Source organism: Pantherophis guttatus, chromosome 2 (assembly GCF_059756535.1).
Source record: "Pantherophis guttatus breed Tessera chromosome 2, ASM5975653v1, whole genome shotgun sequence".
Lineage (NCBI taxonomy): Eukaryota > Metazoa > Chordata > Lepidosauria > Squamata > Colubridae > Pantherophis > Pantherophis guttatus.
Genome location: NC_142064.1, coordinates 89,021,533 through 89,093,621, shown reverse-complemented (window position 1 = coordinate 89,093,621; position 72,089 = coordinate 89,021,533). Strand labels below are relative to the sequence as shown.

The 72,089-nt window shown below is 40.3% G+C and overlaps 1 long non-coding RNA gene across 1 annotated transcript; it reads left to right on the top strand.

Annotated features, from left to right (window-relative positions):
* Window positions 1–24,638: 24,638 nt before the first annotated feature.
* LOC148115180 (uncharacterized) lies at window positions 24,639–54,680 on the top strand. The gene is made up of 3 exons (XR_015732302.1): window positions 24,639–24,740; window positions 49,002–49,200; window positions 54,533–54,680. It is a non-coding gene; the product is annotated as an uncharacterized LOC148115180 (long non-coding RNA).
* Window positions 54,681–72,089: the final 17,409 nt, after the last annotated feature.

Genomic DNA, 72,089 nt, shown 5'->3' with positions numbered 1-72,089 from the left:
TCGTGAAATAAATTTAAGGGGTCCTTTCCTGGATGAAATGCAGTAGGACATTCAAATGAAGACCAAAAAAACATTGTTTTTAATATCTTGTTTTTCTTGTAAGCAAAGCAATGAGACCTCCAATGTTATTTTATCTGTAGAGAAAGCTGTGAGTTAAGTTGGTTTAGGGTTAGGCACATCAATGAACATAATGGCTCTGTGCTTTGAATTGGAATCTCCTCTGCTCCAGTAGTGCTATCTTCATAGATATCTTATATGGGAGAAGCAGGTTATGATTTCAGGCTAGGAATATATTTGGTATGTTAGGAGTTTAAGTGAGCACATACACAGAGTGGCTACCATGAGAGAGTCATCTACTCATAAAATGGGCACAGACAATCACAAAACATAATTTTATCAGAAGAGATGCCTTCTATTTTCCTATATTATCTCATTGACCTTTATGGGCTTTACAAGATGGTCTCCATCTTTTACACAGGGGTCTCCCGGAACTTGCCAACATTAAGAATTGTGGATTTCAACTCCCAGAATTCCTCAGCCAGCCATGTTAGCTGAGGAATTCTGGAAGCTAAAGTCCACAAATCTTAAAGTCGCCAAATTTGGACAGCTCTGTTTTAACACATTTTCCTATGACATTGGAATAGCTCTAATGGCATTCCACAGAATGTTCCATAGACTATTGAGGGAATGAATAGTATCGTTATAACTGAGTCCTGGAGATATTATCAAATCAGTTTTATGAGAGGGCTTGTATTAAGTCGATACCTTCCTTAATATTGATAACTGATTTTCTGGTTCAATATGTAATTGGTTGTTATTTTACTGTGGTTGTTTAATTGAACTAGTTGTAAGTTGTGATTAATTTTGCCAGCAAATAAAGAAATAATAACTTGGCATTTTCCAGCATGCTAGCTTTGCTTATTTTGTAAAAAATAGTTTTGCCAGGAACCTGATGGCCACTAAGGGGTCATGTCCTGGGTACACTAGTATCACAGATATCATATTCCTAATTCCTACTGTGACTGATAAAAATGCTTAGGGTGAAGATAGAGAGACAATATACTCTCCTTTTCTTTTTTTCCATCAAGAAGGTGTGGTAGAAATCAATATTAAACATAAATTTTCTCATGCATCTTTCTGACATACCTTACAAATACTTCAATAATTCTACCAAAAGAAAAATAGTAGATTTCCCTCCCACCATTTATATTGAAGTTTTAAAGGTGGAGAAAAAAATCAAACGTGTTGGCATCTGGTTGTATTTTATGCTGATATGTAATTGCCTATTCACCAGGGAGACAATTTTCTCATTGATGTTTTATGAAGTATTTGGGGAACAGATTAAGGTAGTTAATCCTGAAGTCATCATCTTAGCAGTTATGCTCTAAATGCAGTCATATAGAAGCTGATCTGTGAATTTTGATGAAAGTTTTCTCTTTTAAGGTCTTTTATGTGGCACTCTTCTTTCTTAAATCCGTATCGATAATTGTTGAGAGAGAGGGAGAAGTGAGTTATGGTGGAATAGCAATTAGAAAGGTTAGCACTATATACATCTAATCATACCATACATTTCTCACCTCATTCAAGAGCTCCGTGCCCCATTCATACTGCGTTTTATGTAAACACATATGAATGCAACTAACAATATGCAAACATGTCCTCCCACTTATCTCCTCCCACTTATGACTACATGACTGTAACTTTGTTGCTGGTATTTTTAAGATTTATATTGACTGTTTCCTAATAGGATTTGATTGCTTATTTGTTTCCTATGACTATCATTAAGTGTTGTACCTTATGATTCTTGATGAATATATCTTTTCTTTTATGTACTCTGAGAGCGTATGCACCAAGACAAATTCCTTGTGTGTCCAATCACACTTGGCCAATAAAGAATTCTATTCTATTCTATTCTATTCTATTCTATTCTATTCTATTCTATTCTATTCTATTCTATTCTATTCTATTCTATTCTATTCTATTTGTAAGAAGCAGTATATGAACACTGAAAAGTATTAAGAGGCAATCTCAACTTATGGACACTGTTGTATTTTTGTCAATAAACTCATATAGGCACATCCATGCAATGGAATAACAATGGAAGAGTGGGTTGCCAGTGTTCTTTTCCAGGTATTTTACCCATTTCCTGGTCCCATTTACATCCCTAGGGCATCCTGGTAATCTCCAATTCAAGTCCTAATGACGTCCAAGCTTGCTTAGACTAAGATTGGCTAGCTACTGTCACTTGCTGTGATGTTTCAACTCTTGAGCATTTGCAATATAGGTTTTTTTAGGAGGATTCTTTGTGAGGCTTTTCTGGCATTACAGTTTTTATTCTTTCCAACCAAAAGGGGTATTCAAAAAGAATTATGTAAAGGAGTTCATGATGCAATTTGTTTGTCCATCATCAAGATAACTGCCTGAAAATAGAACCTAACCCTAACCCCAAATTTTGTCTTATGGGAAAAGCTTGCAAAATAATATTCAATTTCAAAAATGGGCTGAACGTGTTCAGGAGTTGCAGGAAAAAAAAATACCCCAATTCATCCTTAGGGAGAGGGAGTTGAATAGTCAACTGGTATGTTGTTGACCCTTTGTCTATCCTCTCTCTTGGACACATAATGTGTTGTGGAGCTATTATTTAAATGTTTTGCAAGGTTTGAAAATAATTCCAGGAGCCATGTTCTGCATGATTTCCCTCATTGCTTCAGTTTAGGGATAATAATGTATCTTTTCCAGCTCCTTGGCAACGGCTGTGTTTTCTATCCTTTCTTATAAATCAAAACTAGCATCTTAATTGTATCATCTTGTCACTTCGTAAACAATTCTCCTGGTATCTTGTGAACTCCTACAGCTTTGTTGCTACTGATATTTTCTAGGCCCATTTAATTTTGGTTTCCAGGATTTGTTGCTGTATCAAATCTTCAGATATATCATTTGTTGCTGTAATCAAATCTTCAGATATATCATTGATTTGGGGAAGTTTTTTCCCCCCTGCGGTTCTTTCATTTATTTGTGCCATCCCTTATTTATACCTTCTTGCTCTTCAGATCTTTGACTCTTTTTTGTCTTTTCATTCCCCATGTCAAGGAAAGCTTTTAATACTGCATAAAAGCAGTATTCCTTGATTTCTCTAATTTTCTTAAATTAAACTTTTGCCCTTCTCTTTTATTTCTTTGCATTGTTTCATTGCATTGCTGGTTTAGACAGTGTTGTACTTCTTGTTCTCTCGGGAAGTCAGCATTTAATTGGGTAGATTTTCCTCTTTCTCTCTTTGTTGCCTTTTGCTTTCTAATGTTGTTGAACAATTTTCACCATGTCGGTAGAGAGTCATTTTGCCAGTTTATCATTTTGGCATTTCAGGACATTTTTATTTGCTTTGTCTTTAATGATATCATGCATTTCAGAGTAAGGTTCTGCAGGTAGTCTGTTTATTAAATCTTTTCTACACAATCTGGTTTTCACCTTATGAATGTAAAAACGAGGTAATCAGTCTTATCGGTCTGATAATTTTGTCAGTTTACAAGCTGTAATTCTGCAAGAAGGAATTAGTGAGCTGAGATGATCAGCATCCAATCTTTGGTTTTTGCTGACTTAATAGAGAAATAGGGGGAGACAATTAAGAACGATGAGAATAAATTAATATTGATAAGGGGACAATATCTATTGGCTAGAAATTATGTTCAATAATAAGTACACATAAAGGAATAGAAATTAAAACTTCCAATTCATAGTAGACTTGTTTGTTTGTTTGTTTAATATACAAGCTGTGCTGATGTTGTCAGCAGTCTTTAATTACATTTGTTTCTCAATTGCCTACTCATGGTTGTTTTCCCATTTTCCTCCTGTTGATCGAAGTCGTCATTGTATCGGTATGAATTCCAGCCCTTTGTAAGATTTTTCAGTGAAAGCATCAACTGCTATCTAAAGTGAACTGGGCTATGCTTTGAGGAACCGGTTGTAAGACATGGTCTTGAAGATAATTAGACATAATAACATGTATGCCTGAAGCACCATCACATCCCCTACATGTCAAAAGCTGCCTTGATGTTTCATTTATACCCATTGGAAAAGCAACATTGTAGAGCTGAGACCAATGCTCAGAATAACAAATGTGCAAAAGAAAGAGAAAGAGAGAGAGAGAGAGAGAGAGAAGAAGAAGGAGGAGGAGGGAGGGAGGGAGGGAGGGAGGGAGGGAGGGAAGGAAGGAAGGAAGGAAGGAAGGAAGGAAGGAAGGAAGGAAGGAAGGAAGGAAGGACATAGTATTCCGAGATCTGAAGAAGATGAAAGAAGATAGTACAATATACAACACTCCCCAATAATATAAGTGCATAAGTATGTTCAGATCAAATAGTTTATTTTATTCTCCCCCACCCCCACCCAGTGCTAACTTAATGTGAGAATAGAGTCAGAAAGTAGTTATACAGTACACTGATTAGTAGCAGAAGCAGTTGTTTTATTTTCCCCATACTACTTTTCAAATGAATGCTATTCAGGCCATTTCACCTACAAGTTCTTTCCATCTCAATAGAAGTGAAAATCACATGGAAATGAGAGGAGGTTTGAAGCTGAGGAGGCTCAGGGCAGGGCATCAGTGTTGGCTTCTTAATATTTCAGGTCAACAGAAGCCAGTTCAAATTCCAAGTTGCTTCTGAGAACTGGGAGAGAGAAAACGGTGGCGGGGTAGCAGGTTTAGAAGACTTCCTGTTGTAGAGCAGATCTGTACTTCCTCCTTCTGGCGGTGGAGGCACCTTGATAAACATTCATGAAGACTGTCAACAGATGACATTGTCCCAACCTGTCTTTACCCCGCTGTGAAGGCATGGGGCTGGCAGCAGTAGAGCCATGGCTTTGTATGGTTTTACCAGAGTAGCAGGAGATGAAAGAGAAAGAGATATTGGGAAAGATGGCTTCTTTCGATGCTAGTCCTCTATTGCCATAGAGCAGGGCTGTCAAACTCCCAGCCCACAGGGCGGATGCGTCACGTGCTAGCCACCCCCATGCCCAGTTTAACGAAGGGGGAAAAGTCCTGATATGTCACATGATGTTGCCATGACAACGTGAGTTTGACACCCCTGCCATAGAGCAATCAGGTAACTGAAAGCCAAGTACTGCATTCTTCTTCCCTTGATCTTTCTTGCCAGGGATGGCAAGAGAGACTAGGAGAGAGAAGCAGGCAAAGAAATGGCATAGCATGGTTCCCTGAATGCCAGTCCTCCAATCCCACCAAGCAATCATTCTGTTGGATAGGACAACTGACAGTCAAAAACCTGTGAGACTTCTGCTGCCAATCAAGGGGCACCGAAGAAGGTATTCTCCATCCCACTTGTCTTCTCCTTCTTCTCATGGAGACAGAACCCCTTTTGTCTTCATTGCCAAGATAGAATGGATAGAAAGGTTTACTCAACATTTCTTTAACTCAGAATGCTTTTCTACTAGTCCTTGCACTGGATGTCAGCCCACTGGATGTACTACTGCTATGCAGAAAAACCCTTATCATTTGAGAATCGACCCAACTGAGTACTGTAGGACTTAGTTCTGAATAAATACACATAGAGGGTTCTTGAACATGAAACAGTTTGCCAAATCATCATGTAGTTCTTCAGCAGAAAGCAGCACAGCTATTTTCAGTTGCATGTTGTATGTACATAGAAAAAGCATGTCAACCATGAAAGTTGGCATTTTTTGTTTGTTCCACATGCCATCCTTAAATATGGACAGAGGATCAGAAGAAGCAAAGGAATTTTTAGAGGTTGATTTCTCAACTGGTCACAAATTTATCCCCTTGTCTATTGCTTGCGAGAACTCGTTCTTGATCTGCACAAAACTGACTTTTCTTCTGCCCTAAACTATGATTGCTGCTGCAAATTTGATTCCGAAAGTGTGAATTTGAGCACAAGGAAGCTGGTGATCTTTTAGTCACACCAGGAAACTTACTGCAATGTATTTCCCAATATGTGTCTGTTTCTCCATGTGAAAAAATAATCACTCACAGGGTTTTGCTTGAGGTGATCAAGCACTTAAGTCACACTGAAGCTGTGCAATTAAAGTGATTGCTTTAATGAACATTGTCCCTTGTGCTACTCTTGACTGCTAGCGTGATGTGTCCAAGAAGCCCGCTGATTTCTCAGAAATCAGTGAGGATTGAAGAAATTGCCAACGCTAAAAATTAGACACTACACCTGATACTAAGATGGTAGAATCACTATGCTCAGAGATAGTTTCCAAAACTTCAGTTGATTCTTAAGGAGAGGAAAGACCATTCAAAGCAATTAAAGTGAGGCAGAAAAAGATAAGTTGTCCGTAAGAAAAAATTAAGTTCTCATTCAGGCAATGCCTAGTAATAGGACAAAATCAAGGTAGGTCAACAAAACAGTGTGCATGCAATTGTATGCAAAATGACCATACTGCAATTGTTATCTATTTTCTGGTCTTTCTGTCACTGATTCAAGTACAAACATTTGGACTTTGATCTCATGCTTCTCTACCTTCTTGAAGGCTGAAATGAAAATGGAATAACTTGGAAAGCAAACAACTAATAGCTTGAGAATGTTGCTTGAGAATTGCCTTACTTGGTTCTCTTTGTAAGAAAAAAAAATCAAATGAATAGAATAGAATAGAATAGAATAGAATAGAATAGAATAGAATAGAATAGAATAGAATAGAATAGAATTTTTTATTGGCCAAGTATGATTGGACACACAAGAAATTTGTCTTGGTGTATATGTTTTACATAAAAGAAAAGATATGTTCATCAAGAATCATAAGGAACAACACTTAATGATAGTCATAGGGTACAAATAAGCAATCAGGAAACAATATCAATATAAATCGTAAGGATACAAGCAACAAAATTACAGTCATAAATGGAAGGAGGTGGGTGGTGGGAACGATGAGAAGATTAATAGTAGTGCATAATTAGTAAATAGTTTGACAGTGTTGAGGGAATTATTTGTTTAGCAGAGTGATGGCATTCAGGAAAAAACTGTTCTTGTGTCTAGTTGTTCTGGTGTGCCGTGCTCTATACTGTCATTTTGAGGGTAGGAGTTGAACCAGTTTATGTCCAGGATGCGAGGGGTCTGTAAATATTTTCACAGCCCTCTTTTTGACTCGTGCAGTATACAGGTCCTCAATGGAAGGCAGGTTGGTAGCAATTGTATATCCATCCAAAACTGCCAATAGTAAACTTGCAGTAGGCCACAAATTTCTATTTGAGTTAATCAGCAGTGACATGTGCATCTCCACCCCTAATGAAATTTTAAAGACAGCCTCTGTTTTTAATCCCAGAAGAGCAATGAATGCTTCATTTATTATCAATATTAATATTTTATGGGATGTTTGATGCTTTAATATACCGCTAATGGAAAGTTTACATTCTCAGTCTGGAGCGCAGTTTGAAATGAGGAGGAGGAGGAGATAATACATTTATCATTATCAGGCAAAACCAATAATTGCAGTTTTACCTCTGTTCATCTGAACTATACCTTTCTTCTGGTGAAGTTTCTCAGGCAAGGAAAAAATGACTCAGATTCAAGACAGAGGGTTTTGAACAGGTGGGGTGGGGAGGGAAGGTCTACTGAGGGAAGCTTCCCCATCCTCAACTTTTCTTCCCATTGCTCTTTCTAAAGATCAGAGGAAAATTATAATACGTGTTTCCCATTATCTGCAGCTTTATCCTCAATCATCAGCACAAAGGTTATTCCTTCAATTTCATATCTCACGAAAGTATGTAATGGATTCTACGCTGAATGGTTCTTTCTCTAGCTCATATAGATAACTCAGTTCATTGGTCCTCGGGGGATGGGATTCTGATTAAGGCCATATATTTGTTTGGGGTTTGATGTATTATAAACAATTGCTTGTTTCTTCGTGCTGCCATGTGCAGTTTCTCTTTTCCTCTCACCCATCCCATCATATAGGATTAAACGTTTTCAGAAATAAAGGGCAAAGTAGAACCCAGCAACAGTGCACACTTTCTAATTATCTGGCTGTAGTTTTTATTGCGGGATAGAAGGTGACCTGTGGGAAAATCTAAAGTACTTAATTGTTACCCTGAGTTTGTTTATTGTTGTATTTAAGAAACGGGCCGTGCAACGGTTCAAGGGGTTGCTTCAATTTGAGAATGGTTGGAACAAAATGCACTGTTGGGAAGCACCCTGGTCCTCTTGCTTTGCTCTGGTTTTCAACTGCTCTTCAGCATCTCTACTAGGCATTAAGGCTTCTGGAGAACAGGCCACCTAACTTCTGCTATCACCACTGTCCAAAGGCACTCATCTTCTATGGATGGCACAGAGAATCAGTTTGGTCTAGTGCAGGGGTGTCAGACTGGCATTGTGTTGTGACCTAGGCTTCCTGAGTCATTAAAACACATGAGTAATCCCAAAAACCTCTTTTATTGCAACAGCTGTGAATTACGTTCATTCATAGCTGAGTCCCAATTAGTTGCAAAAAGTCCTTCAGGAGAAGTCCTTCGGGATAATCACCAACCTTTATCTCTTTTGACACACTGCTAAAGACCTACTTGGCAAAGCCACATGGATTCCAGTATCAAACAAAGATGTCAACTGGGAATGGAATTAACAACATTGCTTTCCTGCAAAGTGCCAACGTGCCTTTGCTCCTCTTTTAAGCCTTATGGGAAGGGCCAATCATCTCCAGGCCTTACTCCCAAATCGTCCCTTTTGTTTTAACTGTTTGTGCCTTCTGGCAGTCTGCGCATGCGCTCACTAGGAACAGGCTCTCCCTGTTCTTCTGCCTCTCTGCTGTCCGACTCTGGAGGCTCCAGAGTCTGCGCATCACTCTCATATGGCCCTGGCCCCATTCTGCCTCCGACACAGAGCCCTCGTGCGGGCCTTCCCCAGACTTCAGGACTGGCCCATGTTCCTCCCCAGCCTCCTCACTGTCAGACTCCGCTGCCAGCTCCACAGGCTGATGGCGGACCACAATACTTTGTCATGGCGGCATCATGTGATGTATTGCAACTTTTTCCCCTTCACTAAACTGGGTGTGGGCGTGACCAGCGTGTGACATATCTGTCCCGTGGGCTGCGACTTTGACAGCCCTGGTCTAGTGAATTAAGGCACCAGGCTAGAAACTGGGAGACTGTGAGTTCTAGTCCTCCTTAGCCATGAAAGTTAGTTGGCTAAACTTGGGCCAGTCACTCACTCACTCTCTCTCTCAGCCGAATTCACTTCACTGAATTGTTGTTGTGGGGGAAATAGGAGGAAGAAGATGTACCGGATATGCTTGCCGCCTGGAGTTATTTGTAAAAATAATAAAGGTAGGATACAAATAAATAAATAAATAAAATAAACACATAACATAGTTTGGTAGAAGTCTCTTTGGTAGGGGCAGATGGGGAAAGGAGAAGCCTTAAGGCAGAGGTCTTCAAACTTGGCAGCTTTAAGACTTGTAGACTTCAATTCCCAGAATTCTCCAGCCAGCATAGCTGACTGGAAAATTCTGGGAGTTGAAGTCCACAAGTCTTAAAGCTGCTAAGTTTGAAGACCTCTGCCTTAAGGCAACCCAAAGGACTTCCTTGGGGAAAAAAAGATCTTGTCATTTCTACAGCATAGATTGTTTTGTCAAGATGGCTAGACTGTCTTGTACAGATCAGTTAAAAAGAAGCATTTTGATTTAGCAAAGGGAATGCACACAGGAGCAGAGAAAATATGTTGGTACAAATCATGGGCATTGTGTGTGGATCTAGTTCTGCCACTCAATATTGATGAGAATCCATCTTTGTTTTCTCATCTGGGAATATAATACATCCGGAACAGTCATCAATAATGGTTATTTAAGGCTAGAAATGCATAGATCTGGTCTGTTTCATAACTTTTTATATGTTATTCTGATCCATTAATTTGTTTGCAATAAAACAGATGAATCTGTTCATGCACTTCTCATAAGATGCTCTTCTGACCATCTGCTGTTACATAATGCATCTTCCCCTCCTCCAAATACAGTATTTTATTTTATTTTTTGTGATTTCTTGAATACAGAATAAGAGAAGTTAGTGGACTTCTTTAACTTCTGCTCAGGCATGCATAATGTAATAGAATGCATCTCTTTTTACCATGGAAATCTATCATGGATTGAATGTACAGCGCTATGCAAGACCTATGAGATCACAATTAAATAAGAAAATTAAACTAAACCGACCCTTATTATTGCACCCCATTAATTCTTAGAAGGAGGATATACGTATTCTCTATGTCTACATGCCCTTGTTAAAATGTATTGGTGTTATTTTTATTATAAATATTCATCAGTTCATTATTTATTTATTTATAAACTTTCTGAATCATTCCTGTATTATTCTGATTTTATTTTTTGCTTTTAAAAAAAAGACAAAAATATGCATAAAATCTCCTGGTTTCCATCAGAAAAAAATAGATTAAAATTCATTCTGGTCCTCATGGGAATAGGAGGGAAGGGAAGGGAAGGGGAGGGAGGGAGGGAGGGAGGGAGGAAGGAAGGAAGGAAGGAAGGAAGGAAGGAAGGAAGGAAGGAAGGAAGGAAGGAAGGAAGGAAGGACATCCTGAACTTGGGAAGATTGAATCAGATACGTTTTCATCAGAATCTGTAAGAACTCCTTGTACTTTTCAGTATGCAACGCTCATAAATCAGTGTGAAACAAATGCCACAATTTCAGCTTCAGACGATGAAGTCAAGTAAGTTATAGGGAAAACAACCTCAAGAATATCAATATGCCAGTGAAACTCTTCTTCAATCACTACTGTCTGGTGATCAGATGTATATTGTTTAAAGATGTGTCTGAGAATACAAAAGAAAGGAAAGATTAATCTCAGAGAGAGTTCCAATACCTTTTACAGGAGAAAATTGAAGCAGTCCTTGAAATATTTCCCCACGTGACCCAAGGAGGTAAATCTGCTTTTCTGTTTTTGACTCTGAAAGGCAGGACCTGACCAGTTCAAAAAGACTCCTCTGGGTTGCCACATCTCCTCCCAGAGAAACATAAATTCCTGCAGCCGAAAAAATGTTTGAGGAGAAGGACTCAGACCCTTTGAAAATTGACAGGAAGGACAAAGCTTGGAATAGCACAGCTGCCAAGAAAATTATTAGCCTTCAATAGCTTTCCAATCTTTACTGGAGCCGCAACAAATCTTTCTTACAGGCATAGAGCAGCATATGAGGAATACAATAACATTTAAAAAGAAAGACAGAAGGAAAAATAAAATTAGCACTGTGTCCATAACTTTTATTGGCCATTTGTGAATGGAATTTGCACACGATAGAGCAATTTCCCTCCCTATTTTTAGAGATATTTGTCAGCCTCAGCAACTTTAAGATGTGTGGCTGTTGTGTCAACTCTCAGAACTCCCCAGCTAGCATGCTGGGAATTGAATTCCACATATCCTAAAATTGCTGAGGTTGAGAAACAACTATCTACCAGATCATGTAAATAGAAATTATTGGGATGCCCAGGAAACTTAGTTAAAAGAGGATCCAGCTGATGATGAGTGTCCACATAAAACTGACAATGGAGAAGAATATGGCCTATGGTTTGTATCATATCCATGCTATTGATATAATATCACGCTGGAAAAGAAATTATATTATATTTTCTTTCCCAAACTCCTATGCAGGGGACATTAGAACGAGCTAGAGTTAAAACTGTCCTACAAAATTCGATTTATTTATGAAGCTGGTGGGAACTAAATTTCTGTTTTTTTATAAATACATCCCGTGGAAAAGTAGCAGTTTCTATTTCACTTTCTATGTCTAAAATATTTCATCTTAAGGCTAACTTTGCTTGTTCAGATCGGTAAATACAATCACCAGAAAAGCCATAATGGCTCCATTTCTTTTGGATTGTTATCCCCCCCTCCCCCAAGGAGGATTTGATTACCTGCTTCCAGTAGCTGAACCAGTCCAACAGAGTCATGGAATAGTTTCTAACATCCTGAAACAATGTTATGTCTTATGATTTGGAGGTTGTTTTGTTTTTCCTGTTCTTCCTGAGCTATCTATAATTCTGTTCCCCCATTTATGGTACTCTGTACTGGTCCTCCCTTGCAAACCTCAGCCTGGAATAAGACAGCAACAGAACATCCACAAGGAGGATTAAAAAAAAATCAAGATGGCAGCCACAAGGGTGAAATCTAAGCAATCATATTCATTTTTATTTTATCTTCCTGTAGACACCTCTGTGATAGCAAGTGTCTGGTTTCCATTAAATGTTATTCAGCTACCAACCTTGAATACTTAACAAAGAGGTTGTTTGCCTGTATGTTTGTGTTCTCTCTTTTTATTATGTAAATCTGAATATTCTCCATTGAGAGTGGAGACAGCAGCCAGGATGGGTAGCAGCAGCCAATCAGCATGAAGGACTGGGTCTATCAATAATATTAAGTCCCGCCCTTGTTGCCGGGCAGACCCGCTTTAGACTCAGTCCTTCACTTGATCTGGCGTGTGGGTCTTCAGCTCCTATCCCTTTCTGGCCTTTTTCGCTCTTTTTGCATGGTTTCTTCTGGTTTTGACTTCGGATTCCTCGACTACGTATTATTCATTGCATCCTCGATCGGTTGACTGACTCTCGGACTGTTTACAACGTTTCTTGGTGGTATTGTGATATTTAACACTTCTCCCATTCACGGACCGTTTGCTTTGCTCCGTTCGCCCTTGGGGGGGGGGGGCGGCGATAAAACGCTGTTTCGTGCTCAGCGTTTTGCAAAGGACTGCTTCGTTCGGCTTAGTTTGCCTTCTTTGGCTGAATTCGGCTTGGATTGCCCGTTTAAGGTCGCGTCGGCCATTTTTCTCCATTTTGGATTCCTTGCCGCCCTTTGCAGCTTTGGGACTAACGAGCGGCCATTTTGCCTGCCCTTAGGAGGTTTGGCTTCGTTGTGAGGGCGGCATCCATTTTGAATACTAATTTGCCATTTACTTCAACGTGTGCTATCGGAGAACTCTCTGCCCTCAGTAGGCTTTGGCTTCAACTCTTGGGCGGCGGACATTTTGTTTGCCCATTTTTATTTTTTTATTATTTTTTTTTTTGCATCGTGGATCCAGTCCTTTCTCCGTGGCCTTGAGAACTTGGACCTTTTAGTATATCATCTGACAGACTGTATTGCCCTCTACCTATTGTAACTGTACCAGGTGTCTCTCCAGGACTGCCCTGTAACCATATCTGCTACAGATCTCTGGGGATCTGAGGTCTCTGCCCGGCCTGTTTTCTCTCAACCGGAGCCTCTACAAAGTCCTTCTTTGCCTGACCCTCCTGCTTCCTCTGCTCCCGAGCTTCGATCATTGCCTCCTCCTCCTGCAGTCTCTGAACCTCAGTTTGTGCCCGGACAGCTTCCTGGCCAACTTTCTCCGGAGCAGATCCAACATATGATTGAGGCTGCGGTGCAGAGGTCCCTGGACACCCGTTCCTGTGCTTCCAGTCGTGCGGAGTCAGTGAGGTCGGTTTCTCCGGGCCCGCCTGAACGTCCTGCCTCTCAGAGAGTCCATCGCAGGGCCTCTGGCTCTCCGTCCTGCTCCCACTCTAGTCATTTTTCGACTATGACGGATGCTGAGCTCAGTGATTCAGGCCTTTCCGACGATGACAACCTTCTGCCGGACCAGCCTGCCTTTACGGGGTTGTTTCCGCAATCATTATTCAAGTCATTGCTATTTAAGGCTGTTTCCACGGCCCGCATGTCTTCTCCAGTTGTTGATCCCGTGCATTCCTCTTCAGCTGACACGTTGGACCCCATGTTTGCCGAACCGGCTAGGCCAACTACATCGGTGCCTACTCCGCCCCTCTTCTTAGATACGGTTAAGCGACAGTGGTCCTCTCCAACTTCGGCTGTCCTGCCTTCGGCTAACGATAGACGCAATTTTAATGTGGCTGCGGAATTGGACTCCATCCTCCAAATTCCTTCTGTCGACTCTCCTATTGCCGCCTTACTGCCTAACGTCAACGTTCCAGGGGAGCCGAATGAAGCTTTACGTCCTGATGAACGGCGATCGGACTTAGTCCTGCAACGAGCCTTTCAAGGTTCCGCCTGGGCCATTCGAGCCGCGACTACTGCCTCATTTTTTAACAGGACTACTCTGCTCTGGTTACGGCAGTTGCAGGAGAAGTTATCACCAGAGGAGTCACGGATCAAGCAGGACCTAAACAAAATTGTTGCTGCCCTGCAATTTTCGGCGGACTCTTCCCTAATCGCCTCCCGCTTCGCCTCCAAGGCTCTGGCCTCCTCTGTAGCTGCCCGCCGTTTAGTGTGGTTGCGTCACTGGCAGGCTGATGCCAGACATAAATGGCGTCTGGCTTCCGTTCCCTTTGGGGGTGCCAAATTATTTGGGGAGGCCTTGGACCCGTTTCTTACGGAAACGAGAGATAAAAAGAAAATCTTGGCCCCTATCTTCCGCAGGGGGGAGTCCCGTTTTTCGCCTTATGCCCCTCATTCTCAATTTAGAGGTAACGATATGGGTGGGTCTTCCTCCTTTGGGTCCGCTCGGCCCCCTCCTAACCTTAATAGGTTCCGGAGTGCGCAGGATAGATTGGTTCGGGGTCGGTCCTTTGTCTCTAAACGGCCCTTTCGGGGGGGAGGAGGTCGTCCCTACCGACGCCGTCGTTAGTTGCATCTCTGATCCTCCCATTGGCGGCAGGTTGGCCCTCTTTGCCGCTTCCTGGGAGAGATCAACCTCTGATAAATGGGTCCTGGCCACTTTAAAATCAGGTTTGGCCATCGAATTTCTTTCCCCTCCTCCGAGTGCCTTTGTTTGCTGTCCGATTTCTCGTAACCCGGAGAAACGGGTCCTTATGGATTCTGCGGTTCAGCATCTCCTTTCCATCCGTGCTATCCAAATCGTTCCCCCCGATCAACGGGGTACGGGTTTCTATTCCCGGGTGTTCCTGGTGCCCAAATCCTCGGGGGGGTGGAGACCCATTCTGGACCTTAAGAGATTGAATTGGTATGTGGTATACCGGAAATTCAAGATGCAATCTTTAAAATCAATTCTTGACGGCGTTAGGAGGGGTGATCTCCTATCCTCTATTGATCTAATGGAGGCCTATTTGCATGTTCCTATTTGTCGTTCTCATAGACGTTATTTGAGATTTTGTTACGGGGGGGTCCATTATCAGTACAGGGCCTTGCCCTTTGGACTTTCCTCTGCTCCCCGTACCTTTACAAAAGTGTTAGCGGCCTTAGCGGCCTATCTCAGGGTTCGTTCAGTTAGGTTACTTTGTTACCTGGACGATATTCTTGTTTTGTCCTCTTCTCCCGAACAGGCTGTTCGAGATCTCCAGCTAACTCTGGAGACTTTGGCTTCTCATGGTTTTTCGATTAACCTTGAAAAGAGCCACTTAGTTCCCTGTACCTCCCTGGTCCATTTAGGGGCTCTTATTGACTCCGTCCAGGGGAGGGTATTTCTATCATCAGAAAGACAGGATAGCCTGCGAGACCTGATTGTTAGGATTGAGAGGTGTCGTACTGTGTCCCCTTATGTTCTTTCCCAGCTCCTAGGGAAAATGATTTCCGCCTTAGCCATTGTTCCCTGGGCTCAGCTCCATACTCGGGAGCTCCAATGGTTCCTTTTACCCTTGCAGAAGGCGGGAAGAGCCACCTCAGCGAAGCCGATTCCTGTTCCCCCAGCAGTTCGCAGGTCCCTCAAGTGGTGGAAGTCTCCAGCTCTATCAGCCGGCTCCCTCTTCTTCGAACCTCAACGGGTGGTGATCACCTCGGACGCCAGTCTCCACGGTTGGGGGGCTCATTGTCAAGGGCAGATAGCTCAAGGAACCTGGACGGGTCGGGACGTTTCCCGTCCGATCAACTGGCTGGAACTGCGGGCCGTCTTCCTGGCCCTCCGGGCATTCAGTCACCTGGTGACCGGGGCACACGTGCTGGTCCTCACGGACAACGTCACTGCAAAGGTGCACCTCAACAAACTGGGAGGCACCAGGTCGAAGTCCCTGCTGTCCGTAGCTCTGGCGATAGGTCTCTGGGCGGAACGTCATCTCAGCTCTCTTCGTGCAGAGTACATTTCAGGGATCAACAATACTCAGGCGGACTGGCTGAGCCGTCAACAAGTCGATGCTGCGGAGTGGCGGCTTCATCCCCGCATTTTTCGAGCTCTGGTTCTTCGGTTCGGCTCTCCTGTGATCGACCTCTTCGCCACGCATCTGAATGCCCAACTTCCTCTCTTCATCGCCCGTTACCCAGAACCTCAAGCTGTTGCCGCTGATGCCCTGCGATCCCCTTGGCCTCGGGGCCTATTGTATGCCTTCCCTCCGACCTCTCTGATTTCCAAGGTCATCCGGAAGATATTGGCAGAGCGGGCGGAAGTAATATTGTTGGCCCCTCACTGGCCTCGGAGGCCTTGGTTTGCGGACCTTGTGTCTCTTTCGATCGCCCCGCCTTGGCGTCTCCCATGCGATCAGGACGTCCTCTCTCAGGGCGCCGTATTTCATCCAGACCTACCTTGGCTCAGTTTGACCGCTTGGCGGTTGAGCGGCAATGTCTGAGTGCCGCAAACATTCCTGGCGATGTGATCCAGATTATCCAAGCCTCTCGTCGCCCTTCGACTAACCGGATTTACTCGGCTACCTGGCGGGCTTTCTGTTCTTATTGTGCCAGTGCTGATGTTTCACCCCTTCAAGCATCTATTGTGGACGTGTTGGTGTTCCTTCGGAAGGGTTTCTCGGAGGGCCTTTCTCCTAATACCTTGAGACGCCAGGTGGCGGCTATCTCTTCTGTTCTTCGCTGTGGTTCTCTCTCATCCTTGGCACAACATCCTCTGATTCGCCGATTCCTCCGGGGTGCGGCTAACATATCTCCCCCGGTGTTGCATCGCTATCCAACCTGGGACTTGCCGTTGGTGTTGAACTCTCTTATGGGCCCTCCTTATGAACCATTGCGGACAACGAGTCTCCGGTTGTTATCCTGCAAGGTAGCCTTCCTAGTGGCCATAACTTCGGCCCGGCGTATCTCGGAAATAGCTGCCTTGTCGATTCGCTCGGATCTGTGTGTTTTTCATGCTGACCGTGTGGTTCTCCGTCTGGACCCCACCTTCCTTCCGAAGGTCAACTCAGTGTTTCATCGGTCCCAAGAACTCATACTTCCTAATTTCTGCCCCAGACCGTCTCATCCTCGGGAACGTCGTTGGCACACCTTAGACGTTCGGCGAGCACTGCGTATTTACCTGAAGAGAACGGCTGGGGTCTGTCGTTCGGAGGCCTTGTTTGTATCCTTCTTACCCGTTTCTCTGGGTCTTCGTGTGACAGCATCTACACTGGGCCGTTGGATCCGGCAAACCATCGCATCGGCTTACGACTTCCGCTCTCTCCCGCGACCGGCTCATGTAACAGCACATTCCACTCGCAGTGCGTCCACGTCGGCGGCCTGGTCTACTCAAGCTTCGCTGTTAGAAATATGCCGGGCGGCTACGTGGTCTTCGCCTATCCCATTCATTCGGCACTACAAGATCGATACATTTGCTTCCGCTGAGGCTGCGTTTGGTAGACAGGTGTTGCAACAGGTGGTTGCGGGGGAGGATGTTTCTCACCAGTCTGGCCCCGCCCTTCCTTCGGGACAGTGAACTGGGGTATGTCCCATCCTGGCTGCTGTCTCCACTCTCAATGGAGAAGGGGCGTTGGTCCTACCTGATACGCTCCTTCTCGTTGAGTGGAGACAGCAGCCAGACCCTCCCTTTGTTGTTTGCCAGTCTGGTGGTGCTCCCCTCTTGTTTTTTCTTCTGGAACTTGGTTCTTCGTCTCCCACACGCCGAGTCTATCTCTTCAGTCCTTCGCCTAAAGCGGGTCTGCCCGGCAACAAGGGCGGGACTTAATATTATTGATAGACCCAGTCCTTCATGCTGATTGGCTGCTGCTACCCATCCTGGCTGCTGTCTCCACTCAACGAGAAGGAGCGTATCAGGTAGGACCAACGCCCCTTTTGTCACAAAAGGAAACAACTGCATTTTCTATCTAGACTGGCATTGACATTGGGACTTTAGAGAAAATCCCAATGAGTTCCATGGAACATGCTGACTGAACAGGCTTAGATTTTAGCCTTAGAAATCAACATCTCTTTCATGTTCAGTAAAAGAAAATATATCCATTCAGATTCTTTTTCATCCATCCAAATATCCCTTCAGATGCCATTCCTGTTCATACGAAAGCAACATTCTCTTCTGCACTTAATGTCTGATTCCCCGGCCTGCCTTTTCGAGACTGGGTTTTGCTCTTCAAAAAAAAAAAAAAAAGGTCTAAGCCACATCCTAAATGTTTCATTTCATCTTGAGCTAGATATATCAGTAATGCAGTGGTGTTAAATGATTTCCTGCTTACTCTTAAGATGCTGAATAACTTCAAAGCCTGAAGGTGAGCTTTAAAATAAGGTTTTCTACTGAAATACCAAGGGGGAAATGTGTCATGTATTCTCTATTAAGTCTGACTGTTTTTGAAACAGTCTTGGCAGTACAGTTGCTACAGAAATGAAGTCCGGATGTGAACTGCTCATTATCTTTCAAAGGAGGATTTGGCTATTCTTGAGGATTCAATGACGTTTCTCTCCACTCATCAGCTCTATTCATTGTTGGCATTCTTCACTGTTGTCAGAAGGTGAAGTAGGATTCATATACTGAAAAGGAACTGACAGCTAGAGCTAAATGTCATAAAAGCAAAAAGAGCTTAATAATCCAAAGATAATGGTGAGAGTTGATTATTGTATTGGGAAAGGATGTTGCTGGAGAATAAACACTATAATCAGAGGATGTCTGAAGCACCAAATGACAAAATACAATAATAATCTAGATGTAATAAACTTTTTCACCATGCCAGAGTAACACAAGTTCAGTTTTTAAATTGTTGGTCAAATCACACATAGGGAAGGCCAGGAGAAGGGGAGCCCATCAATACTGCTAATTTACAATTCCCAGCATCCTTCTGGGATGTACTGCTCAGAACTGTTGGGGATTGTAGTTCTACATCATCTGGAAGGCCATTATTTTGCTACTCTTGGGAATAGTAATAGAAATATTCTTTATTGACCAAGTGTGATTAGACATACAAGGAATTTGTCTCCAGGGCATAAGCTCTCAGTGTACATACAAAAAATAAAGTGGTAAGTCATAGATCATAAATCATAGGATACAATCATAAATCGTAAGATACAAACAACAAGTAATAAATCATAATATACCAATAGGAGAAGGTAGTAGGAAAGATGAGACGATGAGAAAGACGAGAAGAGAAGAAGTATGAAAATGATAATAGCAATACACTGTAGTACATGGGTAAATATATTTAAGCATAAGAGAGTGCTGTGGGAATTAGGTGTTTAGCAGAGTGATGGCATGGGGGTGGAGGAACTGTCTTTGCGTCTTTGCTTTGGCATGTAATGCCCTTTAGCAGCATCCTGAGGAGAGAAGTTGAAACAGTTTATGTCCAAGATGTGAGGAGTCTGTAGATATCTCCTTATTCCCCCACCCCCCCCCTTTTTTTGCTTCCCTTATGGGCTCAATCCAAACATATTTCCTCTGCTCCTTTTTGTCTCTGAAAACAAAAAAAATGTTAATAATAGCATATTGCTCTCTAGATCAGCGGTTCTCAACCTGGGGGTCGCGACCCCTTTGGGGGTCGAATGGCCATTTCACAGGGGTCGCCAGATCCCTCTCTCGTCCCCCCCACACTTTCACTCACCCTCACCCTCTGCCTCTGTTGGATCGCCGTTTGCCATTCGCTTACCCCGCCCACTCCCAATCTATTGCTGCCTCCTGAGTCCCAGCTGATGGCTAGAGGGAAAAAAAATGTTTAAATTCTTGCCGCAGGGCTTCAAAGGGCCGCCCTACAGCTGATCAGTGTTTAAAAAAAAACAAATGAGTAGACCGGTGCCTGCAAAAATAGAAAAAACAGCCCCTTTCAGCTTCAGCATAGGTTAATTACCATAAATTGATTTGAACAGCCTCCCGACTCTCAGCTGATTTGCTCTCAGATGTTTTGCGGAGGGCTCTGTTGCTAGCTAGCTGCAAAGAGGTAAATTGCTGGAGCAGATTTTTTTCCTCTAGCTATGCTGAAAAAGCGAAACTGACAGTAAAGCAGGGTCTTTGCTGCAACGTGACAAAATGAGGCAGAGAGAGATTTCTTTTTCTTTTTCCTCACCAAAAAAGGTAGGTGCAAAACTGCAAACAATGGGAAATTTAGGGCAAAAGAGGAGGTTCAAGTTTTTAAAACACAAAAGAAAAAAAGCTCTATTTAACTAGGGAATTGTAATAATTGAGATACTATTAATTGTATATTATGTTGAAAGCAGAAATGGTTAAATTGTGGTTTCGAGGAATATATGGGGGAAATTATTTGGTTTATTATTATTGGTAAATATAATTAATTTGTAAGAAATTGGATTGCATGGAAATAATTGGAATATCCATGTTCATATTGATTAATATACAAAAAAGATAGTTATATAACTAATTGATTTATATTAAAATGTTGAATTTGTATTAAACAACTGTATTACATAATTACATAATTAACCAATGTGAGGATGGATATAAAAATAGATGACAATGTGAAGGGGTATAATATAGAATAGAAGGGAAAAACTGAATTTGATTAAGATTAGAGATGAGGATGAAGGGTAATATTGGTTTTTTAAAAAAGTAGATGAGGAATAAATATGGCAAAAAGGAAATAGAGAAATTGTAAATTTAATTGAAATGACTAAACACTGTTTAAATTTGTGAACCGGCCAAATACTCTGTTCAAAGAAAATACATTGTATGTTTGTATGCGTGTTTCTAATTATTGCTATTTATTCATATTTATTCTCTTTTATTCTTTAAAATTTAACAATTCATTCTTTATCTTAATATCTTTATATTTGCTTGGGGTTGGTTTTCTTCCCTTTCATCTTTTTTATTGTATAGCAATCTTTCTCCTCAAACCTACCACCTCTCTCTTTTCTTTCCTTCTTACTTTCTCTTCCCCCCCTTCTTCTCCTCCCTACTTCCTCTTCCTTTCTCCTTCTCCTCCTCTCTTCCTCCCTCTCTTACCCTCACTCCTACTCTAATTTCCCTTCCCTTCCTTCATCCCTCTCTATTGCTGTATCCTTTTGTGCATATGGACTACTCAGAGGGCTGAAAAAGTTATTTCTGACTGGTCCTCGCACTTTTGACCAGTCCTCGAACCTACGACTGTCCTCACATTTTACGTTTTTACCCTATCTTGTCACCATGGTGAAGAGAAGCAGTTGTGAAATGAATGACACAGTCAGGGCCGGATTTTCCTATAGGCTAACTAGGCTTCAGCCTAGGGCCTCAAGATCAAGAGGGGCCTACATTCAAATTGTTAGCAAAATTAAAATTACACTTTCACTATAGGTGAAAGGGCCTCATAAGTGGAATAGCCTAGGGCCTCTTTTCATCTAAATCCGGCCCTGGACACGGTTGTTAAGAATGCTACAATGGGCATAAATGATGACCAGTCATAAGTACGAAGACCGGTCAAAAGTACGAGTACCTGTCAGAAATCACTTTTTTCAGCCCTCTGGGTAGTCCTTTTGTGCACATGGACTACTCAGAGGGCTGAAAAAATTATTTTTGACTGGTCCTCGCACTTTTGACCAGTCCTCGAACTTATGACTGTCCTCACATTTTATGTTTTTGCCCTATCTTGTCACCATGGTGAAGAGAAGCAGTTGTGAAATGAATGACACGGTTGTTAAGAATGCTACAATGGGCATAAATGATGACCAGTCATAAGTGCGAAGACCGGTCAAAAGTACGAGTACCTGTCAGAAATCACTTTTTTTAGCCCTCTGGGTAGTCCTTTTGTGCACATGGACTACTCAGAGGGCTGAAAAAGTTATTTTTGACTGGTCCTTGCACTTTTGACCAGTCCTCGAATTTACGACTATCCTCACATTTTACGTTTTTTGCCCTATCTTATCACCATGGTGAAGAGAAGCAGTTGTGAAATGAGTGACATGGTTGTTAAGAATGCTGCACGGGCATAAATGTGAGGATGGTCGTAAGTGTGAGGACCAGTCAAAAGTGCGAGGTCCTGTCAGAAATGATTTTTTTCAGCCCTCTGAATAGTCCTTATACACATAGCCATGGCCACCCGGTCACATGACCAGCTAGCCACGCCCACCCAGTCACATGACCTCCAAGCAACGCCCACAAAATAAGCCACACCCACAGAACCGGTAGTAAAAAAATTTAGAACCCACCCCTGGTTGGGGGTCACCACAACATGAGGAACTGTATTAAAGGGTCGCGGCATTAGGAAGGTTGAGAACCACTGCTCTAGATGTTTGGAGTATCGCTTACATTGGCTTATGTGACTTGCATGTTGGCTATTCCTGGCTTGTTCCTTAGTGACACACCTTATCTAGGGAGGTTCAAACATATTTTCGGGAGGGGGGGACACCTTATCAAAAGATTCATGTTTCTTCATCAATTGTTTGGAAAATATGTGATAGGTAGAAAGCAATGTTGGATGATTGAGTAGATGTCACCCCTCATGAGAGTGATTATGGAGGATTACAGTATAGGAAGTGAAGGATATATTTCTTTCTGCAACAATGATTTATTTACTCGCTCACCTGCAATTTATTTCAAGGTTTCTCTCTCTCTTTTGAAAAATCTCCCATTAATCCTTTTGTGTGGGCTTTGCCTGGATCTCCCTGTTTAAGTTACTTTCTTCACCCATCTCTTCAAATGTTACACAGTTTTCTTCAAAGCCTTTCACTCAGACTTTCATCACCAAAAGAAACAAAACCTTCACGCACTCAATAGCCTATGTTTGCCTCTTGTTCTTTCTCTTTTACTACTCCATTTAGATTTCATCTGTGATACATCACCCATATGGCTTTGATTTCTCAAGGCAAAATTAGCCCATTTTCTCTCACCTCATCTTAACCTAAATTTCTATATATTTGGGGAGTCATTGCGTAGAATAGGGAATAGGGAAGTAAGAATCTGGACACACTGTATTTGTTGGATTTATATCTGCCTTTTCTCCAGCAAGTTCTAGGCAATGTTCATATTGTTAGCCCCTGAGAAATCAAACTCTCTAAAAGCAACCCCTGAAAAATCAGCACACTTCCTTGAGTGACATTGTGACCTAGTTGCCTATCCCCTGTGCAGCATCATTTGCAGAGGAAGTAAAAAAAAAAAAAGTCAAGATGGCTATAATGCCTGAATGAGCCATTTCCCTTAGTACTTATGTACTAAGTCAGGGGTCGGCAACCTTAAACACTCAAAGAGCCACAAAGGTCCTAACCAGAAGCCCCCTGTTCAATTCTGGAGCCGACTGGAAGTCCACTTCCCTCGTCTCCTCCTAGCGCAGCATCCTTTTTCCTCCACTAACCAGAAGTTTGGTTCCCCCACCGTAGAGTCTCCTCCTAGCATGTCGTCCTTTTTCCTCTACCTGTCCTAACTGAAAGCCCTATCGATTGTGGAGCCGACTGGTGACAAGGAACCACAGCAGAGGGATGAAAGAGCCACATGTGGCTCCAGAGCCACGGGTTGCTGACCCCTGTTTAAGTAATTATAAGTACTTATGTAATTATGATGTAATTACATAGACAAAAGAATGGGGTTTGGATGGCACAATCACAGATGTCATTTTGATTTGCTTGACTTCGCCCATGTTGTCCCCGCTTCCTATGCCCCATGGCGGACAAAAAAAGCATTCTGACTGAAGTACAGCTACTGACCATAACATGGTTCAGTGCTCCTACATGTCCTTTTTAATGCATCTTTCCTTCTCTCTTTCCTTTTCTTTCCTTCTCGCTCTCTTTTCCCCCCTCCCTCTTTCTCTCTCTGTCTCTCTTTATTTATTTATATTCTACCTTTATTACTTTATAAGTAACTCAGGGCAGCAAACCTACCTAATGCTCTCCCCCCCCTCTTATTTTCCCTGCAAGAACAACCCTTTTAGGTGGTTGGGCTGAGAGAGAGTGACCGGCTGAAGGTCACCCATGGCTTTCATGGCTAAGGGAGAACTAGAACTCACAGTCTCCTAGTTTCTGCATCAGCATCTTAACCACTACATGTAACAAACTGGCTCTCCACAAGTATCTCCATAGGAGACTGTTTACCTGTTATCTTTTAGCTGTAGAACTGCAAAACATGGAGAAGTATAAAAGACAAATAAATGATTACTATATTCAGAACTGCTTCTTCCTATATAGCTTTGTTGTTTCACTGTAAAAATTGGTGCAGAGTAATTTTTCCTCCTTCCTCAGTAGAGCAGGATGATGGCAGAGCAGGGCAGAGCAGAGAGAGAGAGAGAGAGAAAAGAGAGAGAGAGAGGGACTATAGATTAAACTAGTCCCATACTTCTCTTTTATGAAAAGAATGTAAAACACAGATTAAAAAATCCATTTAGAAGCCTACAATTTGTAAGATTAAAATATAAGAAGCCTATTGGTGTGTTAATTAAATCCTGCCTGAGGAGAATCCTCGTATTCAATATATGCAGAAGTGGAAAAGATTGATAAATAATATAATTAAAGCTGCTGATTTGCAGTCATTATGAATGTTTTTGTTAGGCAATAAACCTTGGATGTTTTGAGCCAGTTATAGAAGTCAGCTTTGCTCTCATTTGTTTAGCAGATATAATTTGTATCCTCCCAGACGAAATAAATGAATAACATTCTTTCACCATCTCACTCTCATAGAATGGCTTGAGAATTAACTTGGACCAAGAAAGACTGCAGGCAGGAAGACAAAGAGAACAGGATCAGTGCTGCCTGGAAAAAGCAGACGACAATCAATACAAGGTAGTCTTTGTTTAACACCCACTCGTTCAGTGACCGAAGTTACAGTGGCACTAAAGGAGAGAGGACTTATGATGGATCCTTGTGGTTGTGGCTATCCCAGCATTCCTGTGGTCACAAGATTGCAAATTGGGTGTTTGACAACCTGCTTGCAGATTAAGGGACCATGCAGTGTCCCTTAGTTACATATCACCATTTGTGACTTTCCCTGCTGGCTTCCAACAAGCAAAATCAATGAGGAAGGCAGTAGCAGGTTGCAAATGAAGATTAGGTGCCCATAGACACCTTGAATGTGCAGGATTCACCTAACAAGGGCAAGTGAGACTGCTGGAACTGCCATCTTAAGCCAACACAGCCATGTGATGTCATGCCTTCTGACCATGTTGCTTAGCAACAGAACTTCCAGTCCCAATTACTGACAGTAAACAAGGACTATGTGTATTGTGGTCCAGTCCAACTGTTGCTTGTCATTAGCTTGGACTGCTTTATAACTTTCAACCAAAATATCTGCGAACTTAGATACAGTACAAACTATTTCTACAAGTGAAGCATATAATGAACACCTTTCTGATAAAATACTGTGATACGAAAGATTGGACTGTGGTTTCTGAAGAGTCAAAGGCTGATGACCCAGCAAAAGCAATCTTTTCAATGGATGGGGGGGGGGATCTGCTTTCCAAACATATTTTTCTTTATTTTGTTTATGTATAACATCCAAGGCTAATGAGCTGCACCACATTTTAATTCAACTTCTGACAATTTTGTGCCAACTGTTCTTAACATAATTTTCTTTTTGAGTCAAGAAATTTTAGCATGAGGTTATACATGAGGATCCTATCTTATAGCTACAATGAAAAGTTAAAACCTTTGTAACATACCACTCAGTGGTGAAATCTAAAATTTGTTACTACCGGTTCTGTGGGCATGGCTTTTGGGGGGGGGGAGTAATGTGACTGGGTGGGCGTGGCCAATTTTTTTTTTTTTTACTTTTAAAACCATTTTTTTCTACAACCTCTTCAGCGAAGAGGTTGTAAAAAAATGCTTCCAAAAGGCTCTGACGATCCCAGCTGAGTTGCCTGATCGGCACACGCTTTTTTAAAAAGCCTATGCTGATCAGGCAACTCAACTGGGATCATCAGAGGCATTTAAATGAAAAAAAGGTTTTTTTTCTTTTAAATGCCTCTGACGATCCCAGCTGAGTTGCCTGATAGCCTCTGCCGATCAGGCATCTCAGCTTGGATCGTCAGAGGCATTTAAAAGAAAAAAAAACTTTTTTTCTTTTAAAAGCCTTTGAAGATCCCAGCTGAGTTGCGTGATCATCAGAGGCTTTTTTTTTACTTTTAAAAGCATTTTTTTCTACAACCTCTTCAGCGAAGAGGTTGTAAAAAAATGCTTCCAAAAGGCTCTGACAATCCCAGCTGAGTTGCCTGATCGGCACACGCTTTTTTAAAAAGCCTATGCTGATCAGGCAACTCAACTGGGATCATCAGAGGCATTTAAATGAAAAAAAGTTTTTTTTTCTTTTAAATGCCTCTGACGATCCCAGCTGAGTTGCCTGATAGCCTCTGCCGATCAGGCATCTCAGCTTGGATAGTCAGAGGCATTTAAAAGAAAAAAAAACTTTTTTTCTTTTAAAAGCCTTTGAAGATCCCAGCTGAGTTGCGCGATCATCAGAGGCTTTTTTTTTTACTTTTAAAAGCATTTTTTCGGCCAAAGAGATTGTAGAAAAAATGCTTTTAAAAGTAAAAAAAAACCCTCTGAAGGCAGCATGAACATGCATTTACTTACTTTAAGGAAATTTGCAGCACTTGCAGATAAGGCAAACAATAATACTTTGTTTTACATTTCAGAATTGGGAGAAGAATAGCACAAGCACTCTCCCTTTGGCTTGTTAAACTTTCTTCCCTGCAACATGATGAGGCAGATTTTATACATTGCTTGCAGATATCTACAATATATATGCTTAAAGTCAACAGGACAATAAAAACAAAAGTGAGAGAACAATAGAAATATGAAACTGCTGGATGAGGCCATTTGACAGCATAGGGTTAAATACTGTTGGTATACATCTCTGCCAGTGGTGGGTTTCAAAATTTTTTACTACCGGTTCTGTGGTTGTGGCTTGGTGGGCGTGGCAGGGCAAGGATACTGTAAAATCTCCATTCCCTCCCCAATCCAGGGGAAGGTTACTGCAAAATCCTCATTTCCTCCCTTATCAGCCGGGACTTGGGAGGCAAAGAATAGATGTGGGTTGGGCCAGTCAGAATTTTTACTACCGGTTCTCCAAACTATTCAAACTACTCAAAATTTCCGCTACCAGTTCTCCAGAACTGGTCAGAACCTGCTAAAACCCACCTCTGATCTCTGCCCTTAACTGACCAAATTCTGTCAATCATCAGATTTAACATTTTTCCTCAGAAAAAGCTCAAACACCTTCAGACTCTTCTCAGAATATACCTAAAATGTATGGTTCTGTCGGATTAAAAAAACCACAGAATTGAAAAGCTAGATAGGAAGCAATGCTCATCAGGGAACAATAGCCCTAATCATATTTACACAAGACTAGCTCCTTAATTAGATATTAGCACACAGGGGACAGAGATTGCAATCTGATGTTGAACACCATTAATTTGGGCATCATTAAGGAGAGCTGACATGGACAGATGAAAGCTATGGGGCTTTCCTGTTCTTCTTCATAAAAATAAAAGGTTTAAGTACCGAAGGGATCCACTTTGCACAGCTGAAGTATAATCCTGACCAGGCTTGCTGTTAAAAAAAAGTCCTTCTCTTACATTTTTTGGGTTTTGAGGGATTGAGAGAAGTGCATTGAAGACAGGGAAGGGCAAAATAAGATTCTACTATATGATTCAGAAGTAGACAACTTGGCATCCATACAATGTTTTGGATTTCAGTCCCCATCAGGGATGATTCCAGAATAAATTAACTTGGTGCTGTGAAGAGATAATGCACATAACAATGGAATTGTTCCATTTATTAAATGCAAATGTTATCCCCAAAGCTGACGAGCAGGTGCTAATCCTTATTGCCTCTTGCAGTCATCCCTGACTGCCCTCTGTCTTGGCAGTTGTAGCTAATGATAGTGGACTATGGGAGTTGTAACTCATAAACTCAACATAGTTGGTTGCTTCTCGCTAGCTAACCGTTGTAATCTGCCTTCACTAACACAAAGAGTAATTTTCCAGAGCAGCTAAAAATTATTCTTGCAAAGCATTTATTTAAAATGTCAGAAGCAAGAAGTCTTATTTTTCCAATAACAAAAAGGAAGACGAGAAAGCACTTCGCCTATAATTTAGGCATATTAAGAAGTCTTAACAAGCTCCTGTACCTTCTGTTAAGTCATGCAAAGCCAAGCAATTGATTAGATAATTAATGAGTAGACAATTTACCATCAGGGAAATGTAGCTGATTCACTCATTTTGCGCTGAGATGTAAAACTGGACTCCGTCCAATATTGTTTCATGCCAGATTAAAAGTCCTTTCCTTTCCTAAAGGAATACATTTCATAGAGGAACATTCAAGTCATGTAAGCCTCTTTCCTGAAACTGTCATCAAAGTACTGTTATTTCAGGATAAACTTAGATTTCAAAATACAAAGCAACCTAAATTGAGTTTCTTTATTGACGTGATTGTATTTGTGTATCTGCATGCTGATTTTGCTGTTTAGTGTGTCTATACTAGGTCATTTATGTGTAGATTCTACCCAATTGCACGTAGCTTCTGCAATTTGTATCTCTGATCCATATACCGGAAAATAGCACATCATTGCTTCCAATTTCCTTCAGTGCAGATTGCAATATATCAATCATACTGGGATGTTTCTTTTGATAGATTTTACCCCTTATATTTTGCCTGGAATTCTATGTCTTCTGGTATGGATTTTGCTGATGTGCACTCTGCAGAGAGAGAGAGAGAGAGAGAGAGAGAGAGAGAGAGAGAGAGAGAGAGAGAGAGAGAGAGAGAAAGGGGTGTGTGTGTATGTATGTATGTATGTATGTATGTATGTATGTATGTATGTATATATTCATATATATATGAAAGAGATTATTCAGAAGAAAGAAAAGAAAGGAGAAATGATAATCAAAGTCCAGCAAGAAATGTACATTTTGTAAGAAAATGTGCTCAGAAATGGAAGGATTTTTTTTTCTTTCTTTAAAACAAGCTGGAGATGGGATGAATTTATAAAGGAAAGCACCAATATAATGTTCCCAACCAGGCATTTGGACTTACTGGAAAGGTAGTAGTACAATTTATGGGGGGAAAAAATTGCTTAATGAGATTAATCTCTAGCCGTTCACCTGCTGAAGCTTTTTAGATTGGCATCATGGCAAGCATTAAAACTGATTAACACGAAAGCTCCCCCAGGTATTCCACTTGTGTTTGAGAGTTACCTTGGCATACCTTAGATGTCCTGTATAGCTAAAGAGCTGGAACACTTATCATATAATAGCTTTGCTACCTGACCTCGCATATTTTTTTCCCCTTAAAAACAAAGAAAAAGGAACAGTATAAATGCAATATAAAGGAAGAGATCTATGGCACAGGTTTTTTTTTCCTATCCCTGTGTTAACCTGTTCCTAGAGCAGGGGTGTCAAACTCAAGGCTTAGATCTGGCCTGCAGGCCCGCCCTAGAAACAGCAAAGGACTGCGGTGTCCCTGCTAGCAAAAACGGAGCTTGAGGGGGGCATGCACTGCCCAGCTCCATTTTTGGCTGTGCAACCCTCTGACAACATAAAAGGGGATTGGGGAGGCTGTGTCTGGGTTGCAGGAAGCCATCGCAGCCGAAAATGGAGCCTGGGCAGGACATCATGGCTGAAAACAGCCATGGGGCCGCCCTGGAAACAACAAAGGACTGGCCTGTGGTGCCTCTGCCAGCAAAAATGGAGCTCAGGAGGGCTGTCCATGGCCCTCCCAAGCTATGTTTTCGGCTGCAACGGCCTCCTGCAACCCTGGTGCAACACTCAGGCCACCACAGGCACCCCCAACATGAGTGATGTTGAGCTGGCCATGTCCACCCTGGCCACCCCCATCCCACCCCCCCAAGGTCAAACACAACCCTAATGTGGCCCTCAATGAAATCAAGTTTGACACCCCTGGTCTAGAGGTAGTCCAGACAAGCACAACCATGAGTACTAATTCTATCTTTATTCTAAGGTTATATTAATAGAGTCTTACAAGTATTTCTCTCCTCCTTTCCTTTTAGTCTTTGGAAAATTAGGAAGAGCCCTATCTAAAAAAGCTTCTCATGACTTCTCTCCTTCTGTGGGTTGCAATATCTTTTATATACTGGTTGTCCTATCGGCAACTCTTTCTCCCAAAGTCATCCCCTCATATCACCACATCCTCCAATCTTTCTCTTGATTTTTGGCACTTTTTGGTTAGTCGACCAATAGATTTTCCTGGTGCTCAATTTGGGAGATTCAGTGGAGCTTGGTTTTGAGGAGACTGAGTAGTACACAGTTCTGAGTAGGCAAGACACATTCTTCTGCCATATCCCTTGTGGTAGCTCCTGAAGCAGAATGCTTTATTCTTGCTCTCTTTCATCTGGGCAACAGTTGCCATTGTCCTGCTATTCATTTGATGCTTTCCAAAAAGGAAACTGTGACCAATAGCAATTGTAACAAAGCCAAGAATGGGATGAGCGAAATGGGATCAACCAATTGATAGCAGGCTGTGGACTGTTGCAGCAAAGAGACTACAGGATGGAGGGAAGGGGAAGGGGAGGAGGGGGGAAAGAAGGAAAGGGGGAAGGGGAGAAGGGGAGAAGGAGGGAAAGGGGAAAGAGGAAAGGGGAGAGGAAAGGAAAGGAAAGGAAAGGAAAGGAAAGGAAAGGAAAGGAAAGGAAAGGAAAGGAAAGGAAAGGAAAGGAAAGGAAAGGAAAGGACCACTTTTTCCAGGTCCCAGTTCATGTGAATGTGGTATAAACCCAGATGTGAGAGGAATAATTCATGGTCTCTGGTTGGACTTTAGGGTTTTGATTGCTTGTGCATTTTGTTGTCACTAAAGTTCTTGGAATGCTTTTGTATCCCCACTATAAATAAAAGAAGTGAAAAATTCAGGCAAAGTCTATATTTTCAAAACAGTGCAGAACAATATCAGGATGATTGAATGCACACAAAGAACTGGAAGCTAGCTAATTGTGTGCTAGGGTTGTAATACTGATTTGAGAGTTGAGTACATATGGGTTGTATTTGTTTTCAGGTCTACTTTGAAAATCTGTATCTAAGAATTTCTATCCTCCTGTGAAATGCATATGCTACCTGTCTGAAAGATAAGAATCTCTTCTTGGTGATGGAAAGATGCTTGTAGACTCAGGTTTGAACAATCTAAAAATGCAGAGTCAAAGGAAAACCCGCTCAAAAAACAACTGAAACAAAACAAAAAGAAAAAGCAGCCCATAAATCTAATGATACCAAAGGAATCAAACCAATGCATCCATACAGGCTGTTCCCTGGATATCCCTAGAGATCCAGCCTGGACAGCCCATTATCTGTTTCTGTTACTCCTAAAATCACTCATGTTGTACATTGTGACTTTTTATTGCTAGTCGGGAAGAAGGAGAAACTAAAAGAAAGGACTGAAAAAAGAGAGAAAGGAAAACACCAGGAATGCCCGGTGCATGATGTCATCCTGTTACTACCCTACCCATTGCCCTCTCCAGTCCACCTCTCAAAATGCAAGAACTTACAACTCCCAAAATATTGTCCATCTCTGTTACATTCTAAACATATAGCTATGTAGGTTGGACAATAGGTATCAATATAATTATTTCTGCTCCTCTGGATCATCACATTCCCATGAAAGCAGAGATAGGATATTATCAGGTTTTGTTTGCTGCAGTGGGCTTTGGCCCAAGTCCATCTGGACTTCCTTAAGAGAGGTGACACCAACAATAGTGATTGTCCCAAAGGAATCTGGACAAATTGATCCAATTCACTTTAGATGTCGGCTATATTTAAGGTCCTGACAGCTGGTGCCAAAGGTTCTATAACTTTCCTGTGGTACTTTGATGAATGAAGACTATATAGTGGCTCAGGATTTCACCAGCATTTGTCTACCTCAGTTTTCAGTCTCGTACTTCCAAGCAGATGGGCCTCAATTAGAGCAGCTGCCAAAACGGATGCGCTCTTAAATCACTTAGTGTTTCTCTGAACAGAATGCAAGGTAACCTGCCTTGTCACTCAAGATGATGGAAGATGCAGCTTCTCCCAAAAGCTGTTGACCAAGATGAGCCTGTCACAGCTTTTCTGCCACAATGCTGTTATTGTTGAACAGTGCCAAACATTACACCAACTTCTGCTAGTGAGGAACCACAATGGACACAAATCAAAAAGCTTCACACAGAGACTACAAATGCATTAATGGAAAGGGAAATTCTCCATTCAAGTATGGGAAGAATGAGTCATTGTGAAAGACCAATACCATCTTTTATACATTTAGGTATTTGCAATATTTATTTACAACATTTGGATGTTTGTGCTTCACTCCCAAAGAACCTTAAAGGAGCCAATTATCACAGAGAAGTCAAAATAGCAAATTTCATACTTCCCCAGAAAGATATCTGGGTGAAGGGCCAACATGGCTGTTTCTGTTGCTGAGGGCACATGAACTTTCCAAGAAGCACAGATGGAAAAAAAAAAAAAACATCTTTATGTTGCATAGAGTCTGGTCCTATAGTATAAGGTGGACTTTGTAGAAAGTAAAGAAAGATGAAAGAGATCTCTTTGCCCCCTCTTATGTTCAAAAATAAATGTAAAAGCCCCACCACTGCTATTACCTCCTTTTGTATGCGCCCTACTGTTCAGTCATAGGAACCGATTATGAATTTTGAATGACAAACTTGGGGAAACCGTATGATTTTCCCCCTCAAAAATCAGTTGATTGCATCAATCTCTTTTTCATTATTTTCATATTCACTTCTTGCTTTATATGGTTCTGTAGAAAATCAAGATTGTATTGTACTTGCTGCAGAGAGCTTCTGCAGATACCAGAAAACACCCTTTCTTGCTGCATAAAATTCAACCTTAGCATAAAGAAGGTGATGGCGGAAAGTTAGAGATAGATTATTCATTTATACAACCTGACTATGAATATATTCTTTTTATCAAATAATGCTTACCCAGGTCTCTGGTTTCCTGAAACCCTGTGAGGTAATGTCTGAGGAGATTCTCAATCATCCAGATCATGGGTGTCCCAAAGGTGCTTTTCCAAAATGGCAACTGGACATTCTTGTTTCTTTTCCCCTTGAAAACACTTTTTCTTGGAGGAGAGGAAAAATGTTTCCAAGGAAAACAAAACCAAAAAATTCCAGTTGTCTTTTGGAAAAGCACTTTTGGGACAGTGTGAGGCAATGTACTATTGAGTATGTTGCCAGACGTACAGTACATTGCCAATCTAGACAGACTAAACTATATGATGATATCTAACAACATATCTTAGCTGTATTTGTATATCTCTAGGAAATTCTTAAACTTTTGGCCTGGTCCTTGGTTATTGCTCACCAAAAGAGACCATCCTTTTTTTTTTTTTTTTTTTTTTGGACAGTCTTGATATATTACAAGATCAGCTTTCCCCAAATACATCTTTGACCTTAGTTTTTAATGAATGAATAATAGAAAATATGCCTTCAGGGGGGTTCATATCAATGCTTTGAACTTTTCTTTTTCTGAAGTGACTTGTTAAATACAATCCTCCAGACTGTCAAATATATTGTGGTTAAACTTTGTCACTAGGTTATGGAAATCAAATATTTAAAGGGAACACAGCAAATATAAAGGGAATAGTTAGCCTAAAAATTAACAGAGGGAAATTTTGAGTATGGTATTAATTTCATACCACTCATATCAATTATATTTCTTAAAGCAGCAGAAAGTGAGTGTAGACACACATCAGTTCAGACATTTTAATTATTTTCCTAAAGGCTGGTTAAATAACATTCTTTGAAGATTACTATTTTTAATGAGTACACATATATGCTCTTGAATTTGGTAGACCAGAAAACTGTACTGTAATTGGATATAAAGTTCATTGTATCTCACTAGTAAAACACCAACATTATTCAGTGTGATGAATGATCAAGTAACTGAAGCCAAAACCTTAATGAGAATTAAACTATACTCACTTGTAGTGAAGTGTTTCCATGTGTTCATGACAAAAAAGAAAAGAAGTAAATATAGTAGCAATCAAATGGGTAATACAGTACACTTATTTTCTAGACATTTCCCTTGACTTTCTATCATTTCAGTTGGGCACTGTTAATAAACTAAAATTATAACTGGGTTTGCAATTTTACATTCTGACAAATATTAAAATTGGGAACTTTTCGGTATGCTTTAAAGACTTAGCTAAGTCTGAAATACCAATTAATGCATGGATTATCTTTCAGATCTACTTCAGCAATTATTTTTCCTATCGTAGGCCACCAAACAAATGTTTCAGGAATTGTACAAAGTGGATACTAAGATGATAACTTCCCATATTTTATTAGCTGCTTATTTTTAAAGGATAGTATCATAGTATCCAGAGGTACCAGAATAAAGCAGACAATGTTTTCCATGTTTTTTTAAAAACAGAACAAAAACATGTGCACCTATAGAACACCAGCTGCCCAGAATTGCTTTGGTGAGATAGGCAGTTTTATATATATATATTAAATAAATACATAATAAATATATATAATAGATAGAGTTATAGGGCTGGAAGGGACTTTGGAAGTCTTCTAATCCAACCATATGCCTAAGGGAGGACTTCTTATATCATCCTGAACAAGCTAAAGATACAAATATAGATGATAAATAAATAGGTGGATAGATAGATAGATAGATAGATAGATAGATAGATAGATAGATAGATAGATAGATAGATAGAGATAAGATGGGTGGGTGGGTGGATAGGATAGGATAGGATGGGATGGGATGGGATGGGATAAGGTAGGGTAGGGTAGGGTAGGGTAGGGTAGGATAGGATAGGATAGGATAGGATAGGATAGGATAGGATAGGATAGGATAGGATAGGATAGGATAGGATAGGATAAGATGCAGGCAGGTACAATCCAATTCTTAGCAGCAGTTTCTGTAAGGCCAAGTGTCAATACTGAAAAGATGGCAGGTGGAGTATTGTGATACATCCCTTTAGAACATATTTGCCATATCAACAGATATTGTATACAAAGGGTAAAGCTTGGGTTATGATGCTCCATCAATTGTCTTACCAGTTTTGATCCTGTCCTGTGAATGATGCTTCCTAGGATGCCTTGATAACTCAGTGGTGATATCACATTGTTTTCAAGGTGATTGAGGACGTTTGAGTTCATGTTTCATCCCATCAAATACATTTCTCAGTATGACTTCTGAGTAAAGTATTATGTAGTCCAGAACCAACTATTTTGTCTAACCAAAGTCTCAGGTTTAAACCAAAAGATATTGGGATTTCATGAATGGTTCATGTGAGGGTTCTTGGCTCTCTAAGGATTGGACAGAACCACAGTGTACAAATCTGTACACCATCCTTTATTGCAACAAACCCTCTTCCCCAACAACAGGCTATTGCTCTGGGTCAGCTTCATCCTAGGCTTTGCAAGTTAATGTTGCCACATACAGTAACTATATCTTTAATATTCCTTCTTTTGTATCCCATTCAAACAACAGTCTCAAAGTTAACCTTTGCCTTTCTCCAAAAGTTCTAGCACTTGTCAGGATGAGGTCCTGTTTCTGTGTGGCTGTTCCTCATCTAGTTGCTACTGGGCTCCAAGGTCTTTGCAGGTCTCCCAGAAGGATATGCTGCTTGCTATAACTTGTAGACCTGGCAATTGAATGAAAATCTTCTTGCATGTCTATAATAGCTGCCAATCTGCAGAGGTCATCTCTGCCTCCTTGTCTGTAGGCTGTTTGCTTTCACCTTTCACCCACATCTCCAACACTCATTGGATTTGCTTTTGTGAACTCAAAAGATTGGGTGGGATGAAGCTGTCTCTAGATATCAGCATCTTTGAAAACACCAGTTTATGGCTCAGTTAGCCAGATGCTGTAGCTTTAACACCAGTGTGAATCCCTGTGGGTACAATTCTGAAGGAATGGATGAATGTTTAAGGGAAGTGGGGATGGGTAGGAGAAGGAATGGCAGAATCTGGGGATGGGGTTAAAAGAGTGATCAGCCTAGAATCCATATGTAACCACAAGCTGACAAAGTCCATCCTCCTTGAATTCCATGGATTATTATTTAACAAGCAGTTGCTAACCATTGGTTGAAAATATCCCTAAGCATAGGCATGAGTAGCAATAAATCAGTTTAAATAAACCTTCATATATGAACCCACCCAGTCTTTTGCATCTCACAGGGGGAGCTTGATGGCATGACTACAGTTCCTTTTGAAAAGAGCAGGGAGCAGCCCCAGCTTCACTCCCCTCCCAGTTAATTTGATATTACTTAATCTTGCTGGGAGGATCTCCAATTTGCTGGAGACTGGGCCTGTGGCTATGCAAATTGTGTGCATATATGCTTACTATATAAATAATAGTAAGATAATGCCATATCCCCAGCTACATTTTCTCCCCCAGCTTGGATTAGTCATAGGGAACCCTGATGAGATTTCAGATCCATTTTTTACTTTGCTATCTCTGACTAATTTGATCCAAATGATTGTAAGCATCATAGGAGTGCCATTCTCCATCATTTAATTCTGCAAGAATTCCTCCCTCTGTTTCTTCTCAAGCATTAATTAGATGAGAAATACTTCAAAGGATTGGTGAAGAAAATCAGTGCCTCCCATTAGCAAGATATTGGATGATTTATATCTCTCATTATGTTTGATACAAAAATCCAAACCTACCCTGCTTTGCACACTTAAGATCTCATCATTAGTACTGCAAATAACACTGTCTAAACTTATTATTCCAATAGACTTGTTGACAAATAATAATCCATGGTAACATATAACTGTTATTTACTTCCTTTTAAGTCACTTTGGGCTTGTCATCATTTTTTACGGGTCAGGTCCTGCATTTGGGAAGAACTTTTTATAGATGCCGGTGTTGGCTCTATGAGTGTTTCCTCTATCTTAAATGCAAAATGGGGATACAATTGTAAGTAACAACTGAAATACTTTAATTTACTCTCCACTTGAAATTCAGAGCATATTCAAAGCACTAGGGGAAAAAATCAGGGAGTGTCTATTAAAAGTGTATTGTCAATTTCACACACAATGTATGTTTGGTTCATTACAAAGGCTTATTTTCCTTGTTTGCTTTTGGATATTGTACTTGTACGTTTTTTAATTTGTATACTGCCAAGAGTCAGGGCTCAGTTGGGTGGTTTTATAAAACTAAAGTATGAATAAATAATTGGAGCATCATTGCAATTGACACAGAACTACAACTTCTGGTAGTTGTAGTACTAATATGGTAATGAGATTATTGGTGGATCAACCATATCATTGAAGTCTATGGAGATTCTCAGTCATCCAGGTCATGGTTGTCCCAAAGATATTTTTCAAGAGGCAATTGGACTTTCTGGGGTTTTTCTTTCTTTCTTTTTCTTTTTTGAAGGGGTTTCGTTTCTCATCCAAGAAGCTTCTTCAGCTCTTCTTGGATGAGAAGCAAAACATTTTTAAAGAAAAACCAGAAAGTCCAGTTGCCTCTGGAAAAAGCACCTTTGGGACATGTCATTGATGGACAACATATTTCCTGGAATTGCTGTATTGGCTAATAGTAGGCTTCCAGTCCCAATCCACAGTTCTGCTAATGATCTGAAAAGTCCAATATAATATAACAGTAGCTTATATCAGAGATCGCCTTGCCTGAATGAAATCCATCCAGCGATAACATTTATGGAAAACTTGTTAAGAGTTCCTACCTCTCTGAAGTTATGGGAACATGGAGGAGACGATAACTCTTGGTGGTGGCCCTAACACTCTGAAATTCTATACTCTGAAGTATTCATAAAGTTCCCTCACTCTTGTCATTTGAAAGATTATGGAATATGGGGAGGGGTTTTTTTTACCTCACCTTTATTATTTTTATAACTAACTCAAGGTGGCGAACATATCTGAGGTACATTCCTCCTATTTTCCATACAACAACAAACCTGTGAGGTCAATTGGGTGAGACCAAATGACTGACCAAAAGTCACCCAGTCAGCTTTAATGTCAAAGACGATATTTTAAAAATCACCGTTTCCTGGTTTCTAGCCTTAGCCACTAGATCAAAATGGCTTTAGTTTTGTTCAACCAAGACTAATAATCTAATTATTATTGGTATACATTTTGAGGAGGGAATTCTCTAGTACACTCAGTGCTTTTTTGTTTGTCACTACCTCTATGATCCAGCTTTACATCAAAATTTAAAATAATTTTAAAGTTGTATCAAAAGATTCAAAACTTGTCAAAGGAGCAATCTCCTATAGTCACTCCTGTGATCATATTCGGTATGGATAATGAAACCTTAATTGATCTATGGAATGAAAATTACCTAGATTACAAACCAGATACCTTTGATTGAAATATGGTCAACATTTTGTTCACATCAAGGAATTATAGGCAATGAAGCAGGTGGGACAATAAGGTTTCTTTCCTTTTCAATTTCAGAAAAGTCTGATTGAACATCAAATTGAAACTCATTTTAGAGTCTTTTCTGTGAAGATAACAGCCAAAAAGGAGTATTTTTCAAACTGCATAGTGTTCATTCAGGGCTGTCAGCAGAAAACTCCTTATAGACCATTTAGAATGAGTTTAAGAATCTTTGATGGTCTCCCATGGAGCACTTAGAGGGGAAAAGATCATTTATTAAAAAGGCAGAATTGTTTAGAGAAGCATTTGCCATCATTGCTACTTGCATAACTGTGGGTCATTCAAGCTGGAGAATGTTGAGAAGCTGCTAGAAAAAGGACAATCTGTATTAATTTGCTTGAACATTTTATAATTGATATCTCGTATAGTGCAATGGCAAAGGAGGAGAGGAGGAGGGAGGAGAGGAGAGGAGGAGGAGGAAACATCCATCAAAAAATTATGGATGAAAATTGCATCTCAAAATCATACATCCTGAAAGTTCCATACAAACAGAATAGATACATTTTTTGAAGCACTTATGACTGGGAGAAAACAAAAATGTATCCATTGGTTAAATGCAGGTGAAAAGAAGCACCCAAACAATGACCTTAAGAAAGTTTTGCCTTAAAATATATTTGGTATAGAATTTACATTAAGAATGACATCCTTAAAAAGAAATTGCATTCAAAGAATCCCATTTAGAAAAAAAACATACATGCACTGATTATATATAATATTGGACTGGAATATCACCTTCTTAAAAAGGATAATAGATGGACCAGACTTGTGCACAATTTTATTTATTTGTGCATCCTCCATCCTTTTTTCTTACTTCTTATTTCAACAGGCTGGCCTGGCCTAATTTCTCCCTTTTAATTTTTTAAATTGTAAATTTTAAATCTGTCTTAAGTATTGGGGGTGTTTTAATTTGTTCCGGGCCAAATTTATTTAATGTGGTTTTATATTGTTCTTTTAAATTTTGTAATCTATGTGTTTTATTTTTTGACTGTTCACCGCCCTGAGTCCTTCGGGAGTAGGGCGGTATATAAATTTAATAAAATAATAAATAAAATAAATAAATCCTGTGTATTCCTTACAAAGAACATGAGAAGTCTCCTTTTACTAAGCCAGAGCACTGGTTTATCAACATCTATAATGAACAGGCTACTAGGTCATTGTTTATATACAACGTTTACCTACAAAACACATATTCAGCTTTTGAAAAAATAAATGGGTTAGCCAAATCTCTGGCTGCACCCAACTCAGAACATGCTATAGGTATATTAAGTGTGAATTTACTTTCATCCCCAAACTCAGTGGTGTGCTGCTGCCGGTTCTGACTGGTTCAGGCGAACCGGTAGTTACAACCTGAGCCCCGATGCTATGCTGTATTATTTAGCCATGTTTTGAAGCTGCGTGCATGCATGCAAGCCGCGCATGCAAACAAAGCGCACGCGTGGAAGGCTTCACACATGCGCAGAAGGCGCACACACTCACATTTTTGGTGCTGGGCGAACCAATTGTTAATTCATGTACCGCCCACCTCTGCCCAAACTCAATACTAAATTCATTTCCTCCCCAGCATTTTCTTTACAATAGTTTTTTCGAACGATCTATTAGCATTATGCCATGGTGCTGCCAACAAGATCCAAAAAGACCAATGAATGTCTCCATGTAAAAGTTGACAAAGGACTGCATCAACTATTACTTTGAAGAGAATTTATTTATTTATTTATTATTTATTGGTTCGATTTATATGCCGCCCTTCTCTGGAGACTCAGGGAGGCTTACAATGCGTTAAGCAATAGCCTTCATACTTTTGTATATACCTGCTTAGTAGGGCTTTTGCCCCCCCCCCCAAGCGGTGTTCTTTTTTATACAAAGTCAGCTTATTGACCCCACAAACCGGGTCCTCATTTTACCTACCTCGAAAGGATGGAAGGCTGAGTCAACCTTGAGCTTGGTGAGATTTGAATTTGTAGTAATTGCAGGCAGCTGGCGTTACTTAACAGCACTTTAGTCTGCTGCGCCACCAAGGCTCAATTAATTAAATGAGCTTCTATTTAATTAGGTCTTGTGTATCAGAATCTTCATAGGAGAATCATTATTAAAGAAATGTTCCTCCTCATCTCTTAAAAAAAGTTGGTATAACAAAAAGATTTTAGCTTCTCTCATTAATTATCTCATCTACATGTTCAAACCAATTAAACAAGTCATTGATAGTTTAGTAATTACTATATTATCAGTTTTCTTAAAGTAGTATTTAAATTTGTTGTTAACTCATTTTTGGATAGAGATGGGTAAGAATTTTATACAGTTCATTTCATATGGGAACTATGTAAAGTAGATAAAGCAGATACATCAATAAGAATATGTCTAATGAGAACTTAACAAAGAAAGTTACAGTATATGTGAGAGAAAAGCAGGGGTGAAATTCAGCAGGTCCTGACAGGTTCTGGAGAACCGGTAGCAGAAATTTTGAGTAGTTCGGAAAACCAGCAAGTACCACCTCTGGCTGGCCCCAGAGTGGGGTGGGAATGGAGATTTTGCAATATCCTTCCTCTGGAGTGGGGTGGGAATGGAGATTTTGCAGTATCCTTCCCCTGCCATGCCCTCCAAGCCACGCCCACAGAACTGGTTGTTAAAGAAAATTGAATTTCACCACTGGAAAAAAGGGTTTGTATGTATGGTTACCAACCGTATCTTTAGCAACCACATAAGATTTTCTCCCTGATGATTTATCCCTAACCTTCTCTTCGGCACTGCAAATCTTATCCCCAGAGGTGTCATGGATTTGCCCCCAGACCTGTCTCCGGATGTGAGTTCAGAGGAGGAGGAGGAGTTTAAGTCAGCAGAGGAAGGCATGGGACCAAGCGATGGCCTGGACTGGGCTCTGAGTGTTAGCTTGATGGAGCAGCCTCAGCTGGGTCGATTGGGCAAGCTACAGGTTGAGGGTGAGCAAGGCGATCCACAGGTGCAGCGAGTTGGCCAGGAGGCTCCAGGCAATGACTGGGAGCAGCTGCCTCCTAGTGACAAGAAGGAGGTGAAGTCCACACCTCCTTCCGATCCAAGGATACTAAGGCAGAGAGGAGACAGGCACAATGCCTGTCAGATAGATTATTTGCAAGGAGGCAATCTTACCCTGCCAAGCTCAAAATCCAACCTGCACAATGGGGATGCTTTCTGAAGACCTGTTTGGGGGAGTTTTAAATAAACACCTGTAGAACTCTTGTTGTACGTGCATGTGTGTGAGGGAGGCAGCACATGAGGTAGGTGTTGTGACCAAGGCCCAAGTAGTGATTACCAAACACAATTCAATCCTCAACAAACTTATTTTATTAAAACAGCTGAGAATCAATTCATTCTCAGTTTAGTCCAAAACAAAATTCTTAATAACCAGTCCGTCGGCCTTATCACCAACCTTTGATGTCTTTGGAAAACTGCCAAAGGCTTTTCTTGGCAAAAACCCCACAAAGTTCAAGAGACGCTGACAAGAAGCACGGGAATCAATGTTGCTTTTCTACAAAGAACCCAACGGCTCGTTGCTGCTCTTTTAAGCTTTATGGGAGTGACCAATCATCTTCTGGCCTTACTCCCGAGTTGTCCTTTTTTCTTCAGCTGTTGTTGCCTTCTGGCAGCTCTTTGCATGCATGCACTAGGAACGGGCTCCTCCTGTTCCTCTGCCTCTCTGCTGTCTGGAGGCTCCGGAGTCCGTGCATTGCTCCCAGATGGCCCTGGCCCCATCTCTGCCTCCGACACAGAGCCCTTGTCCGGGCCTTCCCCTGACTCCAGGACTGGCCCATGTTCCTCCCCAGCCTCCTCACTGTCTGACTTCACTGCCAGGTCTGCAGGCTGCTGGCGGACCACAACACTGGGATCATTGCCTCCCACCATCCTGATCTTCTGTAAGAGCCTGATGACCTGGCTCTGCCAATTGCCCTGGAGCCCCAATGTGGAGTATAACACTGGAGGTGGTTGATGAATCAATACAGATCCCCCCTCTCCCCCCCTCTCTCTATATAGAGAGAGTTTTGAGTCAAGCTTCATCTTAGCTTCATGTTTCCTAAAGTCCAAACTTAGAGCACTCTGAATAAGCTGGGCACAGAAGCCCAATAAAGCAATGGTTATGATTTTGTAATGATTAACAATGTTTACTTAGATGCATTTCTTCAATTGGAACTGGGAAAAACCTGTTTGTACAGAATCAGATATTGCTTTGGCTACAGTTAGCTCTCATTTACCATGTTAATAATGATAGCAATACAATTTATTGTCAAAGCATTGCAAAGCATAAAGTACTATTATGTCCTTAGAAATACATATAACTGATAAATAGAATAGAATGCTTGTAAACATATCTATTTTCTTCTCGGAAGAAGTGAGCATTTGTTTCTCTCACAGTGAGGCACAAATTCTTTCATAGAGTGATTGAGTAGGACCCAAGATACAAAACACTGAGCCTCATTGGCTCCATGACTATTTAAAATGACCGCCCTCTCAAGAGCATCTATTTTTCATATTGCTGGAAGCTTAAAGGGAGGCTTAACATTCTGTTTACAACCATATGAAGGAAACCTAGTCTGCATTTGTTTGCTGCTTCACTTCCCTTTGCTCTGAGTGAGTTTACAAGGAGTACTTAAGAAAGGTGTGAAAAATATTTAATAAAGCAAACAGATTGCTGGAAGCACGTGGGAGCAAGTGATGAAAATTATGTTTTTAAAGTTAGATAGTTGGGAGCTGTTTTGTTGTTCGTTGAATGTTCTTCCCCTTCTACTCTGGCTTCCCGTATCTGCTTTCTTAAATAAGTTTTTATAACTTTCTTAAGTATTTAAGAAAAAGTGGGGAAACTATCAAGAAAGCAAACAGATTGCTCATTTACTTGTGAACATGGTGAATGATGGTTTGTATAGTTCAGGGGTCAGCAACTCGTGGCTCTGGAGCTGCATGTGGCTCTTTCATCCCTCTGCTGCGGCTCCCTGTTGCCAGTTGGCTCCACAATTGATAGGGATTTCGGTTAGGACAGGTAGAGGAAAAAGGACACCATGCTAGGAGAAGACTCTATGGTGGGGGAACCAGACTTCCGGTCATCTCCAGAATTGAACGGGGGCTTCTGGTTAGGACCTTTGTGGCTCTTTGAGTGTTTAAGGTTGTTGACCCCTGGTATAGTTAGATATAGGGAGCTGTTTTGTTGTAAACCTTACTAGTAAAATTAGATTGCTAGGTTTATTGATTTGAAATTTTATAGTTAAAATGTCAACTATTTTGGTGATTGGTAAATGTATCATGTTGCATCTAGATTTTTCTGTTTCTGTTTAATTTTAGCTGCTACTTAATTTTTGTTATTTTATCTGTTAGCTTTGATTGGACAATTATTTATGTACTTTATTTATTTATGTAGGTAGGTATGTCTCTTACCTACATAAATAGATAGCATAAGAGGCTGATAATGCCATCAAAGTGCTTGCTCTTTATTAAAATATTGTGTTAAACAACACTGAAATTGTTTCATTGTAAAATGACACAGGAATTGGATACAATCCAATACTATCCCTAGGGACAATTCTGGTTTTATGTATATTATAATTTCCTCTCATTTTGCGATGGGAAACACAGAGAAAATTATACAGTAAACCTTAAAACAGCCACAACAAATGTTAAACACAACAAAGGGAAACTGAAACCAAGGGAAAATATGAACGGTCCTCACCCTGCATAGATGAATAGGTTCTCCACACTTTCCTCAATTTATATTGTAGTGGGGGGAAATGCCCAACAGCATTTGGAGCAGGGGTGGGTTCTACTTACCTCCGCTACCAGTTTGCAATGGGAGCGCACGCATGCACATGCGTGTTTGCTTTGCTCACACATGCACACACTTCTGTGCATGCGCAGATTGTTCATGATGATGTCGGGGCAAGGGGCGGAGCCTCCTGCCACTGTTACTACCGGTTCACAACAACCAGACCGAACTGGGAACAACTCACCACTGATTTGGAGATGGATGCAACAAAATATCTTGTATTGACATGTGCAACTCTAATGGGGTCACTGGCATTTCAGCCACAAGAATTCAAAGCAGACCTGAAATTACACATCCCCAAAACTATTACTTGTGATCAACATATATCATACTCTGAATGTAACATCTGATAATACTATAGGACGATCTTACTATGGTCTGATCCAATGCCCCCAAATGGTTTCTTTTCCATTTTTTGAGAGTTTTCTTTCCTCCATAAATGTATTAAGCGTCTGTTGTGGCTATCCGTATAGTTTCATTCTAGGATGTATCATTGTGGGATAACGAAGTTTAATACAGAGGAAACAAGCAAACAAACAAAGGCCTTATAGAAAAAAAAAATTAACATATTTTTATTCACCAGAAAGTTAAGGGAGAAAAGTAATAGCCAGCCTTTCATAGATCAAACCAGAAGTTCCTCTAATTCTCCCTTCTTTTATGGCGATTATTTGGAATTTCTCAATATTCCTTTAAAAATAGAAAATAAATAATTCTATTACCTTGTCAGGACTGTTAAACTCTTTCTTGGTTCTCAAGTGTTATTACTATAACACTATTATGGGTAAGAGCATTTTCCATCTCATTTGTTGTCTCCCTTTATTCCCGAAACATCAACTATATTTCTTTGAATGGGTGAGACAAAGAGAAGAAAAGCAATCTGCCATAATAATAAGGGATGGGCAGTCAAGAGATAAAAAATCCATTTCTTTCAGTCTCATTGCTTCATTTATATTTGGGAGAGTGGGTAGTTACTAAGTTCTTTCTTAGCCCTTTTCATTTCTTGCTTTTATCCATGGAAGATCATGGCAGTATGTATCTGCTGCTTGCATTGTTCCTAGGGTTAAACAATACTTTTGTAGGAAAAAATCCTTTTCAGGGTGAATTAAAATGCTGACTCTGTAAACCGCTTAGAGAGTGCTATAAAAACACCGTGAAGTGTTATATAAGTCTAAGTGCTGAAATGCTTTTCATAGGGGATTAAATTTATTTGTTAAATGTATTTGCTGCCTATCTACTCTAGATAGTTTGCAATAATAAAAAGGAAGAAAAATGAAAACAGAAGTAAAATAATAGAATCATAAAATAATAAAAGGAACACAATGGGAATAAATACATCAATATAACAATCAAAAAGATGAATGGGTGGAAAGCATAGAGCAAGAGGAGGGAGTGGGATTCTGCCATCAATCTAGCAGCCACCTCCAATGTGGAACTCACCCATTTGTTCCCAGGCCAAACTACCTTCCTTCCTTCCTTCCTTCCTCCCTCCCTCCCTCCCTCCCTCCCTCCCTCCCTTCCTTCCTTCCTTCCTTCCTCCCAGCATTCTTAGGGCTCAACATTTGCAAGATAGTAGGCAGGACATTCCTTTTGTATATATGCTGACTTCACATACATGTTTTGCAAATCACACCCATTGTCTTGTGGCTTTTGACCTCCCTTGGTGACGCTATTGTTGACTGAACTAAAGTAACCCATGAGATTGTATGGCTGAGGGTGAAACTTGAATCTGCCTTCTCTTTGTCTAACAGCTTAATCATTATTCCCCATTGGTCCTCTATTGTTCACTAGAAACATTAGGGATAGCTACCGATTCTTTTTTCCTTTTGGTTTTATTTTATTTTTCCACATTGAAATACACTAGACCAGTGGTGGCGAACCTTTTCAGCATCAAGTGCCCAAACTGCAACCCAAAACCCACTTATTTATCGCAAAGTGCTGACATGTCAATTAACCTGAATTAATTTACTACCTAAAATAATGATAATCAAGGCAGCTTCAATTGCTTCAAGAAAAACATGATAAATGCGCTTTTATGCCTCCCTTTTTTCTGCTTTTGAAATATTTTGTTTAGCAACAATACAAAAGTAAAATTTTTGTAATATCATTTCTCTCTTTCCCCGTTTCTCTCCCCCTCTCTTTCTCTTCCCCTTCTCTCTCTCCTCTCACTTTCCCACCCTCCCTCCCTTTCTCTCTCTCTCTCTTTCCCCTCTTCCTCCCTCTTTCTCTCTTTCCCTCCCTCCCTCTCTCTTTCTCTTTCTTTCTCTTCCCCCTGTCCTTCTCTCACTTTCCCACCCTCCTTCCATTTCTCTCTCTTTCTCTTCTCCCCTATCTTTCTTTTCCCCCCTTTCTCTCTTCCCCATCCCTCCCTCTTTCTCTCTATTTCCCTCCCTCCCCTCTCTCTTTCTCTTCCCCTCTCTCTTCTTCTCTCACTTTCCCACCCTCCCTCTCTCTCTCTCTCTCTCTCTTTCTCTTCCCCCTCTCTTTCCCCCTTCCTTTTTCTCTCTCTCCCTCTCTCCCTCCCCTCTTTCTCTCTCTCTCTCTCTCTTTCTCTTTCCCTTTCTCTCTTTCCCCCACACCTCCCTCTTTCTCTCTCTTTCCCCCAGCCCTCCCTCTTTCTCTCTCTTTCCCTCCTTCCCTCTCTTTCTCTTTCTCTTTCTCTCTCTCTATCTCTTTGTTTCTCTCTCTCTTTCCCTCCCTCCCTCTCCTTTTCCGCTGGGGGAGGGGTCACAAGCCCAGCTCCATCGTGTTTCTTGCTGTCATTTGTGGGACTAAAAAAGCCTTGCGAAACAGCCTTCTGCCTTCGTGGTACATTTGCTGTACAGTGAAACCAGGGGCAACCCACCACTGGACACAGGGCATCCCAACACAGGCAGCTCTGCCAGAAAAGCCATCCCAGAGATGAGTGTGAGTCGAGATGCCGCAGGGTTGTATTTTGGCTCCGCATTGTCACGGGCTCTAGGAGGAGGAGAAGGGGACCCCGTCTCCCCCATTGGGAAGCAGGCTAAATTTCACTATGCTGCTGCTCAAGGCAGTAACAGCAAATGTACCGTGAGGAAGGCTGTTTCGTGCAGCTTTTTTAGTCCCACAAATGACGGTGAGAAACGTGATGGAGCTGGGCTGTGGGTGATGGTGCACGTGCCTAGAGAGAGGGTTCTATGTGCCACCTCTGGCATGCGTGCCATAGGTTTGCCATCACGTCATTAGACCTTCTTAAAATGTTAGCAGTATTTACATAGATATGATTTGTCCTTCAGTCTATGACTCAATTGCCTGGAAGATTCAAACCAGATTTACTTCAATACCATTTTTTCCCCATTTCTAAATACTTTTCGCTGCCAATAAGTTTACTGATGTATTTATTTATTCCATTGATAGTTACTAATTCAAAAATAATTAATATTTGAAAGAGCTTCTTTGGAATATATGGTTTTTAAAGATAATTCTGAGCTAAAATCTATAAAGCATTTTTAACAATTAGCCAGAAGTGCTGATTTCTTCAACTGAGAAAAGTTGAAAGAAAAGATGAAGGTTATCTTTGCAAATTAATATAAATGTATGGCTGAATGATCTGCTGCAGATGTAATTTTGCTTGTATCTTTGTTTATTGGTTTTCTGGATGGGATGAATTAGTGCATTATTAATATACTATTTCAGGAACATTTAGTATTCTGAGACGCCTCTTCTCCTTCCTTTACAAAACCTCTTTTTAAATCCAGTTTAAACTGCTAAAGTGTACATTATAGTAAAGGAGGACATTGACTAGGTATTCTAAGAAATTTGATGCTTACTTATTTAGAGGAAATGAAAAGTTCCTGTCAAATAAAAAAGAACAATGGAAGCATGACCTCCATGATTTGCTATACTCTGAGGTGAATATGAATCTTTAAAATCTTGAATCTTTAATCCTCTAAAATTATTTTACCCTTGAGAGCTCAACAGAGGATGTAGAAAATGTTTTGTATTTCAGAATGTGCATGCATATTCAGAGATTTGTGCCATTAAGGATGTGTATAAAGTGGCTGTGATTCATCTCTCAAGGCACTTCACATTGTGGAGATGATGCAGAAATTACACAATGTACCTCATTGAGGCACTGGGTATCATTCCACAGCCTCAGCTGGTATCTCTTAATAGCCAGAAGAAACTGTCTTCCATGGTTGGGAACCGTTTGTAGCTCCTTGAACTATTAGAGGAGGTTGCAGAACTTAGCTTTATTTTCAGAATCATGAAAATCATGAATGCTTCTATTTCTGGGGAAAGTGCTTCAGAGGAACCTTTTCTTGAAGCACAAATACCCTCTGAAGCGGGGGTGAAATCCAGCAAGTTCTGGCAGGTTCTGGAGAACTGGTAGCAGAAATTTTGAGCAGTTCGGCGAACCGATAGCGGAAATTTTGAGTAGTTTGGAGAACTGGCAAATACCACCTCTGGGTGGCCCGAGTGGGATGGGAATGGAGATTTTGCAGTATCCTTCCCCTGGAGCAGGATGGAAATGGAGATTTTGCAGTATCCTTCCCCTGCCACACCCACCAAGCCACACCATGTCCACCAAGCCATGCCCACAGAATTGGTAGTAAAAAAATTTGGATTTACCACTGCTCTGAAGCATTGCACAATCCAATCCAGTTTACCTGGGATAAATTTGAATATCAATATTAACTTCTGAATTAATAGGAATGGGATTTGATTCAAAATACTTTTATCTTGCCAGCAAAAGCCTGGAATTCTTCAAAGTAGCAGTTTTGTGGGCAGTCAACTGTTCTATGATCTTTCCTAATGCATCTGCAGTGATGCTGGATTGGATTTTCAGAGGTCAAGTGCTGCTCAAAAGCAGATCCATTCCTCATTGTTTCTTATTAATCTATTCTAGATGCATGCAGTAACCTTTTTTCCTCCCCTTTCATTTCAGTGGAAAACTTTGGTCCCACTTAAATTTCATCATCAGTTACACCCACACAGCCAATGGAAGTCATTGATGCACTGTTTCCAATGAGACTTAACCAAGCTGTTGCTCACTGAACTAAATAACTCTGCACTTTATTTCGTTATTCACAAGTACCTAAACAGCAATGGCAAAGTTCTTGCTGCATATGCAAAGTGTTTTGAGGGTGAGTATATTTGACGTTTCACAACTGGGGCAGAAATTTAGTTCTTTTAATCTGATCGTTTGAATGAGACCTCAGAAAGAGGTACACTGAAGGACACATATTCACAAAATGAATAAATCATGATGGATTATACAAGGGAAAAGTAGTTTACAAAACTGGCCATTTGACAAAATTGCAGTAAAATGAATATTTGGAAACATGTTCACAAAAATGTATACCATTCACAAGTGAATATGAAAATGGTAGAGAGGTACAAATGAAAAAAAGGAGGAAAAAGCTAAGCTTGACAGATTTGCATTCCCTTAAGCCTGAGGTGTCACATATATTTTTGAGAGACTACAGCTAAGTTGTGCATAGCAGCTACTAAGAAGGCACAGGAAGTGTCACCAAATTAGTTGCCAAACTAATTATGCAAACCTGCTTCTCACCACAATAAACACAAATCCAATATCAGTTGGGCACAAGGAGCTCTCCCAATATGGCACATATGTTCTTTCTGAAGAAGTCCAGTTTGATGCAGAACAGAACATTTAATTTCAGTTTGTTCTCCATATGTCACTTGACCTAGTGATGACTTGCGACAGGGCAACATTATTCCCCAAAAGTATTAGCTTTAAAAGAGCATTTCCTTGCATGGTGACAATTAGGAATCCGGGCAATTCAAATGAATATGTAGGTTTGTTGTATGCTAAAGCTCTCTACAAGAATCTGAACTACTAATGGTCAAAGCAAATAGGTGGTAGATAACAGTCAATGGAACTCAAATTGGCTGGAGTTAGATCTCATGTGGGCATGAAGGGACTCGAGACCGATGACCGTGTTTGATCCCTCCTTGGCAGCCTGGTCATCTGCTATACACTGTATTGCAAGGAAGGCCTTCTGGAACTTCAGGATCAGAATATCGACATCATAGCATCTGCCAAAAGACTCAAGGCCTATTTATGGCATATGGGCGGCCAAAAGATTGAGCAGGTCTTCTGCTTCAAATAGTCATAATCCTTCATTCTGTCAGCTTGACTACAAAAGGTGTATATTGTTCAAAATTGCTCCTTTAAATGACTCAGAAATAAGTCCAGTTAAATTCATGTAAGAATGAGTGGTATCGCAACTCCTATTGCCCCCAAAATTAAGGTAGCACTCTATGTTTAATGATTAAATAAAAATAGCAGCAAAAGGCTCTTCAAATTATTGCTGTGAGAAGAAACTCTTATTGCCAGTATATTAAAAGAGATAAACACGAAAATGCATGCCAGTGCCCGTGCAGATTTCTTTTTTTAAAAAAAAACAAGTCACCAAGTGGCAGAAATCAAGATTTGGGAATAAAGTTGGGAAAAATTGGAGAAACCTGAAACCTGACAGACTTAATTTACATGCAGTGGTATGTCTCTCACTACAAGTTGCTGAAAAATACCAGCCACAGGATATTTGTAGTCTTTGATAGACATAATACTACCTAATTGCTACACCGAGAATACAAAGTCTTGCCTTGATCACATCCCGCACAGATCTCCTAATGTTCTTCTTCTCCTTTTTGCACTCTAGATTATAAAGGGTTATTACTCCAATATGGACACAACATATTTGCTGATAGTGAGCTTCTCCAGATGGCATCATTAAAGACATAATAAGGCATAAAAGATCCCAGTCCTGTCCACACAGTTAGTTAGTAACAGCTGCTGTGTAGACCATCTCCTGCTGGCTTTCTTGTATATGTATGTATGTGTGCATAGTAGTTTATATACTGTCACAGTGACAAAAGTTACTGTGTATAGTCTGCCATTGTTTTGAATTTCATTTATGGAGTCATTCTATATAAACATATGGCTGCAGTTACAGAGCTGTTTGAGAAACGATGAATTCAGGCAACTCCTTTAGAAAAAGGACCAGGGAGTTATTGCTCCTATCATCACCAGTTCCCCCCCACTCCCCCTCCAAAATAGACCAGTGTTATTTTTTTAAAAGGTTTTCCACAGTCTACCTTTGCTACCGGGTGCACTCAATAGGTTCAATATTGAAACAAGCAATGGTTTGACATTAAGAATTACAGACGTAGTGTCCTTGAGGGCAACCATTCATGGGTCACTAGCTTTTGCTTTGTGCTAGGTTCATCTATCATACCCTGGAATCTGCTTGGAGGTACACTTAGTGATAATATCAGTGCTCTGTTCTACAAGTATCATTGCATTCTTACCTCATAAAACCTTTAGTTATACAGATTACAACCTGCAGGTTGGTTGTAGCCAGTCCATTGTCTCAGAGCAAATGGAAGGCAATTATCATAATTCAGAAGCTTTGCTATATGTGTGTGCTTGTGTGTGTGTATGTGTGCATGTATTGCTGTGGTTGCAGGCTACTCTGTCTTCCTATGCTGCTCTGTCTCTCTCTCTGCTTTCTATCTATCTATATACTACCAAAGTTTTAAAAAACAGATTGTATTTAACTATTTGTTGGTAGTCACAAGTTAGTCCAAACAATGCATTCTACTGCAACAATTTTTGAATTAAAAAACCTAAAATCTACTAATTTAAACAATGCATTAAAAAATCCAGGACTCATTATTCCTGCGGCATTGAAATTTCCACAATATTCAGGGAAGGTTTTGGGTTTTGTTTTTTTGGGGTTTTTTTTGCAAAATTGTGCCCATTGCAATGTTCCCCTCAGTCATGTGATGATGATTTCCAACACTCTCTGCAAGCTTCCCACAAGCAAATTCAATGGGGAAGCCAGCAGGAAGTCGGAAGTCGCTCCCTCGCACTGATTTTTTTGCCCGCCCTTGGTCATTCGGTTTATCTGCTTAGATTAATAAATATTTACTTATTATTGAGGGCCACACTCTGAAGGTTGAGAGTTCAATCCTAGGCAGTAGCAGATGTTTGTCTATCAGAGCACAAAGAAAATATATCTGCTGTGAACTTCACATAGGCATCAGGAAGGGCATCCAGCCAGTAAATGTTCATGTTGTGACCTAGGCCCAAGTAGTTATTACCAGACACAATCAGTCCTAAACAAATGTATTTTATTAGAACAGCTGAGAATTACTTCATTCTCAGCTTGGTCCAAATTAAGTCCAAAACAAATTCTTCATAAACATTTATTCGGCCTTATCACCAACCTTTGTCTACTTTGGCACCCTGCCAAAGGCTTTTCTTGGCAAAAGATCAGAAGCAAGAGACGCCGACAAGAAACAAATGTAGTGAGACGAGAAACAAATGTAGCAATGTTTCTTTCTTACAAAGATCCCAAGAGCCGTTGCTGCTCTTTTAAGCCTTCTCAGAGGGGCCAATCATCTCCTGGCCTTACTCCCAAGTCATCCTTTTTGCTTTAGCTGCTCTTGTCTTCTGGCAGTTCCACATGCGTGCACTAGGAACAGGCTCCTTCTGTTCCTCTACCTCTCTGTTATTCACCTCTGGAGGCTCCGGAGTCCGCACATCGCTCCCAGATGGCCCTTGCCCCATCTCTGCCTCTGACGCAGAGCCCTCATCAGGGCCTTCCCCTAACTCCAGGACTGGCCCATTGTCCTCCCCAGCCTCCTCAATGTCTGATTCCGCTGCCAGCTCTGCAGGCTGCTGGCGGACCACAACAGCTCACCTCCATTCAGTTGCCCCGACCCCACCTCAAAGCAATGGATTTGGGGACATAAAAAGAAAAAAATGAGGGTCACTACAATCAATTTTCTATTTATTTTGTGTGTGTGTGTGTGTGTGTGTGTGTGTGTGTGTGTGTGTGTGTTTGTTTGTGTAGGTCTTTGGTTATTCGGGTTTTCTCCTGTGTAAAATTGGAAGTGTCTTGGCGACGTTTCGACGAAGTCTCATTCGTCATCTTCAGGCTGGTGTTTTCGGCTTCGTGCTTCTAGGAACGTTGCCAAGACACTTCCAATTTTATGCGGGAGAAAACCCGAATAACCAAAGACCTACATACAAACACCCACGAAAACCTCAGAAAACACACACACACACACACACACACACACACACACACACGTGTGTGTGTGTGTGTGTCTGTGTGTGTGTGTGTGTTTTCCTCTATCCAGGTTTTTCCTACGTAACCTGGCTAGCTCAGTGGAATCACATCCACTTGATTCTGGGCTTTTTTCTTTCTGGCAGCCAGCAAGTTCTTGCTGCCAGGTGAGAGACTTATATAGATCTATTTCTGGCTCGTTAGCCATCATCAGTAAGCCACACCCACATCTCATGTATCCTCCCTGTAAAGGTACAATATCTATTTTCTTACTTCTTCGTAGGATTTATGTGTGTTTTTCCTCTAGCCAGGTTTTTCCTACATAACCAAGGTTTTTCTGCAGCCCTAGCTCAGTGGAATCACATCCACACGATTCTGGGCTTTTTTCTTTCTGGCAGCAATATATATATATATTTCTTGATTAATCATGGTACCATCCAGCATTGAGGTACAAAATATATGGTCAGATTAAAATTTAATATTCATTCTGGTCACATCAGATTGAACTACCTTTCTCCCAAAGAATGACCCAAGGGGTCACAGGGTCATCTAGTCCTTAATAAAATTCCCTTCGCAAAACATGGTGTGTACCTTCCTTCCTTGCACATAGACATGACAGAGGTTTCTGTCCTGTTAATTCTGAAGTTGAAAAATGGATATTTTTCTTTTTAAAAATAAAAATCTGTTGTCCAAACTGTTTTCTATTATAGTTGCAGTCATTTATCACTTGCTTTGAGTCTTTTTTAAAAAAAAATCTGTCTGGGAAGGACTGAAAATTCCATAGAAACAGTATTCAGATTTTGGAAAGATAGAAGGAAGAAATAGAAGTCTATTGGACACGTCAAACTGCCTTGTTTTATTTTTTTTAAGGCCAGTTAGGAGATGACAGAAATAATAAAGGAGCATTATGTTTGGCTTTTTAATGGAATACTTGGAGGCTGACTCTTAAATCCTCTTAAGAGGAAGTAAACCTTATTGATTTCTTAACAGAATTTACATCTCTGTTAACTTCGAGGGATTCTGTATTTGCACCTACATATTTTGGAGAAGAGGAGAAAGTATAGAAAAACATATTAAAATGTACTTATCCCATAAACATCTGCTTTCCTGCAGATTCATAGTCTGCACAATCTTTTGAGTCAGATTTGGGTCAATAAAATATGACATGTACTGTATAATAAAATAAATCGGTAAATAAAATTATGTTGCTTGGTGGGGGAGGGAAGAATCCCATATTATATATTATTGCAAAATTTATTTTTCAGATTTCATTCCCATACATGTCCATCACATTTCATTGGTCACATGGTAAATAAAATGAATGTGGTTAAAAAAAAAAAAAGATCAGTTGCATTTTTTTCTCAATTGTTTTCAGAAAGAAATCTAATGGAGACGAGAACTTCCCAGGCATAGTACAAAAACAATAAAGTTAATTATTTTCTGGCTAATTGGAAAGTTGATGAAGAATTTTATTTCAGCAATTATGCATGTTTATTGAATGCAATAAAAAGTTTCCTTCTAAAGCTTTAAGGTAAGTTCCATTATTCATCTTTTATTGGTCTCACAGAACCTCAGACTAAATGAAAAACTTTTACAGGGACAGTAAAGTAAGTTTGGAGAGGCCTTTTGTCATATCATTAGGAATGCAATTAAAAATCATTATGCTCCTGTTCACCCTCCAAGCTGACATATCTTCACCATTAGGAGAAAAACCATCTTGAAACAGGCAAGATATTTAACAGCACTTACTGCATATTTGTATATGTGTGTGTGTGTGTGTGAGAGAGAAAGAGAGACAGAGAGACAGACAGAGAGAGAGACAGAGAGAGAGAGATACACAGAGAGAGACAGAGAGAGACACACAGAGAGAGAGAGAAAATGTGAATGGCAGAGGAAGGGAAGAAACTAGAATTTGCAGACCTCCAAAACAATCATAAACATAAAAATTAAAATGTGTCAGTGGTATAACATTTCCCACCATTAAGGAACAAGCAAACCCATCTACCAATCACAGGCACCCCAAGGAAAGACCAGAAGCAGCTATAATTTACAGCAACCAATAGGATACATTTCTTGCACAGGAACAGGAAACTCTAGGGCAAGGCCCAAGAGAGGGTATAAATAACATTCACTCTCCACTCCATGTGCTTAATGGTTCTGCTCCATTAAATCATCCTTTCAAGCAGCCTCCATGTTTCCAGTGTCTTTCTCCCCACTTGGAACTGAACCCAGATGGACATTTCTTCCAACACTGGTCATCCATGTTAAACTCATTGATCTGAATGTTTATGTTTTTAGGGTTATCTTCAGGGTGTGGTCAATATAAAAATATAAAAATCAGATGGAATTCCTATTATATTACCATGGCTAGGTAGATAGATGGATAGGATGGGCTGGGCTGGGCTGGGCTGGGATGGGCTGGGATGGGATGGGATAGGATAGGATGCAGGCAGATACAATCCAATTCTTAGCAGCAGTTTCGGTAAGGGCAGGTGTCAATACTGAAAAGATGGCAGATGGAGTATTGTGATACATCCCTTTTGAACATATTTGCAGTATCAACAGATACTCTATACAAAAAGGGTAAAGCCTGGATTATGGTGCTCCATCAATTGTCTTATGAGTTTTGATCCTGTCCTATGAATGATGCTTCCTCAAATGCCTTGAGAACTCAGTTTAACATCACATTGTTTTCAAGGCAGTTGAGGAAGTTTGAGTTCATGTTTCATCCCATCAAATACATTTCTCAGTACCTTGAGTACTATATCAATTTTGGATACTGTATTGGAAAGAAGATTCAAACAAAGTGGACCATGAGGAGTTTTTGCAGGATGTATTCACACACATACACACACACAGAGGGAGAAAGAGAGAGAGAGTATATATATATGGGAATTATCTATCTATCTATCTTTCTATCTATCTATCTATCTATCTATCTATCTATCTATCATCTGTCTATCTATCTAGAGAGATATGTAGCCATGATGGTATGATAGATAGATAGATAGATAGATAGATAGATAGATAGATAGATAGATAGATAGATATTCACACACACACATATATATACTGTGTGTGAGAGTGTGTGAATACATCCTGCAAAAACTCCTGATGGTCCACTTTGTTTGAATCTTCTTTCCAATACAGTATCCAAAACTGATATAGTACTCAATGAAAACTAGTACTCATGAAAACTAACACAATATTAAAGGTTTACTCAGATTGTGCAATGCCCTTAAAAGTTTTTAGCTGCAGTCTTATTTATTCATTTTTTGCTTTGTGGAGAAGAATTTCTGCACCTGTTTTTAACTCTCTTGGGTCAGACAGAAGTTCTGGTGACCAGAAGAACATGTCCGTATAGTTTTCTTGGCAGCACTGTGGAGCTAATTTACTGTTGCCTTCTTGAAAAATCATTGCTTTAACCTTCCCAGTCTACCGCTCTAGGGTTTCCTGCTGATCTCTTTTATAGAAGAAAAATGGAGCTCAGCACCAAGAAGGAAGGTCAGTTGTTTATTTTGTGAATTGCCAGGTTACAAATTGTGGAAAAAATAGAATAACACTGCAGTACTTTTATGTAGAAAATTGAATTCCTTGTAAAAAAAAATATTGTGATTGTTGTCAATTGTGTAGGTCTTGTGTCAGTTGGTTGCTGTTTTGATAGTTCTTAGAAAAGCACCCCTTTCCAGGAACCAGGCAAATAGGAAATGTTTTCCAATTCAACCATTAATTTCAAAGGGACAGCAGAGGATTCTTCCAATTGTTGGCTTAATGGTGTGTTTTGATGACTAGCATTAGGGAAAATTTGTTATTAAATGTTGTATTCATTCAGTGAAAATAGAAGAAAGATTCTCATGATTCAGTCAGTAATGAATGGGGAATGGAAGAGAGCCATGATATAATCAAAGATGGAAATGTATCACTGAATACTCCCTGCCACTGATCTAATTTTTCCAGTGATTATTAATAAAGAGTGGAGCTAAGACAGAGTGGTTTGTGCTTGCGTGACATTTGGACATGCATGAAGAAATCATCATTATCAACTTCATCATCATCTTTTGCATCCTTCCAAATACTAACCAGGTTACATCCTGCTAGCCTTTGGAAATTAACAAGGGTTGATTAAATACTCCTGCCATCTGGGCATTTCAATGTTACTCTGAGCATTTTGATGGGTGGAATGAAAGCAAATCTGCAACCAACACTACTCCTTCACTGTCATCTATAACAAGGTTGTGGCTCTTCAGCATTTTGTGGAATCTATAACAATAGAACCTAGGAATGGATTTAAAATAAGTAGCCAAAGGTGAACGAATAAATTGAGTTTAAAAAATACTTACACATAGAGCCTATGGTGATTATTTATAGAAGTTTTTTCTCCCTTGGGAATAACAATTGAAAGAATTGGGTATGTCTAGTTTAATGAAAAGAAAGCTTAAGGGTGACATGATAATAGTGTTCCAATATCTAAAGGGCTGCCACAGAGAAGAAGGGTGTCAGCCTATTTTTCAAAGCACCTGAATGCAGGACAAGGAAACTAATCAAGGAGAGAACCAACCTAGCAATTTCCTGACAGCTACAACTATTAATCAATGGAACGACTTGTCTCCAGAAGTTCTGGATGCTCCAACTTTGGAGGTGTTCAAGAAGATATTGGACAACCATTTGTCTGAAATGATATAGGGCAGTGATGGCTAAGCTTTTTGCCATCGCGTGCCAAAAGTGTGGGGAGCGTGGAGGGGTCACGCGTGCATGTGCCCACACCCATAATTCAATGCCCCCATGCCCCACCCTCCCACACACACCCTGCTTTTGGCACGTGATGGCAAAAAGGTTACTGGTGGGCCTGGTAAGCCTGTTTTTCACCCTCTCCAGGCTCCAGAGGCTTTCTTGAAGCCTGGGGAGGTTGAAAACGGCTGTCCACACACCCCCAGAGGCTCTCTAGAGGCCCCTCCGCTGGACCCGGAAGGCCCGAAAATCAGCTGGCCAGTGTGCACATGTGCGCTGCAGCTGAGCTAGGGCAACACTCGTGTGCCCTGTGGCACCCGTGCCATAGGTTCGCCATCACGGATATAGGATTTCCTGCTTGAGCAGGGGGTTGGACTAGAAGACCTCCAATGTCCTGTTATTTTTTTATTCTGATAATTGTACTCATTTTCAACAAATCTTTAGCTCCTAAATTTGATGACTTTTCTTTGCCGTATCGGACTATACATTTTTAGAAGAAGAAAAAAACCTCAACCCTTTGCATGATTCATTAATCCTTTTAAAAGATTCACAAATTTGACATAAATGATAGCCTCATCAGTAGTACACAATTAGGGAATTGCAGCTGTTTTATAATGCAAATAGTGAAAAAAACAAACTGCAAACCAGGAGCCTTGCATTCTTTTTTCATGTTTCTCTTTCTTTGTTCTTTTGACTATTGGTCTTTTTTCCACAAAATTTCAACTCCCATAGACAGCAGTGAGAAAATTAAAGCAAACTTTAGTAATCAGCTTAAAGCAAATTTAGGTGCTTGCTATGCAGACATAAAGCAATAATTTTATGAAAAGTAGAAATTTTTATTTTGCAATAAATCGTTATATTAGATTACCTTCAGATTAACTAACTGCAAATAGTATGTTTTGCAGATCAATTATCCGTACGTAATATCATACCATGATTTAATACAGAAGGAAAATTAATGAAGACAAATTATGAGAAATTCATGGCAAAAATAAATCCAATACTGTACCAAAGTTTGCTCATATCATGAAAATGTAGTAAGTTGTTACAAGTTCATGATATTATTTATTATGCGTAAAAATGGAGTATGATAGACTGCAATATCAGAAAATACTTGCACTTTAATTAGACTTGCAATGATTTACCAGTCTAAATTGAGTTTTAACACCCGATATTTCCTACTTTTTAAAACATTTATATGGATATTTGTGCACGATTATTCTTGCAACAGAATGATTTAACATTATGTAACATGAGTTACATTCAGTGTTGGCTCTTAAAAACATTTTCATTAAAAATATAATGTATTGCTAGTTAGTAATACAAAATTACCAACTCTGTTAACTCCAAATTAGAGAGCCTTTTTGGTCTAGCGCAAGGCTCTCCAAACTCGGCAACTTGTGGACTTCAATTTAGAGAATTCCTCAGCCAGCCATGCTGGCTGGAGAATTCTAGGAATTGAAGTCCACAAGTCTTAAATTTGCCAAGTGTGGACACCCTTGGTCTGGCAAGTTAGAAAGCAGGAGACTATGAGTAAAGCAGGAGATCATGAGTTCTAGTCCCGCTTTTGGCACAAAGCCGGCTGGGTGGCCTTGGACCAGTCGTTTTCTCTCTCAACCCCAAGAAGAAGGTATTGGCAAATCACTTCTGAAATCTCGCCAAGAAAATTGCAAAGACTGAACCAGGCCGTTACCAGAGTCTAAAACTGACTTGGAAACATAAACACACATATCTCCCAAATGCTGAGGGCAAGTAAGAAGAGGTAAAGCTAACACAATCAGGTGAGCTAATATTACTTTCTTGTAAGGTTACATTAATGAAATCTTGCAAATCTGAAAGTACAAATCTCCCACGGTGCCCTTTACAACTTAAGAAATTAGGGTGAGCCTTTTTTGAGCCTCTTACTTTTCCTACTCTCCAACTGCAGATTGCTGTCTCTTATCTAACCCTTCCCTAGACAGCCTCTCTGGCCCCAGTCTTAGGATCATTCCCACATATATTACAATAATGCTTCTGCCCACAACCACCACTTCCTTTTCCCATTTCCAGGAGCTTTCAAAAATAGCTATTTAAGTTTACAATATCATTGTATAGTGTACTTATAATCTGCAGGTTATCCCAAGGTCTCCAAAGTGTTTCTCAAATTGAGCCTATTCAATAGAATGTAGTCTTCTCAGATTCAATGGGGCTTAGTTTCAAGTACTTTTGTTACAAGACTGCATTCATTCATGGAAACAAAATCTTTTGCTTTGGAAAAGAAAAGAACAAAACAATGTGGGTGGGTGCATGTGCATACTATGGTTCGGGGTGGGTTCCATTTGCCTTTGCTACTGGTTCGCAATGGGAGCTCACACGCAGCACTTCTGCACATGCGCAGAGCGTCTGTGATGATGTCCGGGTGGGTGGGCGGAGCCTCCCACCACCTTACTACTGGTTCCCAACCCACCACTGCTATGGTTATATCTCAAGAACATGTAAATTACTCCACAGATTTATTTCACACCATGATTTTATCAGAACCTGAGTCCTGGGGATGATGCGAAGAATAATCCAAATAGGCTCCCTTTTTGCCATCATGGAAGGATGCAAAATGGGAAAACACCTTCTTAATTTCTTCAATTATTTGGGTATTCAAAGTTATGTGCATAATTGTTGGAATTCATTGTTGGAATATATTTCTATGCAACAACTACAGTAGTATCCAGCCAGTAGATGGCAGTGTTTACAAGTTTGGATCTATGGTATATGCTCTACAGCAGCAGTCACCAACCGGTGGTCCATGAGAAAAGATTGGTGACCCCTGCTCTGCAGTATGTTCTTTTGTTCTAAGTAGAGTTCCCTGTTACAGTTTAAACAACAGTTGAGCAGTAAAACACATGGTGACTGTACTCTTTGTTTGCTCTGTGATGCTATATATAAACAGAATTTTTAACAATAATGTATATGTTGATCATGCTATTTATTTTTGGGGGAAAGTGATATCTAAATTTGCTTACAGTTGGTTCCTGGATTGATAAAGGCTAGAAAAATTTTTTTCGAACTGGGCAACTTAAGTTGTGAGGACTGGGAGTTGAAGTCCTTAAAGTTGCCCAGTTTGAAAAAACATTGGAGCAAACAGAATAATGGCGAATGGGAGGAACAACATTTCACACAGATAGATGGCTTCCCGGAAGGGCAGATTGTTTCTTCTACTCAAGTCTCCAAGTAATGAGGGACAGTGAACCTCCATATATGGTATTTAATTGCTGGTGCTACTGGTCTGGTACCATAATATATTTTGGCAGGGCTCTGCTGCTTTCTCTTTGCCATTGTAAGCCTGCTGCCTGTATCTTTCACCAAGGACTAAGTGGGGAGCCGTCCCATTCTTTGCAGGGATCCTACATCTGACCACAGCCAGCTCTTGCACGTAGGCTGAGAAAGAGCAAATTGATGCCTTCCTCTGCTTAGGACATAGCCAAAAATAACTATCAGGCCATACAAATCAGGCTGAGTTAATTACATAAACAGTCCTGTTCCCCGAGTAAGCAAATTGCAGAAAAGGAGTAAGAAATAATATGCAAAAGAAATTAAAGGCATGAGATTAGAAAAAGAAATATATCTAGACCTAGATTGGATCAATATTGTTTACTACAGCTCTCCATACATTTAAATGCTTCTAAAGCACCCTGGCCTCCCTCCCAGTTGTGCACTAATTGATACGCTGTGGTTTGTTGTTTTCCTTTTTTAAAATAAACTTCCCAGCTCTTTATCATGATTCCATCAGCTCCTTCCAACCATGACTTTCTTGCTTCTTTCTTCCATTCACTATTTCTTTTTTGTAATTCCATCCATTTATTTTATAAGAATAATTCACCCAGCATAATTTTTTCATACTTCTCATTTACAACCTCCTTCCTTAGTACCCTTTCATTCTTGGCTCTATTTCTTCCTTTTGTACCACAAACAATTCTTCAATAACACATTCCCACTGCATTCTGATTACTTTTCTCTTTCACTCATTATGTCCACATTTACTACTGCATAATAAAGAAGGCAGAAACATATTCTTATGGTGTATAAGAATTTCCTATTTTCCCTTCTTGCAACATGATTTCTCACAATAGATGCATGCTTACCTTTAAACTAACAATTTCACGTTTTATGATTTCTGCATCCCCTTCCCTGTATTGAATAAACCTTCTACAAAGAACCACAAGAAGAACTGGAGCAAGAACTACTTGCTCCAGTTCTTCACCATGCGTAGTTTGCAGCTGTTCATCCCCTTTCTCCATCAAACCTTGGTCTTTGGTGCTTTAATTTTCAGATCCATGCTCCTCGTTACATCCATCAGTGTAACATTTTCTGCAAATCATTTGGGTTCTCAGTCAACAACATGGCATCCTCTGCATATAAAAGTCCGTGTACATTCATTCCTCAACCAGCACACCTCTACCGGTAGCACCATCATTCCTTAAACAGGTATCTAAAAATTCTATTTAAAAAATGTATTAGTGAAATTTAAAATTATACAATTTGTGATATATGCATATCAGCCCAAATCAATCCACTGTAGGATGAAGGCCTCTTCACTGAAGGTTATGGACTGCAGGCTACCATACTGGTCCAGTGCAGGTTGGTAATTTACAACTTCCCAATCTGGAGCTGAGATAGAATACCTGGTGCAGAGAGTCTAAGAGAAGACTGTAACCTGGGACTCCTAGTCTTAGTCCTGCATTTAACTATTACACTGCACTGGTGTTGACTCTTAGCAAGATCTCTCCAGGGTGATCTCTCCTCTTTCTGGTCTTTCAGTTCTTTCAACAGTGAATCCAACATTGCTGGATAATTGAGTCCATCCACTTCCTGCTGATCATCATCTTTTTCTTTTTCCTTCTACCTTTCCTAGAATTGTAGACCTCTCTAAAGAACTAGATCTTCGCATGATATGCCTAAAATATGATCATTGGACACTGGCCATTTATGCGGTAAGTGAGAATGTTGATTTGATTTTCTCTATGGTCTATTGTTTTCTTGGCTATCCATGGGTTCTATAAATTATTTTTTATTTATATATGGATTATTGTTCTTAATGTTTGTCATGCTTATTTGCAGGGCCCACTAGGTTCTATTGAGCTGGCCTAGTTTACAGAGTGAAGTCATCAATGCGTAATAGTTTGAGGGGTCCTTGGTGCTCTCTGAGATTGCTTGTTTTCTTGCAAATGTTTCATTACCCTAACTAGGTAACATCCTCAGTACTAGTAAGGAGTGTTGTTTGCTGTCAGTTTATATTCTGGTGTCTCGCCTGTCTGTCTGGGTGGGGGCGATCTTAGAGATTCTTCTGTTGGGCTGTTTACTAATGGCTCTTTGGCAGTTTCTTGACTGGAGTAATTGCTTACTTGATTCTTGATCTGAAGTTAACCTTCAGTCTATGCTGATCTGAGTGCTGATTACTGGTGGAGATGTGTTGGAGATTTTTTCTCTTTTGGGCAGGTTGATTGTCTCTTTTGCATAGTCTATAGAGGTTGTTAATGTCTATGGGTCTCTTGATAGCTGATTTGTCAGAGTGTCAGGCTTCTAGAAATCCCCTGACATTTTTGAACTTGGCCTGGTCTAGGACTGTCACATTTTCCCATTTGAAACTACACTTAAATCTGTCTGTATGTTGAGAAATTAAAGAATTTTCATCATGTCTTCTGACTGCCAGTTGGTGTTTATGGATGCATTCTGACAGCCTTCTGCCTGTCCTATATATTGGTTGTTGCAGTTCTTACATTGTATTGTATTGTATTGTATTGTATTGTATTGTATTGTATTGTATTGTATTGTATTGTATTGTATTGTATTGTATTGTACTGTACTGTACTGTACTGTACTGTACTGTACTGTACTGTAGATGATTCCTATTTTTTTCTTCTGGGGTTGCTGGGTTTTCCATGGAGACACCAGAATATAAACTGACAGAAAACGGTACTCCTATATTAAGTTTTGTAAGTTTAGTAAGTGGACAAACTTACTATAGAATTAAATAATAAGGAAGACTCGGAATATTACTCAACTTGGGAAAACTGGTATCAATGGGTAGAAAGTAAAAATAGGAAATATATAGATCAAAATAAGACATAAATCGTGTTAACATATATTTGATCAAGAAGGAATATCTGAGAATATATGAATAGAGTTAAGATTTGTGTACTGTTAGAATGACATTGAATTGTACAACTATCATGGACGTATTTTCATTACAGATGTATTTGTATTTTAATATTTTAAATTTTAATAAAGGTTTTTTGAAAATTAAAAAAAACCCAAAATGGTACTCCTTACTAGCCCTGATGATGTTACCTAGTTAGGGTAATGAAACATGTGCAAGAAAACAAGGAAGCATAGAGAGCACCAAGGACCCCTCTTTCAACCCTGAGCTACAAATATTCCCTTTTATTGGTACATAATCAGAGGTGGGTTTCAGCAGGTTCTGACCAGTTCTGAAGAACCGGTAGCGGAAATTTTGAGTAGTTTGGAGAACTATTCTGACTGGCCCCACCCCCATCTATTCTCTGCCTCCCAAGTCTCAGCTGATAGGGAGGAAATGGGGATTTTGCAATAACCTTCCCCTGGATTGGAGATTTCACAGTATCCTTTCCTTGCCACGGCCACCAAGCCACACCACGGCCACCAAGCCACGCCCACAGAACCAGTAGTAAAAATATTTGAAACCCACCACTGTACATAATAATTTACTTTCTCTTTTGTGTTGTTATTTGGTTTGCTTTGTTTTTGTAGCAAAACAAAAACAAAAACACTCCTAGGTAGTGTTGGGAGGGCTTGTTTGTATTTTTTTCTATACCTTTCTATAAAACTGTTAAGATTTTTCATGGAAAAAATTGATTAGATTTAGTTGAATCCCAAAGCCTGGGCACGTAGTTCAACTTGAAACTTGTCATTCGGTTTTAATTTTGTTGTAACTGTATTTTTTATATGATTTTATGAATTTTGCCTGTAAGCCACACAGAGTCACTTAGATAATGAGATGAGTGGTGCCTAAATTTGATAAATAAAATAAACTTCATTCCAAGGCTCTAGCAAGTAAAGATTTCTTCTCAAGTGACCATACATTTTGGGGATTGTAAATGGATTCCTTACTTAAAAAAGTGATTTGAAGCTGTGCAGAAAGGCAGATATTTTTATCTTCCACTAATCCCAAACCGAGTTATATTTGTCCATAAAGTGTCAAAGTGAGGCAAAGTTTCCGAAAGTATTTTGCAGACTGTTTATATATATTAGGTTTGCAAACATCCCACCATGTGTAGTGATAGGATTTTTTTAAGGGTCTTAGAGAATATCATGAGACAAATTAGCTCAATATCATGAGCTAATTTTCAGGTGTGTTTCTGGCCCACATAACTAGGAATATGCCTTTTGCAATTGATTCAGTGAAGTCTATTTGTAGCCTCACCCCTGGACTAATTCCTCAATCTTTCTGTGCTATGATCAGTCATACCCATCCAGATGCATGTTGTTTCAAATTGTATTCCTCAGCACACCTGACACTTTACAGTCTGTCTTCAGCTCACAGCCATCATCCAAATAAGATGATAGATAGATAGATAGATAGATAGATAGATAGATAGATAGATAGATAGGAGAGGGAGGAGAGAGAGGGGGGGGAGGGAGAGAGAGAGAGAGAGAGAGAGAACCTCTATTGCTAGTTTTTATAAAGTCAAGTCTCTTTGTATCTAGCTTGACTTCCTATGGCCACATGAGAGTTTGCTCCAAAACACTCAGTCAGGCCTGGAAGCCATTTTTTTCGTTGGATCTTCAGGCCTGCCACATTTACTACTGTGGGAAACTGGGAGGGGGAATTGTATGGAGCTAGGGTGATATATAGTCATAATAACATTCCTTTCTCAGAAAGTCAAGGACATCTTGCCCTGCACCTGAAAGGCTGGAACTGGGAGGCATCTCCAGCTGGGACGGTGTTTTGATTGGACCATGTGATGGACATGTGGGTATTGGGCAAGGACTTGAACTTTCCTTTGGGTGGGGAAAACCTGGAAGCTTTCAGATTCGGGTTTTCCCAGATGTGCCAATATGACATCTCTAATAAAATGCAACTTTGAGGAAACTCAAGCCTCGGAGTTTTCTTTCATTGGGGGTGTTACTTGGAACCCTGACATTGAGATTGTTCCTCTTCAGATGGAACATAACTCAAATTTGGCCAAAAAACAAAACAAAACAAAACATATCAGCTTGTTTGTTCACAACATAAAACTTCAGTGAATTGTCGGGGGGGCGGGGAATGATCACTACTATAAAAATACTGGCTATCTTGTTCTAAGGAGATTATTACAGACATTATCTTAGAAAGAAGCTTTCTGAAAATGGTTCAATTCTAATGTTATTTCTTTATTATTTATTTTTGAAAGGGAAAAGAGATGAAGTTTGACAAATAGGCAAAGTTCAATATAAACCTGCAAATACTGTATGAAATAAAGATTTATTTGGAAGTTATGAGAGGCAAATTTTTTTACAAACCCTCAATAATAATAATGTGTAGCATGATTAATGTTATGCTGTCTTCAATTAATCATGATTTCAATTTATCATCTCAAAGGGAAACTAATATTTTGTCAGAAATATTGAAAAGAAAATGAAGAGAAATTGACTTGTCCTTTGATGTGTTGATGGAATGTAGCCATCACAGATCAATATGAGTTTGTGGAGGATTATTTTACTGAAAATATTAAATCACAGATTGACATTTTTAGGATTTACGGTTTTAAGTGAAACTATTTTGGCTTGGATTTAAATACTGGAATTTTTGGGGTTCTTTACCTGGTAGCTTTAAAAAGAGTAAAATAAAATACTGTTCACTTCTGCTGGTTACCAAAAAAGAATATAATGCATATTAGCTAAATAGCAATCAACAAATCTGAGAAGCCATCATAAGGAGGAAGAACCACATCAAATACAGTAAAAGAGAATTGTATCTTTGGTGGAATAATATCTTTCTTTTCCAGTTCCCTCCTGTAGGCCATCTTTTATTGTGCATGACGGGGTTATAATTTTAGTTTTTCATTGCATCTTAATATGTCATGCATATACTTAGAGGGAACTGCCCTATGATTATTTAAACCAGGGATAGAGACCCTGCATTCTTGAATTTTCCATTTGGACTTTTAATTCTACTATCTTAATTTACCAGGGCTAATTGGCAGGATGATGGGATTTGAGGTCCAACATCTAGAGGATTACAATTTTCCTAGCTCTGCTTTTTATTGAAATATATATATTTTTTAAAAATATATTTTCTATAGCCGTGATGGCGAATGTACAAGTGGCACATGGAGCACATGGAGCCATATTGATAGGCACGTGAGCTCAGCTCTGGCATGCATGTGTGCGCTGGCCAGCTGGTTTTTGGGCCTTCTGGGCCCACCGGAAGTTGGGGAAACAGGCTGTTTCCGGCTTCTGGAGGGCCTCTGGGGGTGGTGGGGAAGGCCCATTTTTTGTTCTCCCCAGGCTCCAGAACCTTTCTGGGGCAAAAACGGCCTCCCCCCCATCCGGAGGCCAGAAACGGCCCATTTACCAACTTCCAATGGGAGGCTGTTTCTGTTTCCAGCCTCTGGAGGGCTTCTGTGGGGGGGGAGGCTGTTTTTGCCCAACCCAGGCTCCTGGAAAGGCTCTGGAGCCTGGGGAGAGTGAAAAAAGGGCCTACCGGGCCCACCATGACATCATGTGCCAGAAGCAGGGGGAGCATAGGGGGGCACGCGCGCATGCACGGGGCAGGGGCGCATAGAATTATGGGTGTGGGCATGTATGCACATGACCCCACCGACACTTCCCATGTTTTTGGCACGTGATGGCAAAAAGGTTAGCCATCACTGTTCTATAGAAATACCTCAAATATGATAAATGCTTTTGACTGCTGGAAGACGGTTCCTGAAGTAAGTAACAAATCGAATCAGGGTAAATTTCTTTTATCCTGAAACTGAAATTGGTAAATATACAAGTAGTCCTCAACTTATGACCCCAATTCAGCCCAAAATTTATGTTGCTAAGTGAGAAATTTGTTAAGTGAGTTTTGCCTCATTTTATGACTTTTACTGCCACATTTGTTAAGCGAATCACTGCAGTTGTTGAATTAGTAACACGGTTGTTAAGTGAATCTGGTTTCCGCATTGACTTTGCTTGTCAGAAAGTTGTAAAAGGGGATCACATGATCCCGGAACACTGCAACCTTCATAAATGTGAGTCAGTTGTCAAGCATCTGAATGTAAATCACATGACCAACAGTTATAAGTGAAAAATGAGGATAACTCACTTTTTTCAATGCCGTTGTAAGTTCAAACAGTCACTAAGTAAACAATTGTAAATCAAGGACTATATAGTTTAAACAAAGGATTGATATAATAACTAATGATATACCAGTTAAATTAAAAGAATAATATGGAAAAATAGTTACTTATAGCCAGCATTTTTGTTGGTTGTTGTGGTTCTTAGAGTCCGCATTTGACGTTGAGTGATTATATGGACAAGTCCATCCAGGTTTTTTGGTAGTGGATTGTCATTGCTTTCAACCTAAGGCTGAGAAAAAGTGGTTGGCCCGAAGTCACCAACCTGTTTTTTATACTTTAGGTAGAACTATAACTCAGAATTCCATAATTGTAATCTAGCACCTGAAACCAGTATACCAAATTGGCTATAATTTGCATCATCACAATGTAACATTCTGAATGTTTCCCTGTTCTTCACCTATTTTTTTTCTTACAATCCTTATAATGCAAATTATGAAGAGAGAATGATTATGCTCTTGTTGTAATTATCCTAAGCATTTGGAAAATAGACTTGGAAATAAATTACTGGAACCTATAACTATAATCTCTGAAACTCTACACCACAATTACAGACTTTAGAAATTTGTTTCGATAAACGCCTTAAGATCCACCATTCAGAGACTGATGAAAAAGTATATAGCGTCCTTGATACTCTCTGAGCTTAATTGTTTGCTTGCAGGAAACCAAGTAGCTAACATCATCAGTGCTAGCGAATGTGGGATTTGCTCCCTATTTATATACAGTAGGTTACCCTACCAGTGTTGGTGGGGGTGTCATATTCTCCGTCACTTTATGAGGTAGGAATTATTTATTTATTTATTAATCAAATTTCTATACTGCCCTACTCCCGAAGGACTCAAGGGCGGTGAACAGCCAAGATAAAATACAGATAATACAAATATTAAAAATCCCTTAAAATTATTAAATATTTTGGCCGAAACACAGATTAAAACACCCAATTTATAAAATCACGAATTAAAAAATTTAAAAGAGGAGAGTTAGGTCAGGCCAGCCTGCTGAAATAAAAAAGTTTTGAGAGCACGGCGAAACGTGTGCAGGTCCGGGATCCTCCGTATCTCTGGGGGGAGCTCATTCCAGATGGTAGGTGCCCCCACAGAGAAGGCTCTCCCCCTGGGGGCCGCCAGTCGACACTGTTTGGCTGACGGCACCCTGAGAAGCCCCTCTCTATGGGAGAGTACTGGTCGGTGAGAGGCTATTGGTAGCAGAAGGCGGTCTCGTAAATACCCCGGTCCGATGCCATGGAGTGCGCTAAAGGTGGTAACCAAAACCTTGAAGCGCACCTGGAAGACCACCGGGAGCCAGTGCAGCTCGCGCAGGAGGGGGGTCACATGGGAGCGCCACGTCGCTCCCATAACCACCCGCGCGGCCGCATTCTGAATAATTATGATCTGAGCAGCTAATTTTACTTTGATATAAGATTACATTAAGAGAATCTTGCATGTCTCAAAGTACTTCTGTTCTCCCCATCTGCTTTACATCCCACAAAACTAGGGTAGGTCTCTTGCATTTACTAACATTCTTGCTGGGGACTAAGCTATCTTTTATCTGACCATCTCATTGTCTGGGTTTTGTAGCCATGTTTCCCAAGATAACTCCCACATACCATTACAAATATTTCTCTTGATTAAGGTATTGAGGAAGAAGAACAAGACATGTCATTTCTCATCCAAGAAACTTCATCAGTTGCTTTTTTTTTTTTTTAACCTTCCACCCTCCCTCCCCCTGCCATCCCAACTGATGAAGTTTCTTGGATGAGAAACTAAAGATTTTGTTCTTCTTCAAGGGGAAAAAATAAACAGTCCAGTTATCTTTTTGAAAAACACTATGAGACAACTATGACCTGGATGACTGAGCATCTCCACATAGTTATTTAGTGTTCCAGTATTTATATTTTAAAAAATCGGAATAATAAAAAACTAAACTGAATTGATAGTGTTCTGCCCCAGCTACAGACCACAAAGAGTGCAGTACAAACAAAGTCCATACAAACCTTAGTTTATTAATTAAGGACTACTAATGAGCTTTCTAAGTAGTTGTTCAAACACAAGTACAGTTTAAATCAGTCTTTTCTGAACAAAGGCTGTTAATTTAATTTCATTAACAGCCGACAAGAGTCCAAGGAATAATAACTCAATTCTGAGGCACAGTCTTTCAGATAACCGTAAGCTTACTGTGGTTGGCAGAATGCCCAGAAGCAATTTGCAGGAAAAATAACAAGAGAGAAGCAAGAGCCGATCAGATGTTTCTGGAGTCAATACGCAAAGGAATATGAACAAAGTTGTTTTCTGCAAATTGCCTTAAATAGGCTAGGGGAGTGGCCAGTTAGCCCCAAGCCTTACTCTCGAGGAGACCTCTTCCTGAGGAGCCATTCCTGCCTTTTGGCAATTCTGCGCGTGCATTGAGAAGAGGCTCCTCCTCTTCTTCCTCTTCACTTATGGGAGCTTCTGGAGGTTCTGAAGGCCCTGGCTGAATCCCCACCTCTGGCACCAAATCTTCTCCAGCCTCCTCATTGTCTGACTCGGGTGCCAGCTGCACAGGCTGCTGGCGCAGCACCACACCAGCCTCCTCGCTGTCGGAATCAGCTACCAGCTGCACAGGACACTGGGGGGCCACAACAGATAGTTAGTTGTAGGTCCTGCAAAATTATGTCATGAAATGAATGTGTGTAGACTTCTGAAGTCCATTCTTGTGAAATTTTATACACTATGGAGAAGAACCAAGGTGAAGATGACTCAGAGGCTTTTGTAGGAGTGATGCTTATGGATACCCATGGGGAGTGGGGTAGTAACAAAAGTTAAGATGGCATAACTGTGCAATCAAACCTGCTACCTTCGCATTTTTATGCCTCCATAGACACCTCTCCAGTAATAGGCTGTTCACTAGCTGTTAAGTGTTCAAAATACAATATTATAAGTAGCCATAATGTTAATGCAAATTTGTTCAAATTGCACTTTCAGAACCAAACTGAGATCTGAAATGCAATTATATCTTGACATTCACCAATTTGCAGGTAGTTCTTTCTCCAAATAATGTGACATACATTACATACATACAGAAGTATGTTTGCTTAAAGTCATACCAAAATAACGGGTAATTTTTTTTAATGAACCTAGCATAAGGTGACCAGACGTCCCGCTTTTGGCGGGACAGTCCCGCTTTTGAGCAATTTGTCCCGCGTCCCGCGGCATTTTAAAAAAGTCCCGATTTTTCATTCTGCTCCTGACTCCCGGCTGCCTCCTGAATCCCCGCTGATGGCTAGAGGGAAAAAAAAGTCTTTAAACTCTTGCCGCGGGGCTTCAAAGGGCCGACCTACAGCTGATCAGTGTTAAAAAAAAAATGAATAGACCCATGTCTGCAAAAATAGAAAAAACAGCCCCTGTTAACAGCTTCTGCTAGGTTAATTAGCTGCAAAAAGCTGCAAAAAGTTCCTGGAGCAGATTTCCCCCCCCCTAGCTATACTGAAAACAAAGGCGAAAGCGAAACTAAACCTGCAAGGTGACAAAATGAGGCAGAGAGAGATTTCTTTCTTTTTCTTTTTCTTTTTCCTCACCAAAAAAGGTAGGTACAAAACTGCAAACAATGGGAAATTTTGGGCAAAAGAGGAGAGTTCAAGATTTTAAAACACAAAAGAAAAAAAGCTCTATTTAACTAGGGAATTGTAATAATTGAGATACTATTAATAATTGTATATTGTGTTGAAAGCAGAAATGGTTAAGTTGTGGTTTGGAGGAATATATGGGGGAAATTATTTGGTTTATTATTATTGGTAAATATAATTAATTGATTTGTAAGAAATTGGATTGCATGGAAATAATTGGAATATTCATGTTCATATTGATTAATATACAAAAAAGATAGTTATATAACTAA